This window comes from Octopus sinensis, unplaced genomic scaffold (assembly GCF_006345805.1).
Source record: "Octopus sinensis unplaced genomic scaffold, ASM634580v1 Contig13644, whole genome shotgun sequence".
Classification (NCBI taxonomy): Eukaryota; Metazoa; Mollusca; class Cephalopoda; order Octopoda; family Octopodidae; genus Octopus; species Octopus sinensis.
The window spans coordinates 161091-222038 of NW_021833024.1; the positions used below are offsets into that span (position 1 = coordinate 161091).

Below are 60948 nucleotides of genomic sequence, written 5' to 3' on the forward strand. Positions count from 1 at the left end.
AAAGGAAATTCCTCAGCAGGAAAAACGCCATATGCGAGTCCAGCCCGCTGATTGTTTTTGTTGTATAACCACGATCTTACATTGGCCTGATGTAACAATTGTGTAATATCTCACAGCTACATATAAATAAATGTTAAATAACCATCATGTACTGGCTTTGTAAATAACGATTTGATCGTTTTCTTATTTTCAAAATTGTATTTTAAAGTTCAAAATATTCAATCGGTTTTTTACATTTTATCCGTGTGCTTGCGTTTTAAATGATCGCTTTATTTGAGAAAGAACATTGACAAATAAGACAATAAGGCTGTTTTGTATCTTCAGTACTTTGAATAAATACATATTTTAAATATTCGTTCTGATCATGACGTCTTTTCTTATTTGAGGGAGAAGACATCTTAGATATCAAACAAGAATGTAAATGCCGATTTCTAAGCCAGTGGTTCCTAACCTTAAGGTGCTCGCGAAACCCTTTTGGGCTAATTAATTTTTTGCGGAACCCCTCCAATTCAATTATTATAATTTCACTTAAAACATAATGGTAATAACCAAAAACAATTTTAATGTGAACAATCTACTTTATTCCAACTCATATCCGTAATATTATCCGTTGTTTCCGAACTCGTGAAATTGCTGAGAAGATCGTGAATTCCCTCGGAAATCCGGTTGACTGGTTGACGGAATATACGGAAAAAACTGTCTTATATATAATAAGGCTACTATTTCGACCTCCAAGGGCGCAGTGAAACCCTTTCGAGTCGCAGCTGATGACGCTTATACGTCCACGTGTCAATAATTGATATTCTTTACAAGAAAGGTCAAAATCTGACTCCATGCAAAATAATTTTTTTATTATTTAAATAATTTTTTTTCGTAAAATAATAAATTTAAAAATTATATTTTTTAATAAAACCATCATTAAGACTTTGTGAATATGATTTACTGTATTTTGAAACTGTAGGCCTTCATTGTTAGCTCGAGACTGTTTACATTTTTCGTGATCATGAAAAGCCACTGTTGACAATTTAATGCCTGAGCCTCGATTGGAAAATAAGACATTAAATGAATTTATAATTAGTTTTCTTATCAAATTCTAATCAGATTTGTATCGAAAATCTTAAAAAACAAATATCGATTAAAAAATCGCTTGGTTTAAAAAGACAAAATTGTCAAGTAAATTTAAATAATTTCAAATCTAAATAAAAAAATTCAAAATCGAATACAGCAAAAAGACAAATTAAATTAGACAAAATTGAAATCACTTTTAATTCGAAGACCAGTATTTTCCAATTGTAAAACAGTTTTCAATAGTACTGAGCAAATTAGTACGATCTATTTTATGCTTAGCAAATTTAAACCTGTCATAGTCTGTTTGAGAAGTTTTTTGTTTACTGGCTTTATATAGTAAAAAATAAGACCATAATTTACTATTACAAGCAAAATAATCAAAACTACAACAGAGGCAACTACAACAACCACAACAGAGGCATCGACAACAACTACAATAGAGGCAGCGAAATCGCCTACAACAGAGAAAGTGAAATTGACTACAGTGAGACCAGTGGAGACGTCTACTAGTAGAAATTTTCACTTATTTTGTAGAAAAAAACAATGCAAAAATTGAAAACATTTCTGGTATTTGAAGTATAAATTCTTTTTAAATAGATTTAAAGGCCAAAGTTTTTACATTAGAAGATGTTAATTTTATTCTTATTTTTAGTTTGAGGAAAATGTTGAAATTATCGATGAGTTAACACAACCTAAAAATAACTTAGTTCAAGACATCGCAAGTAAGTTTTTTTAAATGACAAATTTAGATTCCGCCATTCATTATTTAAGCCAAGCAATGAAATTAGAGACTTTGAAATATCCAAACCAAATATTTCTGTGGTCGACGATACTCATTCCAGCAAGATTTACAAAAGAAATATATCAAGTGTATTTGTGGAACTATCCTATGAAACAAACTCGAATAATCATGGCATGTTTCAATTTTGGCTATTTTAGTGAGGCTTGTTCTTCTAAACAAGACCAATCTCTACCACACAGTCGACGGGGTCTCTCCCCAGTCGATGCAATTGTCCGTGGTATCAAATCAACTTGTGGGCTGTGTGAAAATAACATTCAATCGTGTCATAAATAACAAAAACTATGTAACTTGATTATTTATTTCAAGATAAATCCAACTTGTGTATACTACTCGACGATCGATACAAAATGGATTTCGAAAGGAGGACATACTTATGTGGAAAATAAAGACGTTACATGCACTTTTTGTCATTTGACAAGCTTTGCTGTTTTATTTGTAACTTTTTTAATTTATGGTTAAAGGGATCGTATACTCGGGCGAAACAAGAATTCAGTGCCATCTCCTACGTTACGATTGTTGGAATTTCTCTGTCAATCGTCGCCATTTTGATTTCATTTGCCATTTTTTCATATGACTTAAAGTAATATGGCCAATATTTGTTTCCAGGCTCCACCTCAAGTCCACTTTCCAAATAGTTTTGCACAATCTTGAAATTTCAATGTTGTTGCTATTTGTGGTCTTTCTTTCGGGGATATATTACCCGAGAGAAAAATTTAGGTGGGAGTGCACGACTATAGGCGCTATTCTACACTACGCAATCCTGACTCAGTTCTTGTGGATGCTCACAGAAGTTTATATTCACTATATCAAGTTCTGCAAAGTTCTCGGACGAATGTTTGACAATTTTTTGTTTAAAGCGCATCTTGTAAATTGGGGTTTCCTTTCGTCTAATTTATAGGTTTGCCGTTGGTTGTTATTTCGATAATTTTGGCGGCTAATAAAGATTCGTATTTCTCAGAGGGGACGTGCATTGTGAGTGGAGCCGGGCTGTATTTTGGAGTCATTTTTCCTATCGCGTCAATCCTTGCTACAAACACGCTTTTTTTCTTTCATATCTTGCTTTCACTTCGGAGAAATAAAATTACGAAAAACTTAGCGCAACAAATTATAATGCTGGCGTCATTATTTTTCTTTGGAGGTTTATTTTTATAAATTTGATGAAAAATAGTCGTAACCAATCCTTAGAGTCGTCCGAAGAAACTGCCCTTTCGATACACTCACATAGACAGTCCGCGACAGATATACCGGCAGCTTTGGGAATCCTGTCAAGAGTCTTCGTGTATATGTCAGGTTTGAGATCAATTCAAGTATTTCATTTAGAAGGGTAGCGTAGGGAAGAGTTTGTCGCATTATCTGGTTGGAGACATGCCCGACAATGCCAATCAGAAATGACCGCCAGGACTTTTTTAGTCATTCCGGCACAGGACATATGGAAGCCACACGAGCAGGCCGTGCAGTGTATTATCCTCTATCTTTTGTTGATCGTGTTGGATTTTTTGCAGATTTCATCTTCTCTTGAAGTTTCCTGCATGTTCTTTTCAGATTTTTCCTTTCTTTTTTCTTCTTTTTAAGCACAAATTAAATAAAATGAACACAACACGACAACACCGCTTACCCACATTAAAAGCCACGACACACGTGAGACCCGGTGACTTTTCCAGTTGATTTCTGTTGCTATCGTGAGAGGCGACGGAACGTCGATAATGTCGGCGAGGTCCACTCCTGATGATGGCTGTGTAAACTTTTAATTATATCTTTTGTATGTAAAAAAATTATTTAATTAAAAACTTAAATAAAAAGGATTAGTATATATATTGTTTTGTGGTGATGGATAATTCTCAGTTTTCTCGAGAGTATTCAGTTCGTGTTCCGAGGTATTCAAATCACTGAACAAAACTAGAACAAAAAATAAACGTTTTCATCTGCTGGCATTCGGATCAGGCAACAAAGTCGAAGTTTCAAAAAGTTCAAAAGTAACCAACTCTCCCACATCACCAGATCTCTATGCAACGGGAAAACAATCTCCGTGAATACAAACTCGCCAACGACATCGACGTGGTCCCCAAATACGGTGCCGGGACTGAATACGGAAAAAACTTCCGCGATGAAGCCAAACGACGGAAATACGGAATAAAACGGGAAGATTACAGCGTAGATGACCAGCCGTGGATTTACAGACAAGGAATTGGAAAGGACACGAGAAAGTGTGTTTATTCGTCATTTCCAGGTTTAAGGGAGTAAAGGAAGGACAAATAAACCAAAACGCGGACTACTATGTGTTTATGCAGAACAAGGACGGTGTTTTCGACGCATATCTGGTCGATTCAGTCTACAAAATGTATCCGACAGGTCGATATAAACATTTGTCGATAGACGAGGCAGAAAATGAATATAAAAAGTATATTTTCCATTTATAAATAGACATGATAAATATGTGGATCACTACCAGTTGATGATATCCCGAAGAATGAAGAAAGAAGACGAGGACACGTCTAATGAGTCGAGGACTAAGGATTTGGTAGTTTTGTGTCTTATTTCCAGATTCTTAGAAGTGGGGACAAAACCAAACCACATTCCCAGCCCACAGAGAAGGACAAACCCAAAAATATTAAATTCAATGAGGATAACGAGGCATTGGACGAATCAGGAGAAGACAGCAACGGGGAAATGAAGGAGGTTTATGACTCATCCAGGTTTATAAGTAAAAACAGTTTAAAGTGAGAATGAAACAAGCAGGGAAGTTGGGAAGTATTCGGAGAAGGGGGTGATGGAGGAGTTGGTTGAGTCCGAATCCAATGATGAGGTCCCAGTGGCCGAGACTACTAAAGATAGAGAGGTGTCTGATGCCAGGAAGGAGGAACAAGTCAAACGAGGACAAATATCAGGTTGGAGTGTGTTGTGAGTGTGTTTTAGACAGTGAGGACACCGAGGACAGTGTGGAGATATCAGGAGGGAGTGATTCTTCTATCATACCTGACGAGGATGACATTTATGATGAATTCGATGTGGGGAAACGAAAGTCCAAGCCAGAAGTGGACTCCCCTGCCAAGCGACCGGTTAGCAATGATTTGGATGTGGTGGAATCTCCTCGAATTGCTAACAAAGTGTTCAAGTTTGTGGTTTAGTTTTATTGTAGTGAAAAACTGTCGATTCAGGCAGTTGAGTGGTGTTTGGAGAATCGTCCTTATCGTTTTAAGCATTTGTTAAGTTTGTTTATGAAGACAACTCCCGAATATAGTAAGCAGGAGATGAGCACTGAGCTGTTTAATATACTCGGACGACTGGACGTGCAGACAATCAAAATCGGCACATATCAACACATGTATATCAAGTCACGCAAATAATGCTTTTCTTTATGTCTTTTCTTGTAGGCTAGAAAGTATAAAAACACATTTTTAGACATTTTCTGACATTGTTAAAATATTATACGTAACTCACGCTCTTGTGAGTTGTGAGTTTTTTCTAGTTTTTGAGACGATATTATAAACATCTCATTTCCCTATAATAACTAAAGTTCCACAAAACTCTAATAAAAACCAACCAAGTTTTGATTAGAAAAAACTCACAAAATTAAATACCACACACTAACAAAATATTAATCATTTCGACATAACAATATGCATATATATGGAGGCAGAGGACACCTTGGAGAGCATTTCTGCCTCGTCAAGTCCATGATACCATTCTACACTCCCCCACTTACTGCTCTAAGAAAAATATTAAACCAAAAACAACTTGATGGATAGCTTCCAATCTCGTCAATTTAGTCGCCTCGGAAGGAGTCAGACGACAGTCAGACATCAACAGAGAAAGTACAACAGACTTGAGAACCTCAGCAGAGTAGCTGATCCCTATTATATTAAAATAATTCATTACCAATCAAAAACTCTCTGGAATATTCTTGCAGTTTGTTAGTCAGGGTGGAGATTGTATTTTTAGATAAATTAATTTCAGTTAAATTAGTAGTATATTTTATATCAACATTATATCTAATTTGTTTAATTAAATTATAAACATTTTATTGAATAAATTAATGACGGGAAGCCACAGTTTCGATTGCTGTGAGAACAAGGAGGGATCTTGTGAAAAATAACTATTAATACAAAAAATGTCAAAAAACCAAATTGTATCAGTTTCAAGAAAGCCTAAAATCTTGTCAATATAATCATTCTTGTTGAAAGAGTCCTCAATGAGGTGTTCACAGAGTCTGGTTAAGTACATTCGTCTACGCTCTACTGTGGTTCCTTGGGCCATAAATTCGGCAGAGACACAACAGGCCAGTGCTTCGTTCGGAAGACAAAAATGGTTGCTTTTGGATGTTTTGAGTCGGAAATTATCGAGATAGATTTGATAATGGTTGTTTTCCTTTTTAAAATAAACTTTTTTGTAAAATTTTTTGACGTCGTTTTTAAACACACTCAGGAATTTGGGTTTTTGTATAAAGCTTGATTTTATTAGCCGTAGATTATTCATTGGACTCACGTCGTTATAGTGTGGTTTATTATTTTATTACTTTTAAAATATTTTAGAATTTTTAAATAATTTTATAAAATAATAATAATTGTATCGCAGTTTTAATTGATTTAATGTTTTAAAATATTATTTCAATCTAAAATAAATAATTGTAGTCTTAAAAACAATTATTAAATATTTAGTAAAAATATATTTTAAAAACAATTATAAAATATTTAATAATATATAATAAAATACCCGCTACTTTTATTAATGGTTGTTGGTTCATATCACATATCCAGTACCGCAAATTACTTCCCACTAAAGCCCCGGACTCAAATATAAGCAATCTACAAACCACACAGGATTTATCCAAGACAATTTATAAACCATTTAAAGTGCCCTTAAACGGGTATATTTCAAACGGATCTTTGGAAAGAGCTCTCGGATTCCGTCGAAAACTTACCAGAACATCCCTCCACGATCCTTCAAGTGAGAATGCACTAATACTATTCACCCCTCCACAACTCTCCATGGAAGAATCACTACGACAAAACGAGTATTTTAAACAAAACCACCAGAAATGACAAATTAGTTCACGTAGTTGTGGATCCTTTATTCTCAAATATTCTCCGCCCACATCAACGAGAGGTTTTTCCACAAATTTGAATTTCAGGGAATAAAATTCATGTTTGATTGTGTCACCGGGACACAACTCACGGATTTCCGTGGATGTATAATGGCAGATGAAATGGTCGTTTAATTTTGCTAATTTTTAAGGGACTTGGCAAAACCTTGCAGTGCATTTGTCTAATTTGGACTTTAATCGTGTATTTTATATTTGATTTATCTAGAATTAGAATCAGGGACCGAATGGAAGTCCCGTGGTTGATAAAGTCGTGGTTGTGACTCCAAGTAGTCTTGTAAAAGTATATTTTGTCATTATTTTTAACATAGAATTGGGAAAAGGAGTTCAAAAAGTGGTTAGATAATAAAATTTGTGTTATGACTGCCGATGGAAATGGAAAAAACTCAGTCAAGTCGATTTTGAGTGATTTGATGTTTATAAATCATTCAAAGGAAGGTTTTCTGGAGAAATGAGATCGAATGGACTGGTTTTGATCATTTCATACGAGACTTTGAGATTACATTGCAATCTTTTGAGAAGAATTGAGTCCAGTCTATTAATTTGTGACGAAGTCTTTGATTATTTTATTATTTTTTAGGGTCACCGACTAAAAAATCAGCAAAGTCAGGTTTATACAACATTGATGGGGTTGGCTACTCGGAAAGAATTATTCTCTCTGGAACACCGATTCAAAATGATTTGTTGGAGTATTTCTCGTTGGTTAATTTCGTCAATGAAGGGATTCTTGGTGGTTTGTGTTTTCATATTGAAGGATCGTCTTTGGAATTTAAGAAAAAGTTTGAAAATCCAATTCTTCGAGGACGGGATTTGGACGCTACTGAAAGTCAAAGATTAGAGGGAGATCAAAAACTGGCTGAACTGATCTCTATTGTGAATCTCTGCATAATTCGAAGGACAAGCAGTCTCCTCTCACATTATTTACCTATAAAAAGTCTAATGAGTTTTGTTTAATGTTTAAGGAGAACATGTGGTCTGTTGTGTTCTTACAAATAAACAGAAACAGTTATATTCCTCATTAGTGAATGATCGGGAATTGGATTCGTTGGTTTTGATTTCTTCTTTAAAGAAGTTGTGTAATCGTAAGGTTGGGTGGGACTATTTAGACCCTGCCTTGTTGAATGAAGGGACTGTGGATAGCGACAGTTCTGGTTTGTTGCTGCATTTAAGATAAAGGCAAGTTCAGAGTGTTGGATTGTCTGTTGAGAATAATAAAATCAACTTCGAATGACAAAGTTGTGCTCATTTCGAATTACACACAAACATTGGACTTGTTTGAACAACTTTGTACTCGGAATGGGTGTGCAGGGTTTATAAATAAATAGATATTCCTTCATTCGATTGGACGGTTCGTTGACCTCAAAAAAGCGGTCTAAACTGGTTGATGAGTTTAGTAATTTTTCTGTATTTGTTGTGTAAGTATGATAGAATATATTTGTCTTCATGTTGAGTAGTAAGGCCGGGGGTTGTGGACTTAATCTTGTTGCGGCCAACCGTCTTGTGATGTTTGATCCTGACTGGAATCCTGCGAATGACGACCAAGCAATGGCAAGGATATGGCGAGATGGGCAGAAGAAGGAATGTTTTATTTATCGTCTTATTTCGGTATTCAATCAAAATGACCGCAGACTGGGAGTATTGAGGAAAGGATATTACAGAGACAGGCTCATAAGAAGGCATTAAGTGATTGTGTGGTCGACAGAGAGGACGCTGAGAGACATTTTAGTTTGGATGATCTTCGTGAAATATCAGCCCCTCTTTCGGACTCGATTAGTGACACGCACGACAAGTGGGAGGATTATTCAGAGGTTTAGACTTAATTGTCGGAGATGTGTGGGTGGAATTCAACATACTCCGCCGTGTGAGGACAGTAATTGTGCCTCTGATCTGTCTAATTGGTATCATTGCAGTGATCCAAGGAATGTTTTTGATGTTGTTCTTCGAAGGGTTTTTTCTACACTCAAGGATGGAATTACATTTGTATTTTGGCATTTTTCTCATAATAAACAGAGAATTACTGTCTAATTGCGCTCTGTTCCTTTTTGAGAGTAATTTTAAATATATAGAACTCGATCTGACGGGTGATAGGGACATATTTCATAATGAATATGAGACTTATGGCTAGTTAATTTGTTTCTTTCGCACTCTTTTGATGCCCTGGCAACTTATTCGTTCTAGTTTTGAATTTATAGGCAAGCAGTTAGCAACATTTTTTTACACGGGGATCAGTTTTGCATCAGAAAATTTTGTGTGGGCCACCTGAAATATAAACCACATTTTTTGCTTTTGTTCCATGTTTTTCATTTGTCTGTATTTTATTATTAAAAAACTTCAGGTTTATTATAACTATTTGGTGAGATTTCTAATCTTTTGTTTAGAATTATGCCATTTTCTGTGTGTACAGAATCTTTGTGATGCCTATTTTGAAATTTTTTCTCATAATTTATGACAAATCATGCATTTTGTTTATTCATTGAGGGAGTCAATAAATTTAGTGAAGTTAAATTCAAAAATAGCTTTAATTTTATAATTTTTCAAAATTCCTGCAAATCAAATGAAAAAGGCTCATCGACCAGTATTTAGAAGTCACGAAGCAAAAAAGAAACGTTTGTTATTTTAAGTCAAAAGATGAAGCAGATTTAATTGAATGAGACAGCGTTAGCCACGAAATCCTGGCCGATTTTACAATATGAATTATGATTTTAACCGACCTGAATAAAGAACAAGACCACAAAAAATGGTGGCTGGAGGTACGTTGGAAAAAGGGTAGCAGACAAAAATAAAAACATTTATAGAACGGGAGACTTGCAGACCAAATTTTAGAGGGACCGACACAAAAAGGTAAAAATACAATCCGCAAGCACAACAAAATCTATCATTTTGCTAAAATTATAATAAGATCAAACAAACATTAGAAGATTTTAAAGAACAACTTTAAACGATCAATGTTCACTATTTCCTGTTTCCAAAGCGGTGCTTTCTGAACTCTCAGGTGTCCAAACGCGCTAGTTTCTTGTTAAACATTTGGTCGATTTTAACTCTTGGAAATATTTTCATCATCGTTTTGTTATATCGACGGACGTTTGGATTTATTTTCAAAAAAATTTATAATAAATTTATACATGTAAAATTGATTGTTTTGTCGAATCCTTATTAAACCGTGTAAATTCCTTAATCAATTCAAAAACGTACCAAAATTGGATTCACAGACCAGTCACAATAAATAATTTTCTCTTTTTCATTCAAAGAACTTTTTACTAATTCCACAAATAATTTACCTTATCTTTTCACTATTGTGCTATTGACCTGACATTGTCTTTTGGCCATTGGCGATGCTGTAATGGATTCTTTCTGATTGATCTTAAATATTCTTTCTGATTGTTTTTGTGTAGTATTCCGGTTCTTACAAGTCTGCTTGTCCGCTTTGAAGGAATTAGGGTCCTTTCTTGTAAAGACCTGGCCTTTGCGTGTTATCTATTTTTTCTTTGGTCATCTACGGATTTTGTAGCTCTGTTCTTTTTTACTCACTCGAACACGCTAGGCTTACGGAATGTCAAGAAGCGTTAAAGTCATGGAGTTGCGTTGGCTACTCAGTGTTTGAAAAGACCTCATTTCAAAAAAGTTTGGACGAATTTTTAGGTAAAGATCTTTTTAAAGAAATACAATTCCGTGGTGACCAGATGGGCTGGCATCACTATGCGCCACTTTCAAGCCACACTTTCTTAATTGGCTTAATTCCAGTGATTATTTAATTTTTTCATCCGGGCTTTTTCTTTATGACAAATCAGTTTGACTTAAGGTTTTGAATAAAGATTTTCCATAAGGAGCTAGTTTTGGCGTGAGTGCATGAATTTTTTTGCCTGTGAAATTTTTTTTTAAATTCATGGCTCTAAACAAATTCATTTTTCATCCATTCGATCCTTCGAACCTTGTAAAATTCAAAGCAATTTTCCTATCTTGCGAAAATGTAAGAACAATTAAAATTACCAATTTTTAAATAAGAGCCCTAAAAGCGAAATATTTCGCGAGCGTAATTTAAAGTCTTTAAATTGAGACGGTTTTAAAAAACAGATTCTTATAATTTGATGGCAAATTATGCATTTTTCCATTATTTCATTGAGTTAATTAATTTAATGAACCCAAATTCAACATTATCTTTTATTTTTCAATTTGTTAAAATGAAAGACTCGTCGACCTAAGTGGCCATCATATTGGGCTACTCAATTATCGTCGAAATATATCCTTTTCCGAATCCACGCATTCCCACTCGCTCAGTGACCTTTTCTTGTGTCCAGGCCCACCTTCTGCTTCCTCAAAACACTGGATCGCGATCGGGGATCTTTGGGAGCGTCCGACATTGACAATTTCGTTCTTGTTAGCCACCGGTTTCCTTCAATTGAAGGGGCCGGGGGTAAATAAATAAATAATAAGCTTTCTGCGCTTATGTATTTTAATATTAATAATTGATGCCATAAAGCCAAAACTTTTTGAATTATTTATCTTTTCGGAAAATTTACTCTGTTCGATATTCAGATTTAACTCATTATAAACATAATATGTCACAGGCGCTACCGGTTACCGAGCGCTACGGGTTACTGAATGCTCAAATTTAACATTTAAAGAATTTTTTATAAAATTAACCTAAATTTTTTAGTTATTATATTTAAAATTAATAAATATATAATTTCAATATTTTTAAAAGGCGCAGCATTTGATATTTTTAAATAGATAATTTACCATGCGTATTCTATAAAGTTTTCTTGATGCCTCGCTGCTTTGTCAAAACTGTACATGAATATGATCATATAGTTACATATGTCACAGGCGCTACCGGTTACCGAGCGCTACGGGTTACTGAATGCTCAAATTTAACATTTAAAGAATTTTTTATAAAAATTAAACCTAAATTTTTTAGTTATTATATTTAAAATTAATAAATATATAATTTCAATATTTTTAAAAGGCGCAGCATTTGATAATTTTTAAATAGATAATTTACCATGCGTATTCTATAAAGTTTTCTTGATGCCTCGCTGCTTTGTCAAAACTGTACATGAATATGATCATATAGTTAAAATATTGGAAGAGCAGGGGATCATTGGAATATCTAAACAAAAAAATACAAATTAACTTAAAAGTCCAAGAATTTTACTTTCATTACCGGGCGGCTATATCTTAAAGACTCACGTGGAAACCATAAAATAGTCATTTCTGCAGACAATCATGAGGAGATGCAATTAGTGGCTACGCAAATTCATCAAATGACTCATTGCGGACATAACACGTAATCAGAGATATTTTTTGTTAAACGCGAAATCATCAGGAAAGTAGTATCGGAATGTGATATATGTCGATTTGCGACACCACTAAAAATAGTTGATCCTGAAAACCACATTATAGCCTCACAACCAAATGAGAGATTTCAGATAGATCTGATTGATCTCAAAAGGTGAGACTTTGGTATTAAATAAATTCAAGGTTTAATGAAAAAAACCAATCTATCAAATGGCTTCTCACTGTCATTGATGTATATTCGAAATATGCGTTCACAAAAAATTTGAAAACTAAGAGTGGAAGTGAAGTTGCAGAAAATCTTAAAGAAATTTTTTTTGATTTTGGACCATGCCGATTCTTGCAATCTGACAATGGAACGGAATTTAAAAATTCCTATGTTAGAGCATTATGTGATCGCTTCAATGTCCAGCAAATTCATAGTAGACCTAACAATCCAAGGAGCCAGGGAATTATTGAACGCTTCAATCAGACAATCACAAGATCATAATCTAAGATGATGTCCGAAGATAAGTGTTGGACAAAGAACATAAAGGAAGCAGTGTATTTTTATAATCTCTCTACCCATTCCTCGACAGGTAACATTTGAAAAATATTTTGAGGCAATACTCCATTTTACAAATATCGTGGGATCAATGGATTCAACAGCATTGAGATTAATACAGATATTGGTAGTTTAAATGAGATAAATAAAACATTTTTAGATTGTGAAGAAACACTAAATGATGAAAACTGTGCCGACATTGCTTCTGGGCAAAATGAGCAAACAGGTTTTCATTAACATTTGATTTTGAAGACACGTCATTTAAATTTACATTTAAGCCTTTAAAATTGGATTCAGCATATTTTAAGAAAATGAATAAAAGAATGGGCGTACATCAATCGAAATACTCATTTAAAATTGGTGATCATGTAATTTCAATTTATCACTATTTCTAAAACATAGGTCAGGGTTCAGAAAGATTTTGGGACAAATCCATCCTTAGCTCTTCAAAAATTCGAGTCTCCATACGGAGAGATTGTACAAATTTCTAGTATATTGTCAAACAATATTGTCGAATTACGAATGTCCGACGGAACAATGAAAAAAACCCACAAGAAACGAATCAAAAAAATAAATAAAGATCAAAAATAATTAAAATTTTAGTTATAATCCATAAAAAAGTTTTTTTCAATTTCTGTGTAACGTTAATGAAAATTTTGGAGCCTTAGTGCTTAAACGTCTTACGCCTTATTCTTGAATTAAATCTATAGTAGATACATTTAGAATTGTTTTTATGTAAGATAACAATTATTAAATCTTAATAAATATATTTTATTTTAATATAGTAATTTTTAAAGCAAGTTTTTGTGCATTATAATTTTAACAAATTAAAAAATATCATAAAAAAAATTATAACTTTTTTTACGTGTTTGATCAAATTAAGTATATTAATTTGAAACATAAAATTTCAAGTATTTTTTCTTGATTTTTTTCTAAGTCCACTTGGGTAACCCGTAGCGCTCGGTAATGCCCAGCGCCTGTGACATAATAACTTTTGCAACTAATGAACCGGTAATCAATTTTAACGATAATCTATATATTGAGGATTTGGCTATCACAGTTGACTCAATCAGAGAAAATATTTCTCTTCATCTAGAGAAATACAGTCAAACCTCCGAATTTCACCATTTTTTGAACTGACAAAATCTTGCGAGATTTAGAATTTTGCGAGCAATAGAGGTTTTGCACTTCCGGTTGATTATCAAAAATTGAAAATTATATATGTAATTGAAATATCTGTTTCTTTCGTTTGCAGGATCAGTTCAATTGTCAATTTTGTCTAACATCGGTTCAAATTTAAATTTTTTGCCAGTCAGTCATTGCTAGCCCTGAAATCAGTAAATCCGTATATAACGGCGAAAAAGAAATGTCGTCCATGAATCCGCCAAAAAGTTCTATCAATGTCATAACTTTTTTATCAATGGTTGAATATGTTAGATTGAATAAGTGTTTTTTGCTGAGAAAAGAGGATCACTATCAAGTATTTTTGTTTCTCAAGCCTGAGATAATTGTTGATCTTTGTGAAATATTTTCCGCACAATTGAAAAAAACTATATGTTCCATTTCAAATGTTTTTATCATCGATGTAGAATATTATGCATCTTTTTGAAATCTACTACACTTGCGCATGTTGTAATCTACAAAATTTTATTATTATTATTATCGGCAACTGCCGTAGAAACATAATACAGTACGACCCCGGTTTGGGGCAGCATTTTTATCATAGTGCCCCAAAAAGCGGGGGTGCCCCAAAATGCGAGGGTAAAGATTTTTTGCTTTTATTTTCTCCTCAATAGATTTTTATTGCATTTTAGACTATAAATTAAAATTATTTAATATTAATAAAAATTCTAACATAGTCCTTTCTTAATAAAATTTAAAAATTTAATAAATCCAACAAAAAATACTATTAAAAGTAATCAGTAATTTTCTCACCGAATTGGTTTTTTTTCAGTTCTCCTGATAGGTTTTTTCTAAATTCGTAGTAGATTTTCAAAAATTGTGGACATGTACTGAAAATATTATCTTCTAGAGAATTCACGATGTTTATGATTTCTTTAATTGATGATTTTTTAGATTCATATCCATCATAAGTAATTTTGTCCTCAATAATATCTGTCGAATCCATTGAAATAACATCTGAAATCACGTCATCTATTAATTCTTCGTCCAACTGTACATTATCCGAATTTTTGATCTGTTTTCATTTATTTTCTGCCAGCAATTAATTATCGTTGTCTCTGACATCATTTTCCATGCCTCCCCGACAACTGTAATGACTTGTCTAAGATTGACATTATTCAAATTCAAATTAGAAAGCTGTTCTTTTTCAAATATAAGAGTAAAATCAATCAGTTTATTGAAATAGAGGGACTTGAAGGATTTTATTATTCCCATATCTAGGGTTGAATTAAAGCGGTCGTATTTTTGGGAAGAAAAAGTAAATAAACATTGGAATATTCTGTATTTCTGTGACAGCTCGCATTATCCAGTATTAAGACAATTTTTCTCTTTTCATTGATCATATCTTGATTTACTTTCCATAACCATTTCCCAAAATATCACTAGTCATCCACGAATTTTTTGATGCAGCATATAGTACTCCGTGATCCTCAGCGTTAAAATTTTTTAAACACCTAGGAGATTTGAATTTTCCAATTAATAGAGGTTTTAACTTTTCACCAAGTGCATTACAACAAAGGAGAAGGGTAACTTTCTCTTTGCTCATTTTAATTCCATTGCATTTGTCATTAAATTGAACAAAAGATTTCGACGGCGTTCGCTTTATGTATAAAGCTGTTTCATCACAGTTAAAAATATTTTCACTTCCTACAGTTTCCAAACAGTTGTCATAATCAGCAAAAAAATTGGAAACCGTAGAAAGGTCAGATGAATTCTTTTCTCCACTTATAGTTTTAAATAGCAACTCGTGTCTTTTCTTGAACCGGTCTAGCCATCCATTTGATGCCTTAAATGATTCATAATTTATCTTTTTAGATAATTTTTTTGCAATCAGTTTTAAGATAGTTCCAGAAATTGGAAGAAATTCATCTCTCAGACGTAGAAAAGTTTCAAAAACTAATCTATCTAATTCATTATTTGGATCATGTGATTCCTTGATTCTATCGGATTCAGTTAATCCCGCGTCAAAATAATAAACAAAATTTTGTTTAATGCGAGAAATAGTACCTGTAATTAATAATTAGTTAAAAAAGATACCTTTGCTCGTTTTATACTTTTTAGCAAGATCTCTTTCTGAAAATTGACCATGTTTTATATCTTTAGCGATTTTAATTTTTATAAACTAACATTTTGTAATTAAATAAATTAAATAAGTGCCCCAAACCGGGGTCATCAAAAATAAATAATAGAATGAAAAATTTACTGTTTTCAAAAACTGCCCCTAAAAGCGGGGGTGCCCCAAAACCCGAGGGTGCCCCACCCATGGGGTCTGCCCCAAACCGGGGTCGTACTGTAGTTATATTTCCACACGTGCGGCACTTGAAACGATTTTCTTGATAATCCTTGTCCAATCTCCCCTGTTGCATGCTAAGTTTCTCATTGCGTCCAGATCATCCCCATTTTTAAGCTTGCGGTTGATTGATTTGAGGTCAGCATCCAGCACCTCCAGTAGGGTAATGCGCGGACGTCCCCGAAATTTCTTTCCACTAGCGGCAAAATATTCTTCCATTGCCAAGTTTGCGGGTGACGTCTGGTCCATCCGTAGGACATGTCCGAACAGTCTCCATCGGGCTTCCATCACATCCAGAATCACAGGTTGCGCTGAGCATTTACGGTAAAGTGCCCCGTTGTTGATCCGGGTCGGCCATTGTACCCCACATAATATACGCAGTTGTCTTCGGTGGAAGGAGTTAAGGTTTTTAATTTCGGAAGCAGGGATCCTCAAACAGAAGGAGTTGTATAGCAAGACCGGTTTCACAAATGCATTGTAGAGGCGCAAACGAAACGCAATTGTTACCGGCCTGTTAGCCACCCAATCCGTTTTCAGCCTGTTCAGCGCGGCCGTCGATAGTACTTTCCTCCGGGTAATGTCCTCATTATCTCCGAGGAGTGTGCCCAGTTTTCTGGAACGTCTCCATTCATCATCTAGTCTTGAACTTATGCGTGCGACTTCCGTGATTTCCGTTTTGGTTGTGTTCACAGTGAGGAACCATTTTCCAAGCTCTGCTGGGGCAACATCAAGTAACCGCCTCAAGGCTGCTGTGTCGTGCGATACAAAATCCACATCGTCAGCGTATACAATTTCGGTGATTTGCCCGTTATAAAAGAGCCTGAGACCACGCAGAGCCGCCTCCAGGTATATCACGAACAGCAAAGGGGAAAGCAAAAGGGAAAATTTTTTTAATAATGAAAAATAGTGGCGAGATTTAGAACTTGGCGAGGAATAGAGATTTATTTAGAAATTTTCCTTTTTTGAAAATATGTGGAGAGCAATAAAGGTTCGACTGTAACATAGAATTGACCGTTCTTTTTAAATTCAATGAACAGAGAAAACTACTGGTATGCATAATTGTTAGTTAGGAAGAAATGATATTGTAATTCCTTTAAATATAACTCGCCGATCGTAGTAAACATCTTTAATTTACGCCAAAAATGCTTAAAATTGGATGATATTATAAAAAATAGACAATAGTACAGATGTTTGAAAATACAAAGTGCATGGAAATGCAGAGATATGTGTTTAAAGATCAAATGGAAACTCGGGGTGGCTGTCTTAGCACTCCTCTTGTATTCCTAGACGCCGATCATTCAACGACAGTTCAAGTCATTAGTAATGACTTTCAGGACTTTCAATAGTCACACAAAGAACGTTAACAAATTTCTGTTTATTGATTTCCGTTTCATCAACAAGTATGAATATACAGAAATAATTGTATCTTTTCCAGAAATAATTGTTTTAAGCATTTCAATCAATTGATATTGCAAATCTGGAACTATATTTCTGCACCAACTTTCGCTGGGAACAGTAAATCCGAGATTATTAAAAAAATTAATAAAGTGTTCATTTCTTATTTTGTAAAGAGGTATATTCGCCTTCGTCATCATTTCGACTAAGCAAATTCCGAAATTTTTCTTTGCTTCAAGTTTCGGAAGAGTGTTGAGTTGCGTTTGAAATTTTGTCTGTTTTTTTTATGCCGGGTAGTTTCCCTGTGCTGCACCACATTAAACGTTTTCGTAAAATTAACAAAAACCGAGCATTTCAAACAAAATAAACGTCCAGCTGAATCAATCTGAAGTTTAGACGGGTATCGTTTAATTATTTTTTTTTAACTTTTGATTGTTAGATTGCTTTTAAAACTATTAAAAAATATAATAATAGTTTATTAATTATAGAAATAACATCAATATGACCAATAAAAAATAATATGACTTATATGACTTTTGGTTGCTCTAGTCATTACTATCCCTACTACTCTGCCCTCCAGGGTGTCGTGGCAGTAAGTGGTGAACAAGAGTTGTAATTTGTGCCGGGAGGGAGAGGGGTGTACGTGAGTTTGGACAGAAGGGAATTTTGAGTATGGAGAGGCAGTCGACGGAGGGGGGATTGGTTGGAAATAAGAGCAGTGATTTGGCAGGTCAACTCGTTGCAGCTGCGTGCAATATTATCCAATGAATGGCAGGTAATGAGTATTCAGAAAATAATTGGAAGTGATGGGCAATTTGTTGGCGGAGGAGGACAGTCCTTAACAGGCTCCTCCTACATCTGCACACTCCTCAGTGAGTTAGACCAGCCATTCCTCACATAACATTCTCCTCAACACTACGCCACCCACCCAGTACTTGCTCACCAAAGTACTCGCTTGAGTTGGATCTATCAATTCAATGTATTCTGAAAAGCCTAGAGGCACCTAATGTGCACCAAAAAAAGACTTCGTCCCAGCACAATGACTTTGCCAAATCGAACCTACTCGAAAGAAATTTCTCAGCTCGGAAAATTAATTAATTCGGTTTTAACTTGATCTCAGTACATAAATTAAATGTCCATGTACCATCATCCACAAATAATAAACGAATAAAGACTAATAAACAAATTAAAGTGACACACCGCTCACATCACCGAATTTTACATCTAAAGAGATGATGAATAAAGACAACGAATATTTTCCGAGTCGTCTTCAGGGAGTTGGGGAATGGCCTGCGTGTTCCGAGTGTCCATTCCAAGTCTGACTGAGATGGGTGGGAGGGACCCCAAAACGGTGGGCAGATTGGCCAACTCGTGTCTCATTTCAGTCGTCAACTTCTCCAAATGTTCAAACACTTTTTGAAGGAGAGTAATACAAAATTGATTCCCCTCATCTGCTCGTTCGAAAATAATTTTGTTGCATTCCACGATGTGACCAAACTCGATAAATCGGTTGTACAACTGCAGAATGGGATCTGATGGACTCATTTTTATTTCCATCTGCTCGGACCTGTCGCATTGGTCCTCAATCACAAGCGCCTGTTCCAACACCTAGAAAATAGTGAACGTAAAAGTCACTCGGAATCGCCTGGAAAGTGCCTTGTTCTTGATTTCGAGGTAATTAGGTTTGTTTACATAGTCACTGAATGGACTGTTGATTATCTGGAAGTGTTTGTCGTTGTTTATGTCCTGCCACCGCCCGTACCCATAACTTGACAGTCAGCAATAGAAATACTAGGAAATGCCTGCCAACAGCCAAAAGTCGTGTTTTCTATTCCAAATCGAGTCTCTCTTGCCCTTCGAGACAAGTTTCTCCTCCGAATTCCACATGGAGTGCAAATCAGTGAATCCTCTGTCACATATATTAAAGTCCCAGTCGTCGACCCCCTCAGTCTGCTCATTCGGATTGTACTCGTCGATGGAGAACCCGTTGACATGTCCGTACTCCATCACCTTGTTGCGGATAATACTCATTATGGCAATCCTCATCAACACTTGCTTGTTGTTGACTCCCTCAATCGGACTGTCCGCCTCAGGGTCACCCACGTGCTTGCAAAACAGTTCCGAGTACTTCTCCAACTCCTTCAGAGATTTACGACTCAGGTCACGGTGTGTTCTGCTATATAAAGTAAAGGAATACTTCCAGACTGCCAACTGTCTTGTATTCGGCAACCCGTATCTCATCACGTTGTTGTAAAACGCCTTCCGTTGACGGTAGTTCAGTCCGTAGATCTCCACTTGTCCGTGAACTTTGGCCTTTAGAGGCACATGACCCACATTCTTGGAATTGTTGCCTGTTTAAAGACAGTCACATGTACTCTCATCAGATGAAACACTGTGGGAGTCTTCTCCAGAAGAGGGAGCACTGTAGGCTGACGAATCAGTGGATGCCCCTCCTTCTTCGCCAGAATGGTGGGGGATTTCGTAGTTTGTGGGCTTCCTCGTCCTCTTCCCCTTACCCAACACACTATTCTCCATTTGCTGTTCATATTCCGCCCTCAATAACTTATTCCAGAACTCAGGGTCTATATTCACTTCCGACTCTTTCTCCTCAACTTGGAGCTACACATTCAATCGACTTTTCAACCTCCTCAGGCTTGACGACGAATTCGGCCACTTTGAAAGAACTCAAATATTCGTTCATTGCCAATGTAGAGTTATCACACGTGTTGTCCTGTTCCCTGTCCAACAGTTTACTCACTGCCTCGTCATCCCATATAATATTCCCGTCCCCCTCCCCATCGTCTACTCTCTCAATCAATCACCACACCATTTTCATCCGTTTTAAACAACTCCTCAGTTCCAAATCTCAAAATATCATCGAGTTCCTTCTTGGACATGAAGGTCTGTTTGGACCCATCGGCGTCCCCCGTTCTGGAGCGGACGACCAAATGGGTCAACATCATCTTCCTCTTGGCTACTTGGGCAATTCGTTCTTCCACACTATTCCTGGTGACAAACCGATAGATGAGCACTCTATTGGACTGCCCTATTCGGTGAGCACGACTCAACGCCTGACAGTCTACTCTCATATGTCACCTGAATATCGTTGTGTGGATTCCAATCAGAGTCGTAGATCACTACCGTGTCTGCTGTTGCCAGATTTACTCCCAGTCCCCCTGCTCGCGTAGAAAGCAAAAACACAAATTGCTCGGCATTGGGAGCTGGGAGTGCCGGACATGACAAATACCGTTAAATCTGTCGATGGCGTCCTGTCTGGCCGACCCTGTCACCCCTCCGTCTATACGCTCGTATTTGTAGTTCTCATTCTCCAAAAACTCCTCCAAAACATCCAACATCCTCGTCATCTTGTAAATCAGCCACACATGTCTTACTTGACTGAATATGAGCACACGGTGCTTCCTCTGATACAATTGCCTCAACATCTTGGCCAGCAATTCGAGTTTTCCCGACGCCTTAATCAAAACATTCCCATCCAATGCACCATTCTCCAAACGCGGGGCATCCTATAATAAATATGAGGCAAAAGAACGTCATATGCTGCCTTGAACAAATAAGGATGATTACACAACTTCTTGAGTTCCATCACTATGTTGAGAAGAGAGACTTGAGGATTCCCCTTTGTATTCAAAGCTTCAAAATTCTTTGTGAGAATGTACTTGCAATACTTTCTAAAACATTTTGGTAAATTCTAATACTTTTGCAGTGGGGAAAGGTCAACTCGAATTATAAGCTCTGACTTGCCTGGCATATTCAAGAGGACATCCGATTTGAGTCTCCTCAACATATGCGAACCCATTATTTTGTGCAATTTCTCAATCTGTTCCTCTTTGGCAATGTCCGCAAACTCCTCCAGGAATCCCTGACAGTCACTAAAATTCATTTTCCTCACAAAACTTGAATTTAGCAGCTTCCAAAAAGTTCATGAGATGAAACAACTCCTTCAGGTTGTTCTGCAGGGGAGTCCCCGTCAACAGAACCCTGTAATCGAACAAGTAGTGAGTCAATATTCGGAAGAACTAAAAATAAGAAGAATGGGAACCTTGGAGGAACTATTCTTAAGTCGGTGAGCCTCGTCGACAATGAGAACTTTCCAGGCATATGTCGACAGAATCTTCTTGTCAATACATATCAGCTCATATGAGGTCAATAACACGTGGAATTTGGTGACACGTCTTTGCCTCTGTCGGTGGTGGGGCTTCTTTCTTGACCTCACTTTGTCACTGTCCACACACTCGAATTCATACTCACTACAATCGGGAGAGGAGACTACCTGATGATTGCCCGACTCTTCTTATCCCCGATGTAGGTGACCACGTATAGTTGTGGTGCCCATATCTCAAACTCCCTTTCCCAGTTGATGAGTGTACTCAAAGGCACTGTCAGCAGGAATGGACCAGTCACTTTCTCTTCGGTGAATAGTTTGGAGAGAAACATTATGCTCTGAATGGTCTTGCCTAACCCCATTTCGTCAGCCAAAATTGTATTTATGTTATTCTTCCACGAATGGGTCAGCCAGTTGACTCCCTCAGTCTGATATGGATGCAATCTCGTCGAATTCTCTTTCTAAACATTAGACTCAACAATAACGTGAATATTGCTGTTATCCTGCGAATTGTCGAACATTGACTCACTAAAATGACCTCATTGGACATTACATGTGCTTGTGATATTTCTCAATGTGTTCTTCCATGTCCGTTATTTCGGAATCGGACTTTTCCCACGTGCATTGATCATATTGAAGGTCTCGCCATTTGACCAAATACAACGAATTGTGACTACAGATTAGAAAACAGTCAGAACTGAGATATCAAACGCTGAATTGTCAGCCACTCTGGTCGGACTCCATTCGTTGTGAGTTCTTCCCACCGAGAACATTCGTTCTTTGACGAATATCCGTAATTCGCAGGGAAAACCGACATGTCGGCTCTTCTCAAATACGACCGGAGCAAAGAAGGGTGGAAGACCTCCATCTGAGTACTACTCACCCACGAACAATTCCAGTACGAACAGTCCAGCCATTTGACGAAATATGACCGTGGGGAATCCGCCTGGTCTCCCTCAGACCGCCAATTCATAATTTTCTCGACTTTCCCTGGCAGAGGCTCAACCTACCACATTTCTACAACACAGCCAAACTCTGCACTTTTTGCAAACCCAGTGACCCACCGCCTCGTCTATCTCTTCCGGGGGTATCCCAACACAGCCTGGGTGGAAAATATGTCCACAGGATTTGCACGTGACAAGCACGTTTGCAGAGGAACGACACTTGCGACAGACCGGCTCGTTCAATTTCTTAACGGAGGGGTCTTTCTTAGCCTCTGTCCTTACTTGGAGACCTCTCTCGACCTATACGTGGTCGGGAAGTGGATATACACATGTCGGACAATTCCAAACCCCTTCTGGAGGATTGTTCATGTCAGGAAGGATGCAAATCAGGTGATAAGAGCGAGGACAGGAGTCACACAGCATAATTTCCCCGCCTTGCATACAAATGTCACAATAATCGTGGTTTTCCTCCATGTTGGACATTTCTTCGTTGTCGGAATCCAATCTGCGCTTCCTTGGACGTAGTTCGGTGTACATGTCTTCGCTTTGGTCGCTGTCGTCTTCGAAATTCTTTAGTTTGAATAAATTGGACAACTTTTGACCGTTTTTTTGCCTTTCTTGGAGGCAAGTCTGAGTCTGAGCCAGAATCTGAGTTTTGTAGATATCCTGAATAAAGTGTAATAATACTTGTTTGACGACGTTTGCGGAGATTTATGTGAGATTTGATATCGTTTTTGTAGTCTTTAAAGTACTTGATTATCAAAGATTTTCGCATTTTGCTTCCTAAATTGCGATACTTTGAGCGAAGAATTGGTTTTAGTTTCTGTGCAAAATCTTTATGAGTTAAATTCGATTCAAATGTCGAGAAATCTATATTGTGGAAGGTTAAATCGTTTTCTGAACAAAAATCGGCGGCAAATGACTAATACTCGGATATCAAGCAAGTACCTCATAGGTCGACATTTGTCACCAGCTAACAACAGTCTCTTCAAATTTTATTTATCTAATTTTAATAATAGTTAATTTCAATATTTTTATAAAAAACATTTTTTATTTAAATGAATATTGAATACATTATCTAAAAATGGTCTTTCTAAATAACCTATGGAAAGACGACTATTTTCTCATCTGTCCAAAATTAGTACAATTTTTATCAACTGAATGACACATTTAAGGCACAGGCACACTGCTGGACCCTGACAACCTTCATGAACAAATAGATGTTGACATTTTTAGAAATTATATATATCTTTATTAGGCTACTTCAAAAATATAAAAGCATCAAAATAATACCAACACAATGGAACGCGTAAATAAACTTAAAGATTGCTCGTTTCAACTTTTTTCGACAACTTTTCAAATTGTAAAAATAATGATGTTCACGTCATCTAATCTCTGGGGACTAAAATGTCTTCTGGGGGTGATTGGAGGATTTGTCTACACATTATGTGTCCACAAATTTGTAATTTCTAATGTCAAAGGACAACAAGTATGTCCCTTTGATTTAAATCCAAGTTTTTTAATTTTATTATCACAATCGTGATTGCGTCTTTATCGATGATGGGATTTGCTTTCAGTGTCCGTGCCAGATGCATTTTTATGCTCTCACTGGTCAAGATCAGCGGCCATCAGGGACGACTTTTACTATTTAGTTTCATTATTACACTTTTTCTCGCAAATTCAATGGATACCATATACAACAACGCACAGGAAGTGACCTCGGCTACTACCTGCCTTGTTTTTGCTTTTTTTAATTTTAGGTTGATGCAATGAAAGCTTCGAGTGGGAAGAAAGTGCAATCGATGATGGATATGTTCTCTCGTTTCCACAAATCGACAGTGAGCATGCACAGAGAAGAAAAAGAAGGAGCTCTTGACTTGTTTGGATTTAAAGACGTGATGTACATTAAAACAAAAGTTTGATTGTTTCTGAATTATTTTTAGAGTGAAATAGAAGCTGAAAAAAAGACAAAAAAGAAAACAGACTTTTCGAAGCCAGTCAAAATGCTCTCAAATCTTATGTCAAAAGCAGAAAAAATGTGTCGAGACATCCAACTGTAATTATCCGTAATTATACCAGGAAAGCGGAGGAGCATTGTGTCAAAAAAATGTCGAGCATTTATGGTGCTCGATATTCGCATTTCTTTGGAGGAATCGGAGCATTTGACTTGGACCTTTGCATGAGCAACTCCGGAAGGTTGTGTGAGCGTGAGCAATCTTTCGACAACAAACTGTTTGACGAAAGTCATTTTCCTACCGACGACATAGAAGAAACAATCGGAAAAGAACTTAGAGATCGCACAACCGTCAAAGTATACATTTTATTTTTACAATTGTACAGATCACTATCATCCGAACACAAGAACCACTAGCAAGATTCACGTGGAATGAACTTGGCACTAAAATTCGGAGCATGTTTGGGATATTCAAAAGCTCTTCTATTGCCTTCCTTCGATTTGTTCAAGTGTTGATGTCCTTTATTTTCGTGACAATGTATAAAGAAGCGGTCGACTACTACGTTGGTTACTTGACTGATATACAATTTGACAACAATTATATTACTCAGAAATTCAGGAAAAAAGATGCTATCGTGTTTAAAAATGTATATTTACTGGGTTTATCTTTTAGAAAAAAGGAAGACAAATATTGCCGCTGAAAAGTGCTGAAAAAGAAAAATACATTGACGTAAAGGCAGCAAAAATGACTTCATTCGAAAAAACCACATTGTTCACAAATATCATAAAAATAACATTTTTGTGGATCATTCCAGTCAGTGTAATGATTCTGGCCGACTATTTACTATACTACATCATTATGGAATTTAGAGAGATTTTTGTTGGAGGAATAAAAACAACTACGGCATCCAACCTAAAATCTGAGGATGTCAAAATTAACCACGAGGGTGTAAAAAAGTACATCGGAAAATTCCTTGGCGTATTTTTATGTTATAAACATCTATAGCTTGTCAAAATTCTTGAAAGTGAATCTTTTTCTTTTGAGAACACGGAGTGCATTCCCAATCCCGTGCAAACACCAATAATCATCATCAAACAAATTTATTTTTGTTTTTTTGTGATTATTCTTTCCTGCTTTGCCGAATCATATTTTTTACGTTTTCGTAGAATTATTTGCAGGTAAAATCTATAATGGAAAATTAATCTAGTTATTTTTTCCCAGAACGTGAAAGTAAAAGAATTGATTATTTGTGGGAGTCAATTTCGAGTTACCGTGAATGGCTGCACACTCGCTACGAAAAAATATTTCAGATTAGAAAAAAGAAATTAGAAGACAATGATTTTCTCGATTTGTCGAAATTTTTAGAAAAAAATATTGAAGAAATCGAAACGAACTATCAGGAAACAAATTGTTCATTTTGTGGAGAAAAAATGGAACAAAATTCAATTAATTGTCCTGATGATACCTGCTTTGGATCTTATTGCGTTTTTTGTTGGATTCGTTTAAACGAAAAATGTCTTCATGAGAAATATAAACATGAACAGCTATATATTTTTAACGAATAAATTTACTTTATTTGTTTTCTTGCTTAGCAAAACCTTTAAACCAGGGGTGCGCAAGCTTTTTGGGTTTGCGGCCGCATAGTATTTTTTTTCCTTCTCTTCCACGGCCGCACATTTTCTGCATTATTTTTTCGATATTAATATAGTAATTTTTTTTAATTATTAAAAGTGACCGCATAAGTTGCCCATTGTCATCGAGACCGAATGAGTTCTAGAGTCTAATGTAACTGAGGCCATAGATGAAGTTATAAATATAAAGTAAATAATATAAATATATAATTATTAGACCAACCCCTGTTAATTCTTCATTGGACAGACTAAGACTTATTCGAACTGCAATGTCTGTCAAACCTCTTGTTGATATTCTCGACCAAAACGTTATTAATACACATAAAAAGGAACCAGAAGCCACATATAACTCGAATCCATTGCTAAATGTACTGCCCCCTCCAAAAAACTCATTTCTGGACGAGACCACTGAAGTAATCGAGGATGCTGACTATTCCCCGCCACAAATGGAGGATCCCCAACCAGATATGGAGGAACCTTCACAAGAGACCGAAGATGTCAGTCTTCTATTCGGAAAAGGACAGGTCCCTAGTCAAGTCGATATAATTGATGTTTTGGGTGGTGGAGGGCACTATACGGGACTGTCAGAGAACTTTCCAAAAAAGATTTGGTACTTTTGTCGAAGTGGTCGCAGTTTTTTTTGAAGATAATTAAAATTAATTAATTTTTTAGTGAAAAATAGATTATTTAATTTATAACCCTCTATCATAATTTAAATGGTTATTAAAATTATTTAAAAATTTATTTAACCAATTTAGTCATTTTAGTACGCGGCATCCAAATTCCAGGACTGTAGAAGGAATTTATGTCTTTTACAATCTGTGCAAAAGATTCCTTATAGTTCTGTATTTGTTTTCGCCACATAAATTCTGAAAAATAACTAACTAAAAAAACCGGTACTTTTGTCGAAGTGGTCGCAGTTTTTTTTAGGCCTTTTAAAAAATCTAATAATTTTTGAGGTGGAATATATTATATTTTATTTAAGTCCTCTATCAATATTTAAAATATTATTAATTTTTACTAATTTATTTTCTAATTTGTTTAATATTATGGCGAGCATGTACCTAATATTGATATAAACTGGCACTATAGGTCACATGGAAAATTCTGTTGTGGACTTATGCAACATCAAATTCCGACAGCTCCCAATAAGTAAGGAGGATGCAGTGCATTTTCTGTATAATATTTTAAATTATTGATAGAGCGACTTAAATAAAATATAATATATTCCACCTCAAAAATTCTCTAAGAAAAAACGAATGGAGGCTGCTGGGTTGTTTGACAAAACTTTGACTGCCCGTGAAAGACACAAAAACCAACTGACTTATTTGGCCCAACAGGTCAGGTCTGATTATGAGGGTCGTAGGCTCTGGAAAGAGAGAATGAAGTGTGGACTGACAATATGAATGCCTGTATGTTGCGTAGAGAGAGCAAGTCACGATATTGATTCTAATTTTTGTTTTTAAATATTTGTAATTTCTTAATTTTGTGGTATATTCGTTGCGGTATTTTGTGTTGTAGGAATCATTAGTGTTAAATTATGTGTAAATAAATATACTAAGCTGCCTTCGGAAACAGAGGATGGGGCAGTTAAAATTGAAAATAAATTAGGAAATTGTCATATTTTGTTTTTTTTATTGTTAAAAAATGGCAATTTAACTATCTGGAAAAATAAGAGTTGTCGTCAATGGGGAAGAAATGCTGAAAGCAATATTTTTTTGGGAAATCAATAGACGGATGTACATATACAGAACTACGATGATAAAACTGAATTGGATTTGGAGTAGCAAAGATGTCTCCCAGTTTTTCTCTATGGCTGTGAATCTTAAAAATTGTCCAAAGCAGACAGCAATTGAAAGTAAACTACGACAAAATATTAAATGACAAAGTTCTTGTAAAACCATCATTATCGATAATTTGGAAAAGAAAATTCTGATATCTGCATTTACTGGAAAAGAAAAAAGGAAAAACAAAATTAATTTAGACATGGTTTTTTCTCCAGTTGATCTCCGTTGCTATCGTGAGAGGCAACGCAACGTCAATTATGTTGGCTGGGTCCACTTCGGATGGATGGCTTTGTTAACTTCCAGTAAATTACAATTATGTTCTATTTTTTTTAAATCTTGAATTTTTTTTAATGGGAATTGTATTTCGTTAGTTTTGCATATTCGCCTCGGCCGACGAACCGGGTCGACAAGCCGTGGAATTCAAAGCTCCCTTGGCAAAAGAGTCGGCACAGGTGACGTCCCAAACAAGCTGCTTGCCGGATTCAAAAGCAAAAAGTATACAGCCGTCTGGACGTTTTGCATCTTCAAGGACAAATCCCGTCGGTTCCAGAATTGAAGGAAAACCAGGTCTTTCCAGAGCTTTGTGAATTAGATTGTTAATTATATTGTTAAATCGGCCGGCGCTCATTCGACAAGACAGAGGATGTAGCGTCAACTTTATCCCCACCACGACAGGGGTGAGGTCTGCAGACAGGGAGTCCAAGGAAGATACCCAAACGGAGTGAATCCCTATCGAGGACAGTGAAGGGAGTACATTCAGCCAGGAGTATGGCTGACAGGCGGAACGGAAACAAGCCAGTCTGTGTTGGTCGAGAGTGGTTCCAAGTCAGTTGAAGATCGGCGGCAAAGAATTTGATCCCAATCCCGCTGAGAAAAGACATCGGAAGGGACTTCAGAGAAATTGTGTTTCCAAAATGCGAGGGCCGAATCGATATCAGAGTCCAACGATGATTCAGTAGTTGTTCTAAATTGTTCATCTTATTAATGAAATTTACTATTTAGACATTAAAAATCATTAAAAAAACCGGACATCATTTTTTAGAGATTGTAGTGCTGATTAAAGACAGAATTCGTAAAAGAATTTAATCGCGTTTACTCAGAGAACGAATATAACTTTTCAACCTTATGGTTTTTTTATGTAAATTTTCTGGAAGATCACTCATAGCCAAGGTGTATTTCGATTATAATCATCTCCTAATTAGTGTTGCTTACGTTCTTAATTGAGTGCAGTGATAATTAGGTGGCAGACATGTATAAATTAGGGTATTCAATCGACGGGTCAATAAAAACAGGAACTAATACATATCACAGACTAAGAGATAAATTGTTATTTAAAGCATTCTAAACGTTTAATTATCTATAAATAACTTATTTTTATTATGAAATTAAATTGATTATTATAAATTTAAATAAAATATGTTATTTCAAATTTGTCGACCGTATTTGTCGTTTACAACAAAGTGAGTTTATTCATTATTAGCTAGGACGACTTTATTGGGGACTGTCAAAAACGAACAGCTGTGTTTAATTAATTTAATTATTGTTGTTTATTATTTGTTTCTTTCGATTATTATTTTATTAATTTTAAATAAATATTTAAAATTGTTCATGTTGACGTGTCGTGTGGTCAATTCTCAACTTAAGGGGTTATTTCAGTGCAGAAATGTCGCTAATTTTACTGCAAAGACCCTCGACGAATCAGTCAGTGGAGGATCCAAGAACTCAAAGGACAAGAGCAAATAAAGCTTATTTCCCTCCAGATAACTTGCTTGAAATTATAAAGAAAATAACCACTCAATTTGGCGGGAAAAATCGAGCTGATTTTCTCGAAATTGAGCTGCCTAATACTAGAGATAAATTCCAGGTATATTTGAATAAAAAATCCTCAATTCACTCTTCAAGGAACTGGGACACGTGATCCCCAACAACATGCTTTCGGGGATAACACGTGTACAACATATTTACGATTTTTATTCCCGCGCTGCTAAATATTATTAGGTCAGTCTGTAATTATTTTTTAATTAACATTGTGTGTTTAGGTCATTATGAGGAAATTACTCAATGCATTGGCCACTTTGCTCACTCTACGAGGCTTTTGTGGAGGGGACTGATCCTTGACTGTAAATAAAACATGTTCCTCCGTGTTGCTCAGACAGGACTTTATCACCACTGAGGAAGAAGACCTACTGACCAAAGAGGTCCACTATCATCTAAAAAGAGCCAAATATCAAAACAACCATTTGGATGATGTAAGATACACCACATGAGGCCATTGTGGGCTTCAGAGAACTGGAGAGACGGGACTGGTCTCCCCCATTTCCCCTATTACTCGTGCGAGATAGACTGTCTTCAAGGAGACGGCGAAATAATGCCCTCTTTCCACGTGCTGGATTTGAGCGAGGATGGGTACATTTAGCCGCATGTGGACAGTCCGAGGGTTAGAGAATAGTTGAGCGTTTTAATCACAGAATTACAAAATCACTTTCGAATTTGAAGTATCCTAATAAAAATAAATGTGTCTCGATTTTTCAATCTACATACAACAATACACTCATTATCAAATGATACCCCATTCAAGGGTTATCGAGGAATTTTGAGTCTTTACCACCCAATTGGAACAAATGTCGATCGAGCATGATGGAGGGTGTTTTAGCATCAACCATCTCATGTTCATAGACGACATTTAACTGTTCACTCTACTAACACCGAATTCTTACTAAGGTGGAGTGGGTTAAGTGTATCCCAAAGGGGTCAAGTCACACTTATAGATTATGAGATGTGTATGATGGCGTCACTCGTCAAACCCGAACGGAGCTTCCAGCACAGGCAGCCGCTGGGATTCGAACCCTTGAGTGATGGTATCGGTTGATTCTAATCCATGCATTGCGATGCATTTTTCAACACTGAATTAAGTTGCTACTGATTCCTACTTGACTTTTGAGAAAAGAGCTAACATATATACTTTCCCTTTTTTGTCTTTTCTTTTGATTCAAAAAAATTCTTTTTTATTGTTATCTTTATTTGTTTGTTCGCTTTTTTGGGAGCCAAAGTTAGTCAATTTTTTCAGATTTTAACAGTACACATATTGAACTTCATTTACACAAAAAAGGCAATCTGATGAAATAAGGCAATTTATCAATTATATCAACTCTGTTCCGTCGATATAGACATAGCTTTCGACTTAGCTTTAAGGAAGATTCTATTAAGGAAAATAATTTAAAACAAGTTTCTAGGGAAGCTCAAACTATGGATCACCAACTTTCTAAGTAGACGAAGGAGTAGGGTGTGCCTCACAGGACTGAAATCTATGTTACGTTTTCTGCCTAGTAAGACACTGGTATTGACCAAAAATATGGATCCAAAACAATAGTAAGACATCATCCTGGCATCAATAAACATCATTTGCGATTTAAAATTATAATTAAAGATGTCTCATTTTTAGTTAATTAACCAAGAATCGATGAAAGCGAATTTTACGTGACAACTGGCTAATTTTTTTCCTTACGACGACACCAACTATTTTTAATTTCGATGCCTGTTTTTTATGAGCCAGTATTCTTTTCCATTATCTACCCCATATTAACACGTTTTATGTACGCGGTCACATCGAGGATTATCAAAAATTCCTATAATTCTACACAATTATACCTCCTGAATACAAATAATTTGATATACAAATTTTAATCCAAATAGGACCAATTTCCAGTAAAATTCTTAATGCCAAGGAATGATAGACATAATTTGTGAATACTACTGGATTGTTTTTATATCTGCATTCTTATTTCTATTATAAAGTGCAGTTTCATAAACCATTCCTAGATAAGGGTACTGTTCAGTTGTGCTGATTCCCCAATTTTGAATGATATATTCATAAGCGTAATACGGGTATCCGCTTTTACATCGACAATACTTACAGCAATCAAGCACGTTTTGTTCACTAAGACTAACTAACTTGCCATGCTTAAGCGCATATATACTTTCTATACTGGAAATCTGGAGAGTATTTATTTACAAACTGAGCTAAATATACAGCATGATCCACAATCAAGCTGATTTTTAACATTTGTGACTACATTTTTATCACATTTTAATATCCAATTAACAGATTATAGTAAACCCCTGATTCTTCAGCTAATTACTACTAGGGCAATAGGCAGTTATAGAACATGTAAAAAAACGGCAATGGAACATGTCCTGCCTCGTTCTGTTGATGAAAGTTTAAGTCTCCTTTATCTGGGAACAAACTCAATATTAAACGCGTTGAAAGTAATTATCTTCTCTAGAGGCAAACAGGACAGCTTAATAACGATAAACCACCAATGGTAGTTGGTTAAACTGCAACCCCTGTAAGACAACTGAGAGGAACGAATCAGTGAGTATCGGAGTCTGCCTACGCTTATTTTAAAGGGTTAGCATATAATTAATTCATAAAAACAGCAAATTAAATAATTTTAAAATTTTAAAAAATGGAGATGCCGGGAATCGAACCCGGAACCTTCCGCATGCGAAGCAGACATCATACCACTAGACCACATCCCCATTTTTAGGTATCAGGCTAAATTCTGTTTTCATCACATCTCCAACGATTCTTTTAGACCAGGCGTGTCAAACTCATTTTTTCCGCGGGCCGGATTAAAGAATTTTTAGGCTCCGCGGGCCAGACTATTTATTTTTGATTTAACAAAATTCATACTATGATTTTTAATTTATAATTTTAATTTAAAATCATTTAACAACACATTTATTAATTTTTATAATTAAAATATGTTTCAGCAACTTGACATCTTTTTTTTCTTCATAATAGCGTCAATATCTGGAGTTAAATCCTGAGTTACAGTCAATCTTAGAATCTCATTAAAGAGAAAAGTTGTTCACATATCCGTCGATTGAATACCCTAATTTATACATGTCTGCCACCTAATTATCACTGCACTCAATTAAGAACGTAAGCAACACTAATTAGGAGATGATTATAATCGAAATACACCTTGGCTATGAGTGATCTTCCAGAAAATTTACATAAAAAGGACCATAAGGTTGAAAAGTTATATTCGTTCTCTGAGTAAACGCGATTAAATTTTTTACGAATTCTGTCTTTAATCAGCACTACAATCTCTAAAAAATGATGCCCGGTTTTTTAATGATTTTTAATGTCTAAAATTTAGACTATACTGCGATTTTGATCATAGGATCATTTTAAAATCTGTCATCCAGGAAATCAACCTCTCACCCTTCTCGATTTTTAGATTTTATTCCTTAAATGAATCCCTGAAGCGTCAATACCGGAATGAGACATATGAAGAAAATGAAAGAGTATCCCTGACTTGTCTGATAGTTTAATCAGCTCCATGAAATCAACATGAAACATACTTCATATTTTGTACATATTCATTTTTAATAAATTAATAAAAATTTGACCCCAAGGATATTGTATTTAATAATAAATATTTTCAAATGAGCGATGTGGAAGACCTCGTATCCTATCTAAATAATACAATCGGGGCTATCATTCCCGAACACGAGTCATTGAAAAGCCTCAGAAAATCTCTTGAAAATGATATTTCTGCAATAAATGTATTTTAACATATTCAACTAGACAGGCTAATTTTGAAGACTTACATTCACCAAAGGAATTAGCCAATTTAAAATCAGACTTGGCCGGTCTAAAAGAACAAATAAATTGCATAATAAACAAACGGGAGTCACTCAGAATTGACTACACTCAACTCAAGATTCCCCATACAATTGAGGAAATGGGAGAAAGTGTCTCGGAACAGAAGAAAGCGCTTTTAGCAGCTGCTTTTTTAAGTTTTGGGCAAAAAATAAGTAATTTGGTGTAAGATTTGTAATTGAGTGATTTTAAGTGGTTTGGTTTTAAAAAACATGACTTTTGAACATTTTACTGAAGCGGTCAAATATAGTGAGTCTATTTTTGATATTTCCCTTCAACTTGAAGCTACAAAATCCCAAAAAATGCTCGATTTTGTGGACAAATCACAAAAATATGTACAAAAAAATATACTTGAATTTCTTTCTCGGTAAGTTAATTTTTTATAAAACAGCGAATTGTGGAGTATTGTGAAAGACGATTTCCCAAATCTCAAGACAGATCCTCCAGAAAGAGCAAAAAAACTGGATTCGGTCAAATTTCAAACTATTTTTGAGTATTTTCACTTTTTTGAGTATTTTCTGGCATTAAACTTTAAAGAAAACAGTCAACTTATTTTTCAAAGTCGAATAAAACTGAATCGAAAAATATTCAAAATTGCCTGATTTCTAAAACTCTGGCTGAACCGTTTTTGAAAAGATTTCGCTACCATTTTACATCCAAATCTCAAACCAACTCTCTATCCAGACCAGAATGGTATCTCCAGAAAGTTTATTCCTGGATTTTGAACAACGTGGAGTTTCTAACCCTCCAATTACAGCCATTAATTCTACCCAAATACTCCATCAATTTACAAGTATTAGATATATAATATTCGAGAACGAGTTTATAAATTTGCTTTTAAGTGCTGTTGTGAGTAAGATTGATGGTGATTTGGATGATTTGCTTGGAGATGATTATTTGTTGTCTCATTATATTGACGAATTGGTGCTTTTCCAAACTAGATTGGCCAAATTGACCAACGTTTCTTCCAGTTATGTCCTTATTGAGTATTTAACTGGAAATGAACGCTTTCGATCTGCTTGGATTCGGATTGAGGATGATTGTTGGGTCTAAATGTTTATTCTTGTAGGTATAAAAAGAAAAATGAGGAATATTTTGAAGCGAATTGATGACGGTTTTGAGGGAAGAATTATTATGAATGAATTTTCTTGGCTAGTGGCCTCAATTCGAGGTTGATAATGAATTTTGTGCTGATTGTGGCAGAAAGAATTTCCATTGCTTGTGAAATAAAGTTCAAATATGAATTATATGATATTCTCCTCAATGTAACGTGCGATTTGGTTAAGGAAGTCACAAAAAGAGCCAAACCTGCACTTTTGAGTGACAAATTATACATTGGCCTTAATTTCCTCGGCGAGATTCGTCGCTTATTTTATGAATTGAATTTCCACATGGTTTAAATGTTTTAACCATTTCGAGGATTTTTGTTTTGCTTTTTCTTGTTCATTGTCGCCGGATTGTGATGATTTTTATACTCGGGGGCCCTTTGATGTAATAATTACACAACTTTGTGGATCGATTGATAAATTCGTTGATGTTTTGGCTGGTAAAATTGTGGCTCAGTTGGATTTGATTGTTGGCATTTGGTTATCAGAAAAGTTCTATTAGTTTGTAAATTCTAGTTGGATTTCGAGTAAGGGCTTGGATTCAGTTCTGGTTATGTCAGAGGGTGCACAGAAGGTGTATTTGAGCATTGAATCTGCCTTAGAAGATGCCAAATTGAGAGTTTCCGACTCAGTCTTTTGGACTTTGGTAAGAGTTATAGCTTGTAGGGTTGACAAATGGCTTTTTGATAATGTTAGTGTCTACATGTTTATAAAAAGATTATTTGTCAAACCAGTTTTGGGGCATCTGGGGCGAGGAGGATAAGTTTTGAGATCAAAGATTGTTTGGTAGGAGAGTTATTTACGAAATATAAATGTTCTTATTCAGACAACCTCGATGACTTTTTTGCACTGTAATTTATATTATTAAGTTTAGTTGTCAAGATGCGATTACTCTGTTACAGATTGATGTGGTGACTGCTAGACTATTGGCCAAGTTGGTGGTTTTGTGCCAAAATACGTCAATGTCATCTGACTTTGAAGATTTGAATCTTTTATTGAGCCGATTGAATATTCGTGTGCTGGGGAATGCCGAAATTCATCATATTTTAAAAAAGCGTCCTGATATTTGATTTTTATAATTTATTTTTTTCTGCTACAAAAGTACCGAAAAGGTACTTTAGCCTAATAATTCCTTAAACTTGGAAAAATGAAATTTTTGAACAAGTTTCAAATAGGGTTTAAATTAAATTCAATGTTATTCACAAAACTTATTGAATTTTTCGAATTTCGGCTTTTACTAAATATGCCAAATCTGGATTTTCAGATTCCCATTTTTCTGCTGAGTTGTCATTGAGCCAGTTTGTTGAATTGATTGTATTGCGTAGATTTGTGATTAATTTTTCTTTTAAATATAAAAATAAAAAATGTAAACCTATGCTATTCAACTCTGAATTCATCACAAATTCGTTAGCTACTATGATTTTATTAATAAAATTATTTTTATTATGACATAATTTGATATACAAAATAAACCTACAATAATATCCGACCTTCAATAGATTTACAAAAAACATTTGATTTTTAAAGTAGATAACTCTTCTGCTTCAACAGATTATTGTTTGATAATCTGTATGCTATACAAATTGATGACTAACGTGGTGGCTTATTATTATTAATAAGCACATTGAAAAATAGCGTTAGTAAAGTTATCTTGCTTGTGCCACCCTCTCCTGGATGCGTTTTGTTAATCGCTTCCTAATCCCTCTGTTCCTCGATAGTTCCCTCAGGTGCTCAAGATCGTCTGCTGATTTCAACCCTTTTTCAATCAAAGTTAGGTCTTGATGCAGAAGGGTTGCTAGAGTAATTCGTGGTCTTCCTAGGAAGGTCGTTTCCGGATGAGGAGCGTACTGGTGTTTCATTGCGAGATTTGGGGAGTTTTCCTGTCCATTCTTAGAATAAGCCCCATCTATTAATTCTTATTTCTTCGTCCAACGGATGTACATTTTAATTGAAGTAAAGATGTTTGTTTGATATGCGTTTTGACCAAAAAATTCTTAGGATGTATTTCTGCTGCATTCTATGGAAGGAATTCAGATTTTCCATTTCCTGCACTATGAGTGCCCAAGAGGAGGAGTTGTACAATAAGACTGGTTTACAAAAATATTGTATAGTTTGATTTTAAAGACGCAGAAATTTGTTTATCTCTAACCATACGTTATTTTATCTGTTAAGCGCAAAAGTTGTTTCGAATACTCTGGATTTCTGACTTCCGAGCTGGATAAATAGTTAAGCGGAGGATGCAATCTTCCTCGAGTAGTGGCGTTAATATTTGTATCATCTTAACTCTACTGATTGAGTCAAATGCTTTAGATAGGTTGATTCCCATTATGTGGTACTCCTCTTTATATTCTTGGCACGAAGCACACATCCATTTGTGGCTATAAACAGCATCAGAAGTTGATCTTCCAGAGACAAACCCATTTTGGCTAGGTCAGATAAATTCACGTAGTGGGCCTTTAATTCTCTCCAGAGCAATTAGTGATAAAATTTTACGCAGTGAGTTGAGTAGTATGATTGATCTTAAGCTGCTTAGCTTTCCTTTTTCCTTCCCGCGTTATGTAAGGGGATTAACTTTTCGATTACAATGTTAATTCTGGAGTGTTCTTCAAAAGTTTTGTTCAAAATGTAAGTAATAAGTTTTTGGAGCTCTTCAGGAGCATATTTCATGAGCTCTGCATTAAATTTATCTGACCTGGAGCTTTTGAGTTGTTTAGTCTGATCACAGATTTTTTAACTTCAGTTAAAGTAATTTCTTGAGATAGTTTTCTGAGGGCTCCATCAAAAGGATAAAGCGTTTCTTCGTTTTCAAAATTGAAATATTTTTCAAAGTGGTCGGCTATAGTGTCTGTGCGTTTCTGGTTGTTGTAAATGGTTCTTCCGAGTTCATCATGAACTGTTAGATTTTCAGATTTCTTCTTTCGCGCTAGCATCTTTACAGATGCAAATATTTTCGCTTCGTTTTTGTACTTTCCCACTCATTTGCAAGGCTTTGTAGCTCTGTTTCGTAATTTTTCTGACATTTTTTCTTGATTTCTTGCATGATTGTGTTTTTTTGGATTTTGAACTCAGCTGCTTTCACTTGGTTGTGGGTGTTTATGTATTTGATACGTAGATTCTTTTTTAAATGAGAAAGGTAATCTATATGCGGGTCATGTATTCCTTTGAAGGATTTGGGAATTGTCCCAATCGTATGTTTAGTCACTGATTTTATTTTGTTTGCGAGTTTATTCCATATACTTCCAGCAGGTAAATTGAGATTGATCGATTCTATGGGTTGTGATATTTTAGCTGAGTAGTTATTTCTATAGACAGGATTGTTTCTCAAGAGTTCGACTGCAAATCTGGCTTCTCAGTGTCTGTTTTTGACTCTGTTAATCAAAAATCTTCCCGTTAGGAGAAGTTTGATTACCAATAGTTTATAATCACTCAATGTTAGCGTTCCTACATATGTTCTGGCGTCATGAAGTAGAGCTTTCTATGATTGTCGGCACAGTATGTAGTCAATTCGGTTATATATTTTGATTGAATGTCCATCTGAGTTTCTGCGCTCTCCAGTCCATGTCGTGATATGCCTTGCAGGGTGTTAGAATGCTGTGTTGCAAATAAATAATTGTTTATTAATCACAAAGTTGGCCATAATTGCCCCAGAAATGTTCCTCAGACCTCTTCCATGGGTACCTATGAAGCTCAGTTCTTTAATTCCTTTTCCGATCTTCGCGTTCCAATCTCTACTTATGTAAAGTTGATAGCTCGTGTATATTTCCATAAGGGTCTTACATAGTGAACTGTAAAAGTCATCCAGTTCCGTTCGGTTTTTAGAGACTTTTGGAGAAGTATGCGCATATACATTTATAATTGTAATTGTCGATTTAGATCCAGTTTCCAATTGAATTACGCAGATTCTGTCATTCACTTTCCATATTCTTTTTATATATTCTCGAAGTCTCATAGTGGTGACAGTTGAGGGAAGCAAGATAAGCTCATGGTCAGCATTTTATTCGTTAAGTCCTTCTTTGACTTTGGTCTCTTGCAGGCAGAGATAGTGATGTTGTATCGTGTCAGATCCTGGCAGAGTGACCTCCTTTTGACCGATGCTAGCGTGAACAGAGAGTTTGAAAAGGGTGAAAAAGACATTAGTGCAATTTGAGATGCGTCATCAACCTCAACCGAAAAAAGGCATGTGGTGGCTTAGCAGCCTGAACAGCTCGCAAATTGACTTATCGTCGTCATCAACGTTACTGAAGTATTAAAATATCTTTTTTCCGATCAGAAAAATAATTGTTGTCCAGCACAACAAACCAGATTTTGTTGGCAAAGAATAGGCAGATAAAAATTTAGAGGTAAGTCGTTTGCAGACAGGGAAAGTGACCTTCTCGCAAACGCATGTGTGATGATTTCTATGTCTATTTAATTTATATTTTTTCAAACATATATTTTCTGACCCTTATTATATGTGACCGTCCCCTGGACGTTCCGACAACGTCTGATTAACTTTTTTATTATGATCAATCTCTCAATTTTATAGTTACTGTACTTAAAGTCTAGATCGTCAGTGGTTTTATTTCTTTGCATGAAAAGATACTTTGTCACAAATTTGCCTTCCTTCTCATCTCTGTTTCAAAATCTTTGTTCAGTTAGGTTTTTTCATAACATGCAGGCTCCGCAAATTGATTGGAAAAAGAGGCGGAAGAATTGAGTGTGAAAGAGCCGAAATAAGAATTTCTACTTATTCAAACTATTTAGCTATTCAAATATATTAACCTATTAACAAAGCAATAAAATTCCTCATAAAAACCAATAATATATCGCTAAAATAAAAACACTCAATAAACTTGACAATAAAAATGGTTTCTATTTCAATGCAGTTGGCATAGAGAAAAACAAAAATTAAAACAACCGATTTATTAAGAAAAAAAGTCGATATCGATTAACGTAAAAGCAAAAGACAATTCGTGAAAATGACAATTTTTGTGTCAAAGTCAGTCAACAGGCCTTTATACTAATACGATGAAACTAATTATTGCAAACTTCCCGAATGGACTCAACAATCTATTTATGATTAAGAAAAGTCTGATACCACGTTGAATTCGGGAAATTTACCGCTTGCTAGTTTTGAGTGTATCAGTTTGCCGTCTATCAGCACCTCAAAAGAGCTTCGTTCTCCTTTTGAAATATCAATCTGGAGATCGGGAAATGCTCCTCTGAGTTGATCGGCCAACTTCTTGGCCTTAGAGAGGTACCCTCAGGAGGTACTAAATGTATGAAAGATATTATTCACACCAATAAAATATAGAAAGCTTATGACTCATTGACACAGAAAAACAGCGTGATATTATTTTATTCATAATTTTTTAAAAAAATGTACAATTAATAGATAATTTATTGAAATAATGTTTTTATTTAAATCTAAAAATATTAAAAAAATATTAACAATCAATTTTGTTTTGTTTGATTAAAAATTATACTTATAAGAAACCTGTTTTTAAGAAACTTCTAAACCATAAATATAATTTTAAATATTAATTAAATTATAGAAATAATTTTTAAATTAAATGCACTTAAATAAATATACTTTGTTTAGGTTATACCACTTGAAATGGCTCCCTACAAGAAAAAACGACCAAAAAATAAATTGTATATACCTTAAATCTAAAAATATATATTTATACATACTTTCCCCAAATTTAAACTTTTTAGAGCCTTTAAAAATGACTCTAAATTTAATCAAAATTTCGGACACGTATCCAATGGCAATATCTCTAATGAAACAGCCAAAGTCCCCATTTGTGAAGAAAAAATAGAAAAGTTATTTTTAAAATTTATTTCTAGCACTTCGGAGCCTGTATCAAGTGGGGAAAAACTCAATTTATACAAGTAGATTTGAAATTTTTAAATTTTTAGTGAAATTAAACAACTTGAGACTAAATTTAACGAAATTTGCCTAAAAAACGACTCCCGCGGCTACACATGTCAAAAATGCCTTCATAAATTCTCCACCGCGGCTTTCCGCAGTCAGTCCGACAGTCTACTTGAAACACGGAAAACTTTAAAAATCTCAGAACGGAGATTTGCCGTTGAAAACACGGAAGAAAACAGTCTTGGCTTCTATTCAGAAAACAGTAAAGAGCCTTCCCAAATGTATGATGTGGTTTTGATTATTTGTCGATTATGATTACGTAATATCGATTTAGTAAACTTTTAATTATTTATTAATTTAATTGGCGAATTTTATTAATTATTATTTAATAAAAATTTATATGTTGAGGTGGTGATTAATTAGTTTAATTTCTGATTGATTGTATTGTAGTGAGACTGATGGTTTGGATGATGAACAGGAAGTGGCGAGTGATTATACTAGTAAAGGTATATATAAAATATGTATTTTTAGGGGGATATTACCCAGTCGAGCCACTAGAAGTATTCAATTCTCGTTACGTCACGATTAGGAAGGTAGGTTGGGGTCACTTTTCTACAGTGTGGCTATCCTGGGACACAATGTACTGATTTATGTCAATTTTAGAATAAAATGTTTTGTGGCATTAAAAATAATAAAATCAGCCCGACATTACACCGAAGCTGCCGAAGATGAGATAAAAATACTCAAAAAAGTACTCATTTCCTTCCAAAGTAGATCCAATCCGCGTTTCCGGAAGATCCCGGACGACGGAAATGTGTAGAAATGATTGACAGTTTTCGAATAACTTCAACTCGCAGCGAACGTACCTCAATTTGTATATTTTAGACATTTGTATGGTTTTTGAGGTCCTGGGGTGTAATCTGCTCAAACTTTTGATCGACTCTTCCTTCAAGGGAATATGTCTGGAGAATGTGAGAACTATCGCCCAGAATGTTTGAATTATTCAATATTCAGGTCCTGCTTGGATTGGACTATTTACACACCAAATGTGCGATTATTCATACCGATATTAAACCAGAGAATGTCCTTTTAGTCCCCACTGAGCATGAAGTGTTTTATTCTGCACTTTCTGCTCTGAAAAAACTCATGTTTGGACAGGAGTTGATGTGTGATGCTGGTTTGGAGTGTTTTGAGTATTTAGTCTGCAATTATCCGCCCTCTTTTGAAAGGAATGTCCCGCAAACTCAGTCAGAAGATGATATTAATTTGATTCGGCTTACAATGATTGTCCAAATAACGGATTTGGTTGATTCTTCAAGAGTTGGTGATTTGGGGGTATTTTAGGAGTTTTATTCTGTGATTTCTCGGTCTCAATTTGAGATTCAAATGGCCAAGGCTAAGAGACTTTTAGATTCACGTGACTTTTGTGGGGATTTTCGTGCTGTATTGTTCACGTGATAATCTCAGAATGCGTTTGTGGAACTTTTATCCAGCATTTCTCTAATTAAACCAGAAGTGAGGGATTTGGTGAGGAGGCCCAGTAAATCCTTGGAAGTGAAGATTGCAGATTTGGGGAATGCTTGTTGGACGGTAAGAGAGGTTGTGGGATTGTTAGTTTCATCACTTTTCTGAGCAAATACAGACGAGGCAATACAGGTCGATTGAAGTGATTTTAAAGTCTGATTATAACATGTCGGCTGATATTTGGAGTACAGCTTGCATGGTTGTTTGATGGCTTTGATTTAGGTTTTTGAGTTGATTACGGGGGATTTTCTGTTCAACCCGCAGGCAACACAGGGATTGTCTAAGAATGGAGATCATTTGGAGTTGATTTGTGAGTTGTTGGGGCCTATTCCGATTGAGGTGATGAAGAGGAGTAAAGAGTGGTATAAATACTTCAGTCCTGATGGTAGTTTTCAGTTTGTCTAGTTTGAGGAAATTTGATTAATTGTGTTAAAGTATGGCCGTTGATGGATGTGTTGAGTGATAAGTATAATTTGAATGCTTATGATAATGATGGGATATGCAGTCTCATTTTGCCAATGTTGGCTCTTGACTATAAACGGAGACCTACTGCTTTTGAATGTTTGGATAACGAGTGGCTTCATACTAGTTTTTGACATTTATTGACGACTTTATATTGGCTATAACTTGTTTATTCTTTGTTTGAATTTATGATAAGGTCGGTAGTAATTGCTTTTCTTGTATTTCATTAAGAGTAGGCATTTTTAGTTGTTTGAGATTTATGTGCCGTTATAAATGGCTATAATATCATGTTGTATAATTTGTAAAAATAGATCCTTATGACTTATAAGCTCGGTTAAAAGATGTTTCTCTGAGATAAAGAGTTTTCTAAGATTCAACCAAAATTTTCTACCAGAAAATTATGTAATTTATATGTGTAACAGTGTTTTTATTGTTTTTATGTCAATAAAGTTATTTTTTAGGTTAAATTTTTTATTTTTTAGATTACAAAAATCATCAAAAAACCTCTGATCGAGTTACGTTTTTTAATGGGTGACTAAAAACTTGTCAAATAACTGTCATTGCGATCAGTTAATCTATTCCCAAGATATGGACTTTTAATTCTAGTTTTATTCGAAGAGTTACTCCATGAAGCATTCTTGTCATAAAAATGACTTTTTAGTAACTCGTAGATTTTACTAAAACAATAAAAATACAATCGGCCCTAGTAATCTCGCCAACAATAACACAATTATATTAAATATCAAAATTGAGTAAATTTTAGTGTGTCATCCCTCTTACTAGGCCTTCCAGAAAATCTCTGTCATGAGAATGAGGAAGTTGTTGTAGCGATTTTATAGCCTCGGTAACATGTTCTTCCAATTTCCCGACATCCCCACCGGAATAATAAATCTAAAATCCAAAATATCCCCAAACTTGATTAGCAAAAACAAAATTCCGTCCAAACTGACTACAAACCGGCCAAAAGTGACTATTCCCAGAAAGGAGAGTGAGTGCCCCACAAATAACCCCCAAAAACGAAGCCTCACTGTCAGAAGTGGTGGACCGAGAAAAGTACTCCTCAAAAGCACATTTCATCATCTCCCCAATACTTTCCGATACAACCACAAGGATCTACAAATCATTAACGTAACCCACCTCAGAATGCTCTAATTCTGCAAGGAGAAGTGACACACGTGACAAAAGGAAATCCCCGAGAAGAATAAGCCCATTGACACATTCTCCACTTTTTATACGTTGGTGGAGGGTTAAGGCAATGGGGACAATGTCACTGACTTGTGCCAACAATGCCCCTCTGAGGACTGAGAATTAAATTTACCTTTCTACCAGATTAGGTGGGGACTTGTCGTGGAGGAGTGTTTGGCACATAAGTCGAGTTATTAAGGGGTATATTCTTGGGGATGACAGTTCGTGCTTTATTTGACTATAATTCACTTGGAGGGAGGTCACCCGATCTTAGGGTTGGATTTGAGTAACACCCTCCCAAGGACTTTGATTTGGTCGTCCTCCATATACTTGTAAGGAATATCACCTTTCAGATGTTTTAGAGCTTTTTTAATCATATTTTTGTAGGAGCAATTAGATTTAACAAACATGTAACACCACACTGATTTTGAAATTTAAAAAATCAAGTCACGATAAAACAATTTATTCAATTATTTTTATTATAAATATTATTTTGGATTATTACACTTTTTCGTGATTTTTTCGTGTCTAATCTATGCCAAAACGAATTATAGAACGATAATCTCTAAAAAAATTTGTTTTTAAAACAAATTCAAAAATGTTATCTAATTTTAATTTTAAATCCTAAAAAGTCTTAATTGGCTTATTAAACAAATACTCCGTTAGTAAATCGAAACATCCAAATAGAAGGATCAGCAAGATATTTATCTACCAGTTTGTTTTTGTATTTTTAAAATAGAGTCTTTACTCTGCATATAATAGATCCCGTTATTTCCGATTCGTTTTTAACGTCAATGAAATTGATTTAGTGTATTTCCTTCATTTTATAAATCAGATTACTGGATCCTGTGGTTTTCCGCAATGAGCGTAAAATCACTAATTAGTTTTAAATACCTCTCTATATTGAACAAAATGTCCACGTCAAAACATCATGTTCACTAATGTCTATAGTGAACAAAAATAAAACAAGTAATTAAATTGAATTTCTTCAACTTTTCCGTAACCTTTTTCGTGATCTACATTATCTATGCTTGTCTTCAAATGATTTTATTATGCTGGCTACCATTATTGTTGACAGGGTGACCTACATAGTTTGACACTAATTACTGACTAAAGATTATTGTTAAAAATTTTAAAACAACTTCACATTTTTTAACTCTATTCATAGTAACTATCTTGATTTCATTTTGTAGTTTCAATCTAAATGTTAGGAAGAACAACTGACCATTAATCTGCAGAAACGAATTTTCTTTAGATGTAAATAATTGTTAATATCTAATTATACCTATCGTTAAAATCTTTATATCTTCTAACATCAATAAGATCCGCCTTTATTCAAAAATACTTTTAATGACCAAACAATACATCTTTTGCAACAAATGTATAGTCTGCAAATCCTTAAAAAATTAATCTGCTTTTGGTAAAACTTAACATCTACTTTTAAAAGCTGGAAATAAATTTAAAAAAATTTTTCTCAAATTTTAAAAACTATTGGAATTCAAAAATCAACTGATGGATCTACTTTGCGAAGAAAATAAAATCACACATGTTTATGGAAGATCAAACAATCTCCATTCACAAGTTTATAAAATTTGAAATAAATCAAGGGTATTTCTGGAATTAACAGTGTGATTCATAAAATACCAGGTTATAATCGCATTTATAATTTAGAATCTAAATTATGAAAGTTTGGTTGCCATTTGCTACTTCATATTTATGCGAAACTGGATTTTCTGCACTAGCTGCAATTAAATCTAAATATCGAACTCGTTTAGTAGTGACTAATGAGCTAAGAGTAGCACTCTCTGCGATGACACCAGATTTGAAAAACTTTGCGCCAAGATGGAAAAAAATTATCTCATTAACTTTTTGTTTTAAAAATTGTTTTTGATAAAATAATAATTGTATTATATTATGGAATATAAAGGGAGGCGCAAGATTGTACTTTTCTCTAAGGGAGGCGCGTAAAAAAAAGCTTGGAAACCTCTGATTTAGATTATAATAATGAGGCCTCGTTTGTAGAAAATGAACTTGATCATAAATTTATTACGTACAGTAAACCTCTCGAATCCGCCGATTTTGGGACCGACCAAAAAATCGGCGGATTCGAGAAATCGGCGGATTCGATAGGCAATTTAAATAATATTTTATAGTTGAAATATGAACTTACAATATAGATTAAGTATTTCTTTTTATATACAAATGACTGAATACATAAAATTATTTATATTCAAAAAAATCAGAAATTTTATTTTTTAATTGATTTTCTTAACATTTCCCCAATTCGCATAATATTTCATGATCATCTATATCTGCATTTACCTGAGAAGCATAAGTTTTAATAATCTCTAGAGCTCTGAAGGCTTCTGAGAGATCAACTTTTTTTTCATTTGATTCCTCTTCAATAATTGTTTCCTAAGTATAATTATTAAATAAATCACTAACTGATTGAACTTTTTTTGACTGTAATGTACCAGCTTGTTCAGATTGTTTAAAAATTCGATTAGCTCTTCATTTTCAGTATATCCGTAATCAACAAATTCACTATAAGATATTGGATCGTCAATTTGAAATTTCTTTATTATTTCTTCATTTGAAATTTGATGAGATGGACATTGATCTATTACAAGTAGAATTTTTCTTTTTTTCTTTGCAAGTTCACAATCAAAATCACTGAGCCACTTGTTAAAAATTTCACGGTTCATCCATGCCTTATTGGAATGGGTGTAGTAAATATTTTTCCAATGTTGAAAATTTTAAAACCCCTTGGACTTTTGAATCTTCCTATCATCACAGGCCTTCTTTTATCGGAACCAGAACAATTTGCGCATAAGAGTAACGAAAATCGATCCTTCGACAACTTTATTCCAGGCCGTGATTTGGTGCACACACTTTTGGAAGGAATCGCCTTGTAAAAAACACCAGTTTCATCTGCATTATAAAACATTGTCCAATCATATTGTTCAATTTTTAAACTCATTGTTCATTAAAATCAGTAATAGATTTTTCATCATGATTTACTGATCCACTGTCTCCGTGAAATTTTCTTAACTTGATACCATTTCGTAATTTAACTTTTCTAGCCACCCACGACTTGCGGATTCGAGAAGCGGCGGATTCGAGAAGCAGCGGATTCGAGAGGTTTCACTGTATTTATTTTTAGAAACGAATAATAAAATTTTTGATTTTACTTCTAAGATGGGAGTACATGGGCCAAAATATGATTTTAAAATAAGGACTGAGATATAATTGAATAATAACAGTTTAGGTTCGAATTTTGAAAGATTGTGCGACGAATCTGTCGTTGAAGGTACACATATTTGAATCCCCATATGAAGAAAAGGGTAAAGTAAAAAATATAATTTCTAATAACAGATTAATGGTTAGTTATCTTTCCTAGACTTTACTGGACCCTTTTATAATAAATTATTTTTGTTGTTAATTGAAGGTCAAACTATGTAGGTCACGCTGTCAACAACGAAGGTCGCTCGGTCGCCAGCGTGGTATAATCGCCAGAGTTGGGCAGGACATATTATTCTTTGATAAATGGGTTGTAACTTCTATTTGGAGAGAAAAAAAGAGTTTCATGTTACTGAACTCTAAATCATGTGAGTATACAGTAGCATTATCAAGTAGAATTAGACTTTGAAAAATCATTTTTTTGTTCAATTCTATAAGCCATTTTGAGAAATAAGCATATATGATCCTCGCTTTTTAATTTGATTTGTATTCCACTTGTAAATTATTAATTAAATTTCTTCTTCCTTTAAAGCAGGGCGGATTTTTAGCTTTTCCAATAAAAAATGGATCAAGTTTTTCTCCCATCATACTAACCCAAAACATAACAGTTGCTCGTTCTTTTATCGGTTTAATAGATAAATTCTTGCCCAAATCAACAACTAATGTTCTGATGTACAAAAGTTTAAAAAACAATCCAGTTTCGTGCAAATTAAGAAAATATTTTTTGAACAATATTGTTCCGATTTTCTATTGGGCTTTCTGTAAAATTTTCAATCACAGAGGTTGCAACAAATTGATTTTCCCCACATAAAGCACGAGAAGCAATGCAATATCGAGCTTTAAATTTCTCAAGCCATCCATTTGATGCCTGAAATCCTTGAATATTACAAACTTTCGCCATTTTTAGAGGCATGGACTTCAAAAGATATTCATTGATTGTAAATCCAAATGATCATTTTTTAGCGAACCATTCAAATTGATCTCTGTCGAATGGCTGAGATTTGGGCAAGTAAATTTTCTTCTTTTTTTGCCCATCTTAAAAAGTAAATATTTATTCAGAATTTTGTTTATGCAGCCCAGAGAAACATTAAAATTAAGGGATAAATCACGCTGTGTATAATGTCTATTTTTTATTATAAAATTCGATCATTTCCTTCTTTCAACAAATGACAGACGTTTTCAATTTTGGACCATGCTAACGACTTCAGGACGTGTAATTTATTTATTTTAAGAATTTTAATATACAGATGTACTGAATCTAAACAGTTCGTTGACATGAATCCGTCCATCCGTGCACTGAACGTGGGCAATAAGAGGTTGAGGTTGATCGAATAAAACACTAAAAAAACGAAAACGGAAACTGAATAACTATTAATTATCCAGATTTACAAATATTAAATTTAATATTTTTATGTTTATAGTGAACACCAAAATATTTATATAAATGATATCATGCATTTTTAAAAGTGGTATTCATTTTATAATTAATATATTAATGAGAATTACTAATACAGTTTACCCTCTATTGCTCGCCAATTCTATTGCTCGCCATTTCTATAACTCGCCACTTTTTTGGAAAAAATGCCATTTTTACTAAGGAAATTCCATTGCTCGCCAAATTCTCTTACTCGCCACGTTTTATTAAAAAATTAAAATTTATTATTAAAAAAAATAATTTTTTCAAATATTTATACCGCGTGTTTTTTTTGTAAGATGAGGAAGTGCTCAAGATTATCTTATGATCAAAAAAGAGAAATTATAAATTATTTTATTGATAATTCTTCTCTAAGTCTAAGGCAGTTTCAGAAATTTTTCGTCGCGTTTCAAAAATCAATTTCGAGACGTGCAATTAACGATCTTAAATTGAACAAACAAAGATTCTTGGAATTAATCCAATTTATGGGAGAAGTTCTCGTTTTTCGAAACTTAGATATTCAGCAATTGATTCTGAAATCATTGCCTGGATAGATTACATGGAATCTATTGGAGTTTGCCTCAATGATGAGATAATTTTGTCGAAAGCAACTGAAATTGCTGCGTTAAACGGTCTCTTCGAATTTAAAGCCAGTAAAGGATGGCTTGAAAAGTTCAAAAAAAGGCACAATGTAAAACTAAGAATTTTTCATGGTGAATTGGGATATACTGCGGATGAGTTCAAAGACCAAATCGAAGACTTAAAAAAAATTATCTCTTCTAAAATAAATGAATATGGTTCAGAAAATGTTTATAATGCCGACGAAACCGGCGTATTTTACAAGACCATTCCATCAAAAAGTGAAAATGCAATTTTAGACAGTTCAATTACTGAAGATTGTGAAAGAAACAACTGTATTACACATCGAGATGCGATAAAATGTATTTCGGACCTCAAAAAATATTTTTCACATGACGATAATTTTGACGTGAATATGCGAGAAAGTTTATTAAAAATGCAAAAAAATATAGAGAAAAGATCATACAAAAAAACTATAAATGATTACTTTACTTAAAATTTTGGTTTTTTAAATAAATGTTTCGGCTATTTATTTAAATGTTTAGATAGTTAAAAATTATAGAAATTTTTTGTTGATAGAAAATAGGATACTGATTATTTCTCTTACTCGCCAAATTCTCTTAGTCGCCAATTTTGGCTTGGTCCCAAAAATGGCGAGCAATAGAGGGAAGACTGTACTTGTATTGGAGATTGCATTAATATGTTCTGTTCACTATAAAGAGGGTTGACTATATTAAAATAATCCTTTAATCTCCACTGGAAAAAAATTTATTATTTTGCGGTAATAATCTCGTTTTTAAATCAGACAATGACTTAAATAGTTCAAAATGCCAAAATTAGTCAATTAGGTCACCCACTAATAAAACATCAGTCAAAAGACAAGAAAATAAATATAACTTTACATCATAAAATAAATCATGACAGAATCAATTAGAAATCAGACGATTCCGTCGTCTTTTCTTCGCAATACTACTCAATAAAGCAGAATAGACACTACCAATTGGCTCTCCCGGACTATTTTCTCCACGAATTCCAACTTTCGGTTATTTTGATCTTCATTTCTGACTAAATTAAAACAAAATAACTTTATTTCAGGATTAGACTGTTTCTGAACACATTCATTGAACACTTGCTCGTCAATTTTAATCAAAACATCAGAAACAGAAGACGCCAACGAGACAATTCCTCTGAGAATTTATTTATGGAATTTAACAGATTCCAGTGGCTTTGGGCTGCCTGAATCGACTGAAAAATGCTGGGAATTGCAATATTTGAATTCTCAGAAATAAATTTGACAAAACAATTGTTGTTGAAAAACAGCAATGCCCTTTCCGCGATCTTTCCATTAAAAATAACACAAAACCTGAAAATGCTGACTTGAGAACAAAACACTCAATTTCTTAAGCAGAGGGTCCATCACCACGGAAATCTCCTGGGTATTTGAATGCTCCAACACATCGTCCAATTCCCCCAAAAAGAGCAACTAAAGCCTCAAATCGACACTAAACCTCCTTAGCGCTGTTTCCCTTGGGCCAATATTTAAAAAGAGCAGAAATCACCTGAAAGAAAATGACGGAAAAAACAAACCATAGACACAAGTCGGCTATCCTTTCGTACAAACTGAACAACACAGTACGTCAACTGAGAAAAAAAGACAAACACGCCAACAGTTCGATGAAGGGGCAAGATCTGCTGTTCCAAGTAGTTTTTGTGAGATTCCTTGAGAGGAAGAGCAAATCCATTGATTATACTAAAAGTCAAGGAATCTGCCCCTAAACCTGCCCAGGACTATCAAAAGTTCTTCAATTCCATAAAAATTCTCATTTGAGTACGCAAAACTAGGAAAAAATAAACCAAAAAATGAATTAAACCTGGTAAAAATATGCCCGACTTTCTTACGTACAAATAAACGAATTTTGACAAATTTTCCGTAAATTTTATGAAGCAAAAGTCTCAGATATTCCCTTTCCCGCCCATCCTCATTATTAAACGCCATCAAAATCTACAAAAATGTCAAAATTCAGAAACAACCTTAGAAATGAGCTTTTCGGTCACCAAACCGTTCAAATCCGAAATATTTGAATATTCAATAATACGCAAAAATAACTCATAGACAGGCTATAGTCTTAAAAAACTCTCCAAACCTGTAAATAACACCAAACAGGGTCCAAAAATTGGTCCTCAATGTCCTCAATGTCGATACTTGTTTGATAAAACTTACGGAGTGGAATTTTTCTCGAAATATTGGATTCAAACTAAAAGAATTGAGAGAGAATTACCATTGAAAATAAATTTGGATAGCAGGAAATGGGGATTTGACTTCCTTCCTGGACGTAGGACAGCAAATCTACGACACACGTATGATATTCCATAAGGGTTGATGGAATTGGGTCATCGACCTCATTTAAGTGGTGGAGAGAGTTGATATCGTTGAGGGGGACTGTGCTAAGGATGGAGAACTTGATGTTTAGTATTCGGGTCAGTTGAGATTTGGGGACTTCTAAAGATTTTGTTTAAAACAGGCCTGCCATTGAGAGGGGTAAAAAATTCCTGACTAGTGATATTGTTTGACATGCAGACTTAACTAAAATAATAAATGTAACATTTGATAATTTTTAATATTTAAAATTATAGAAATATTTAATTATTTATAAAATAATTTAAGTGATAAGTATGCCGCGTGAAATCATTACTCTCCAACTTGGTCAATGTGGTAACCAAAGTACTTTTCCTTCTAATAAACAGTCGGCTTTGAATTTTGGAAACAGCTTTGTGCAGAACACGGAATTAGCCCAGGTTAATTAGCATTTCTAGTTAATATTCAAGACGGCATTCTCCAGGAACATGCAATCGATGGAAATGACAGAAAAGATGTCTTTTTCTACCAGGCTGACGACGACCACTACATTCCACGTGTCGTTCTTGTGGATTTGGAGCCTCGAGTCATCAGTACCATCAGAAATTCGAAATATGCTCATCTTTATAACCCAGAAAACATTTTTGTGTCCAAAGATGGAGGCGGGGCTGGCAATATTTGGGCTTCTGGATATGTCCACGTTTTTTTTATTTTGATATTGACAGGCCTCTAAGCTCTACGAGGAGATTTTTGATATCATAGATAGAGAGGCAGACGGTTCTGATAGTCTTGAGGTTAATTTATAATTTATTTTATTATTAAATTTATATTTAATTAATTATATATATTATTTATTTTAATAAATAAATAAAATAAATTTAAAATTGTTGATGATGTGGTGATAGGGGTTTACAATATGTCATTCCATTGCTGGTGGGACAGGATCTGGAATGGGATCTTATATCTTAGAAAAACTAAATGATAGGCAATTATTCGATCAAATATATATATAGATATCCCAAAAAACTAGTACAGACATATTCTGTCTTTCCTAACCTCCAAGAAATGTCAGATGTCGTAGTACAGCCTTACAACTCAATCCTCACTATGAAAAGACTAACAGAAAATGCAGATTCAGTAGTTGTATTGGACAATACTGCCCTACATCGAATTGCCTCTGAACGTTTACATGTAGAGAATCCCTCCTTCTCCCAAATAAACCAAATTGTACTCTCCTGATGACATTGAAGGTCTCAACTGTAATGTCAGTGTCGACCTCAACACTTCGTTATCCTGGCTTTATGAATAATGATTTGGTCGGGCTTATAGCCTCGTTAGTGCCCACTCCTCGGCTTCATTTCCTTATGACGGGATACACTCCAATATCCACGGAATCTCAAGTTTAGTGTTTATTTATGTTAGATTTCCTCTGTGATGAAAACTTCGGTTTTGGATGTAATGAGACGACTGTTGCAGCCTAAAAATATGATGGTCAGTACTTCGCAGAGAAGGAACTCCCAACATTGTTATATTTCTATTCTCAATATAATCCAAGGGGAAGTTGAGCCTTCTCAGGTATGAGTGACCATTTGACATTGAAGGTGCATAAAAGTCTGCAAAAAATCCGTGAACGAAAGTTGGCGAGATTTATTTCTTGGGGACCTGCGAGTATCCAAGTGACCCTTTCGAAGAAGTCTCCGTATGTTCAGAGCAGTAACAGAGTGTCTGGACTAATGTTGGCCAATCATACGAGCATTTCTACGGTAGTGGTGTAGGTTGATGATAGCTGTTTGAGACTACATTGAAGCAGTATGACAGACTTAAGAAGAGGGAGGCGTTTTTGGATCAGTACAAACGAGAGGAGATGTTCAGGGATAATCTCGACGAGTTTGATAGTTCCCGGCAAGTAGTGCAGGAGCTTATTGATGAATATGTTGCAGCTACTAGGCCAGATTATCCCGATTGGTGTTCTGGGAATGTACTTCAGTAGTTGTTCATTAATTAATAGTTGTTTTTTATTTTTTAAAAATAAATTAGTCGTTCAAATTTTGTTACCTGCCGATTTCATGCAATTTGATGGCAATTGAGACTCTTTTTTCCAATTTGAGACTTTTATTTTGTTAGTAATTGGCGAGGTTGGAAATTACGTTTTTAATTTGTGACTTTTTAAACTTAAACCAAAATCCAAAGATATGAAGTCGAATGGTTAAAATTACGTAAAAAGTTTAAGCACTTTTATATTTCAAATATTTTTGATCAAGTTTTTGTTCTTTTGTTATGACAATAAATATATTTCTAAATTGCGAGGATTGTAAAATATTTGAGCTTGTCTGTTTAGGATCTTAGCCTTAGATCGAAGAAACGGTAAACGAATCTACAAGATTACACTTATCTATTAAAAAGATGGTTCCCATTGTTTTGAACTTTACCGCCTCGACCTGTAGTTTTATTTATCTATTTTATTACAACAAAGACTACGATAAAAACCGAACAAAAGTCACGTGATCCCGATGCACTCAACCAGGAATCTCATCCTCGCTCGGTGATCTTTCCACAAGCCCACACAAGATCTCGACTACTCTTTCAGCTATCTACCCTAGCTTGCATCTAACCTTATTCTCAAATGAATAACAATAAAGTTACAGTAAAACCTCTCGAATCCGCCGAATTTTTTCAAGAATACAAAATTTCCTATGAGAAATTCCCGAATCCGTCAATTTCTCGAATCCGCCGCATTTTTAGAAATATATATTTTTTATTTTCTTAATTATTATTATTTTTTTTAAATTCAAAAACACTTTTACACGAGACATTATCATTTAATTGTGTGTTTGGTCCTGTTAATTGTAATGAAACGTAATTGTACCAGATTGAAAAATTCCGAAAACAACAAATTATTAAATTTATCGATCAAAATCCAGGGATTTCGCTTACAAGAGTGTCCGCTATCTTTTCCGAAAGATTCAGACGCGTTATTTCAAGACGATCCTTAAACGACCTTAGGAGCAGAAGGAATGTATCTGCCTTTCAATCCATATTTAAAGTTCAATGAAATTGATGAAGATACTATGTCATGGATTGAAATGATGGAAACCAGAGGAGCAATTCTTAATGATTCGATTATTCTTACAAAGGCTGAAGACTTTGCGAAGAAACGTCAAATAACTGAGTTTAAAGCCAGTCGTGGATGGCTTGAAAAATTTAAAAAAGACATGGGTTTAAATTCAAGAAACTTTATGGAGAATCTTCTACAGAGAATTTCTCAAATTCTGAATTTAATGATTTTCTCATTAATATAAGAGCAAAAATAAAATTATATGGTCGCGAAAATGTCTATAATACAGATGAGACAGGATTATTTTATAAAGCTCTTCCATATAAAAACATTTGCAAGATCAAGAGATATGGGCATAAATTATTGAAGGATCGAATATCGATAATGTTCTGTTCAAAACTAACACCATTCATAATTGGAAAATTCAAAAATCCTAGATGCTTTAAAAATTTATCGAAGTTTTGTGACCTATCATAATTCAAAAAAAGCATGGATGGATTCTAAGTTATTCAATACATTTTTGTTCGAATGGGATATCAGATTGGCTAAAGAAAAACGCAAAATACTACTCGTAATTGACCAATGTCCATCTCACAAGATTTTTACAAATTTACAGCAAATTGAAATAATGTTTTTGCCGGCAAATGCTACGTGTTTATTACAGCCGATGGACCAAGGAGTCATTAATATGCTTTAATTTATACCTATCAAGCATGGACAAAGTTAAATAGTACAACAATAATAAATTGTTTTCGACATGCTAAATGGACCGAAGATTTTATTGAAGAAATATATGACGAGTCTTTGCTTGAAACTTATCAGCAATTCGTGTCAAAACTACAAATAAATGATCCAATTCCTGAGGAAGAGTATCTTCTATACGAGTATACAGAGAATGAAGAGATCCTGGACAATTTGGATGAAAATGATGATGAGGACATTGATTTTGGAGAAAAAAAGAATGAACAAGTCGTTTTAGACCACGATGCTTTGAATGCTCTCCATACATTGAGGAAGTACTTCAAACAAAAGGATGAAACTAATTTAAATGTCTTCAATCACCTTAATGATGTTAGTAGAAACATCAAAATAAATATTAAAACTAAAATAACTGACTATATTTATAGAAATTAATGTCTTCATTTTTTAATTAGTCTATAAAATTAAAAAAATGCATTTTATTAACAAATAAAAATATTCAAATTTGTCTCTCGAATCCGCCAAATTTGCGACCTGGGAAATTACGGCGGATTCGAGAGGTTTTACTGTATTAATATTCTCAAATTATGTTGGTATTTATATCTTTGGCAAAATTAATAGTGTAGCAAATGCGTACCGAAACTGCACAAGCAAAAGACATTACGTCTATTTTTACTAATTAATAATTAAATCAGTTACAGTCTAGCCTCTTTTTGGGGCACCTAGTGCCCCAAAAACAGGGGTTTCCCCAGATAGAGGGGTTTTCTAATATTAACGAAAAAAACTAACGTTTTGTTAATTTAAAACCAAAAGATGTTTATTCTTAATTTCATTTAACAATTTTAGTCTTTACTTGTCGGGAAATGATCCGTTATTTTCGCTCCGAATTGGTACTTTTGAATTAATCGATCCATTGTCAAATTAATCGATCCAAAACGACCTTGTCGGGAAATGAATGTTTATCACTATTATCGGGTTCTCTGAAGCCCTCAGAACCTTCACATCCATCAAAATTACATCCATCAAAACAACAGAAACAGGTTATTATTAGTTATTATAAAATAAAATGCAAAAATTATAACTAAAAAATATATAAAATATTAAATGCCCCATAACGGGGTTTATCTTATAAAGAATAAACAGAAAAACTCCTAATAGAAATTCAAATTGCCCCAAAACCCGAGGGTGCCCCAAAATCCGAGGGTGCCCCACGTCCGGGGTCGCCCCAATAAGGGGTTGCACTGTATTAAGGATTAAAATAAAGTCTAATAGATCTTAATAAATTCATTTCTACGAGCTCATCCTCGATCGGTGATCTTTTCAGATACCTGGTGGGAACTGTTTTTCCATAAACCGGATAGGCTTCTGAGCAAGTTCATTTTTTTCACATTTACGAAGAAGGTTTTCTGCGTGCAGAGAGAAGCAGAGGTGCATGTCGAGGGTTACCCCTAGAACTGTCTGACTTCTGTAGAAGTGCACGGACACATTGTCCAACTTCAAGTCGACCGAAGCCCTTCCCAATCTTTTGTCAGATGTGAAAATGGACGTAGGTCATAAAATTCTCGAGACATGTTGGCTATGACTAGGGCAACCACAAATATGACCTTAAAATGATTCAAATATGACCTTAGTCATAGCCTATGACTAAAGGAGATGAAAAGCTCTGGTTTGTCGTGAAATGGTATTTAATTATGTTTATTGCTTTTAGGGTGCACTCTTTTGAAATTGATTTAGTTCTAGCCTCCCAGGTCAAGGAAGGGCGGGAGATCTTCCAGGAAAAGTTGATAAAGGCCGAGGATACGGGGGATTCCTGGGGTATCCCGTTGGGCAGGAGTCAAGACGTAGATTTCAGGCCTCCGAGACATACTCCTCCCCTTCGTCCACCTAGGAAGTTGGTGATCCAAAGTTTGAGTTTCTGCGAAAATTTAATTTGGAATATCTTCCTTGAAAAGAGCTTTTTGAGACAGAGTCGAAGGCTTTGTAAATGTTTACGGAGCAAAGCATGGTCTTTTAGTGCTTTAATTTGCTTCCATACCACTACGAATGAATTCCGTCAATGACTGTAAATATGAAGATGTGGACTTTTCATTCTTGCACCCATGTTGAAAAGGCCTCGGGTAAAAACTCTTATATTCTTCCAAGAACCATCCTTTCCGGGATTTTTGAAATGGGCATAACAGGGAAACCGGTCGTCTTTTGGTCTTCCACGTTAGAGCCTGTTTTTATAGTGACGGAATCACATTATGATTGATCGAGTTCTCGAAGATGACCGTTAGAAATGTGACTTCTTCGACACTAAGATTTTTTAATAGAATGACTGGGATTTTGTCCGGGCCATGAGAGTACTACGTTTTTGGAGTGCAATGTATCCTCCGCCTATTTTACTGAGAAGAGGAGAGGTTCCGTTTGTTTTTTTTAGGCTTCTGTTTAAGAGAAATGAATCCGATTTCCTGTGCTCATTGTGTGCTGTTTTCGCGTCAAATTTGATGAGGTTGTTCACGTCTTTTTGATTATATTTTTTAGTAGATTTAATATCGTTGCCCTTGTAGTTAGGATTCTAACCCAAAAATCTGAAAAATAGCATAAAATTAATCTTTTAGCTTAAAGAGCGTTTAACACAACCAGATTAGATAGCTTAAAAATATAAAATCTAAACAAAATTAGCTTTTTCTGATAGGTTATGAAAACACATATTCGGCAATATATTAAACAAATCAAAATATAATGTCACACATTACGACAAGTCCATTCAACGACCATTTTCAAAATCAACAGACATGCTTTCATCGATTTAGTCCATGTGGGATCTTTCGGTCCCCTAAACCTGAGAATTACAAGCCGCTCACAACCTTATCGGAAAAGTCGCATTTTCACACAAAATTGAATCTCCAGAAATTTCACAAGGAAATGAAAACGAAGAATCTCTTTCTTTTATGTAATTTATAAGCTATAAAAACAAAACACACCCAACCAGTTCTAAACACCGCAACAGTCCAACCAAAGCTTTATTAAATCTAACAAATTAAAAACAACTAAAACGGAGAATTGTCATCCTGGTTGGTTAGGGCGGTCAAATTACTGAAATCATTCAAAATTAACATACAAAGGATAAACGGAGTTTTTTACAATTCCAAAATGCTTGACGGAGGAAACTGCTCCACAGTGAACCAATTCATAACTATTCGATAAAATAAGTCAAAAACTGAGAATGAAAAACTTGTAACCGACGTTGAAGCACATTTGTTAGAAACAAGGTCTGTCCCAAAGCCCCGTTCAATTCCGTGAGCGGAATCTGGTAATCAAACCGAATTACCTGCGAGGAAGGAATACAAGCCAGTCTGAATCCGTTGATGGTCCCCGAATGCACATCAAACGAGATCGGAAAGGCGAGATCGAGCGAGTTTGTTGAACTGAGGAACTTGATCTCCTCCTGGCAGTAAGAAATCCCATAAGCAAGATCCATACTTTCAATTTCCATGGAAAAAAGTTCCTCTTGCATATCTACCGCCTTTTTCTGATACCTTTGAATAACAGATATCACAAAACCGAGTTATTTCCTCGTTGCATTGCTCTATTTTGTTTGATGTCTCATTTATTTGTCCACATACTCGCACACGCTCTTCTTCCACCTGTGCCAACTCGTTTTCCAGTCGTGCTTCTTCTTCCAACAATTCAGAAAGCTCGTCGGGAGATGTCTTTTGGGCGATGAGGGTTCCAGAATCAAAGGTCTCCTGGATTAAGGAATTTAGTTTACTATAAAAGTAAAAAATAAACCAAAACTGATATTCTTCGTATTCTCGTTCAACTTTGATAGTCGTGGAGTCGAAATGTCGCATTATTTGGTCGCAACAACTCTAAAATGGCACAAAAATTTAACCTGACAAAGAGGGTTGTCGACACCCGTTTCAGTGGTCAATTTATCGAACAAATCAGACAGGGCTTTGTCAGATGGATCGGATGTTTCGATATCTCTTTATATAAATAAGTTATTATTTTTTTAATTGTAAGGTAAAATTAATTTGAATTAATTATGTAATAAAATGTTACATGAGACATACTTTTCAATGTGTGCTGGGTAGTCAAATTTTAACAATTTTAGACGAGTCTCGAGATCTATCTTCTTTGAAATAAATATATTTAATCTACTGATATAGTCGGAAGAGAGGATCTGAGTTTTTCAGATAAATGGCTAAACCTCGTTGATTTGCTTGTAATTGACGCGTAGCTAGTGATCATCCGTTTGCTCTCAGATGACCAACTTTCGTCGATTTTCAGGGGCGACCCGCAGCCTTGACACGCAAAACAGACAGTGATAAGCTAATTTGAAAAAATAGGGAATCAAAAATAAAAGGCGAACTTGTTCAATGTCCATTATCACAATACTGCTAATTCCTATTAAAATATATTAGATTTTATTAGTATTCGAACATAATAATTTATAATAAATTAAAAAAATAGATATTTGAAAAAAATGTGTGCTGTCTCAAAAATCTTTCAGCCAAGCAAGGAGAATATCTCGGTATAGAAGTCAGTTAATGGAATTTTTACTGACGTTTCTAAAACGAGGAAATATTTACTTCTCCGTAGATTAGCCTGAGGGGCTTTCTCTAGGCATTATATTAGTCTGAGTAAAAGTGTCTTTTTTTTAATTAATTTTTATTCAACAAATAATTTAGTTAGTATTTTTTAAGGACAAATATAAAAAGAAACTAATTAGCTAATAAAGCCATCCATCCGAAGTGGACCCCGCCAACATAATTGACGTTGCGTTGCCTCTCACGATAGCAACGGAGATCAACTGGAGAAGCCACCGGGTCTCACGTGTGTCGTGGCTTTTTAATGTGACTAAGCGTCCAAGCTTCTTTAGGAAGTGAAGCGATTTCCCACTTATTCCTCCAGTTGTCTCGACCACAATCGGACAGAACACGAATTGGTCTCGCAGCGCTTCATATTTTCTCTTCTTTGCCCTCATCGTTGTTTCCGCGCCATACAGTGTGTCCACTGCGCTCCCGGCAATGTCGGACGGGTAGAGTGTGTCCACACAGGTTGCGTCCCAGACTAGGGGTTTCCCCTCTTCAAATAGGAAAATTGTGATCCCATCAGGACGTTTGCGTCCCTGTCTTGGCGTATTAAAACTTCATCTCCATGTTCAATTTCGTCGTACTTCAATCTTCAATTTTTTCGCCTGATTTCACAATATTTTCGAGGGCAATTCTTCGTTTTTCTTCCCCTTTCAAATTCTTTCAAAGCGAAGTAAAATAGCCTTCAAAATCTAATAGTGCTTGCAATTTTGTTTTTTCATATTTTTTTAGAAAGATCCAAATTAAAAAAAATTCCAATGGTCTTTGCCTTCTTGTATCGTGGATAGCATAGTTGTAATCACGAACAATGTCTCTTATCAAATGAATATAACATCAAAAATTGCCTCTCGATACATTAGAGCAGGCATTCTCAACCTTTTTTTGTTCATCGCCCCCTTAGATATTTTATCGCCCCCCTTTGAAATTTTATCGCCCCCTTGTCCACATACAATTTAAAAATTTTTGGGGATTGTCCCTTAATTGGTTGTTTTTTGTATATAACTCGAAAATCAAAATATAAAATAATAAATCAAATGTAAAAAAATTGAATTTTTATTAAAAATTATTAGTGAGACCCTTGCTAAATATTCTATGTCGGGTTTAATTCT

The 60948-nt window shown here is 34.9% G+C and overlaps 1 protein-coding gene, 1 non-coding gene and 4 pseudogenes across 2 annotated transcripts; 3 read left to right on the plus strand and 3 right to left on the minus strand.

Moving 5' to 3' along the window:
• The first annotated feature begins 4713 nt into the window (after positions 1-4713).
• LOC115229735 lies at positions 4714-8993 on the plus strand (annotated as a pseudogene).
• A 7289-nt stretch (positions 8994-16282) lies between these two features.
• On the minus strand, positions 16283-19216 carry LOC118760845. Its single transcript, XM_036499326.1, has 2 exons — positions 19041-19216; positions 16283-17198 (listed from the first exon to the last, which is right to left on the minus strand). Exons 1-2 carry the CDS (start codon positions 19214-19216, stop codon positions 16283-16285), a joined length of 1092 nt encoding a protein of 363 aa, XP_036355219.1.
• Positions 19217-19321: 105 nt separating this feature from the next.
• On the minus strand, positions 19322-22767 carry LOC115229736 (annotated as a pseudogene).
• A 9811-nt stretch (positions 22768-32578) lies between these two features.
• Positions 32579-32650, minus strand: Trnaa-cgc. The gene has a single exon. It is a non-coding gene; the product is annotated as a tRNA-Ala (tRNA).
• Positions 32651-41203: 8553 nt separating this feature from the next.
• Positions 41204-42865, plus strand: LOC115229737 (annotated as a pseudogene).
• An 8957-nt stretch (positions 42866-51822) lies between these two features.
• Positions 51823-54804, plus strand: LOC115229738 (annotated as a pseudogene).
• The last annotated feature ends 6144 nt before the right edge of the window (positions 54805-60948 follow it).

Bases quoted from the DNA above. Each gene is read 5' to 3' on its own strand.
- LOC118760845 (XM_036499326.1), bottom strand. From the start codon at position 19,216: ATGAGTCCATCAGATCCCATTCTGCAGTTGTACAACCGATTTATCGAG. The intron at 17,199-19,040 runs GTTGGCCAATCT...TTCCTCGCCAAG, and splicing joins ACGACTGAAATGAGACACGA to TTCTAAATCTCGCCACTATT.